The sequence below is a fragment of the Amblyomma maculatum genome, chromosome 3 (genome assembly GCF_055883805.1).
Source record: "Amblyomma maculatum isolate TAMU_Amacu chromosome 3, ASM5588380v1, whole genome shotgun sequence".
In the NCBI taxonomy this organism is placed as follows: domain Eukaryota; kingdom Metazoa; phylum Arthropoda; class Arachnida; order Ixodida; family Ixodidae; genus Amblyomma; species Amblyomma maculatum.
This window is the reverse complement of record NC_139346.1, coordinates 221,589,538-221,646,993: the sequence shown is the minus strand read 5'-3', so window position 1 is coordinate 221,646,993 and position 57,456 is coordinate 221,589,538. Positions and strand designations below refer to the sequence as shown.

At 46.4% G+C, this 57,456-nt stretch overlaps 3 protein-coding genes and 1 long non-coding RNA gene across 4 annotated transcripts; 3 read left to right on the top strand and 1 right to left on the bottom strand.

Moving 5' to 3' along the window:
• Positions 1–15,819: 15,819 nt before the first annotated feature.
• Positions 15,820–18,477, top strand: LOC146197768 (uncharacterized). Its single transcript, XM_084596516.1, has 4 exons — positions 15,820–15,922; positions 16,955–17,086; positions 17,638–17,702; positions 18,139–18,477. The coding sequence occupies exons 2-4, from the start codon at positions 16,960–16,962 to the stop codon at positions 18,256–18,258; spliced, it is 312 nt and encodes a 103-aa protein (XP_084452642.1). The 5' UTR covers positions 15,820–15,922; positions 16,955–16,959; the 3' UTR covers positions 18,259–18,477.
• An 8,716-nt stretch (positions 18,478–27,193) lies between these two features.
• On the top strand, positions 27,194–32,663 carry LOC146197767 (uncharacterized). Its single transcript, XM_084597237.1, is given in 5 exon segments — positions 27,194–27,791; positions 28,176–29,012; positions 29,068–29,489; positions 29,491–32,343; positions 32,346–32,663. Coding segments are annotated over 5 exon segments (5,028 nt in total).
• An 852-nt stretch (positions 32,664–33,515) lies between these two features.
• On the top strand, positions 33,516–36,663 carry LOC146197766 (uncharacterized). Its single transcript, XR_014705679.1, has 3 exons — positions 33,516–33,813; positions 35,580–35,731; positions 36,488–36,663. It is a non-coding gene; the product is annotated as an uncharacterized LOC146197766 (long non-coding RNA).
• A 10,619-nt stretch (positions 36,664–47,282) lies between these two features.
• On the bottom strand, positions 47,283–53,546 carry LOC146197765 (uncharacterized). Its single transcript, XM_084596515.1, has 4 exons — positions 53,407–53,546; positions 52,294–52,364; positions 48,399–48,488; positions 47,283–47,611 (listed from the first exon to the last, which is right to left on the bottom strand). Exons 1-4 carry the CDS (start codon positions 53,447–53,449, stop codon positions 47,501–47,503), a joined length of 315 nt encoding a protein of 104 aa, XP_084452641.1. The 5' UTR covers positions 53,450–53,546; the 3' UTR covers positions 47,283–47,500.
• Between the last annotated feature and the right edge of the window lie 3,910 nt (positions 53,547–57,456).

The following is a 57,456-nucleotide window of genomic DNA, read 5'->3' as shown; positions in this document are numbered from 1 at the left end:
GCCGTCCACGCACGGTTGTAATGGGAGCATTCGGAGTACAACGATTAATCCCAATAAACACATCTGTCAAGACATCACACGAAGCAACGATAACAAGCAACCATCGCAAACATACTTCACGAAGCATCAAGCAGCAGATTGGTGCCCGCTTCCTGACGCTTCTCCGTGCAACCAAAATCGTTTCGCGCACGTAAAATCAGAAAGGGCACTTCACACCCACGGCAGTTCTGAAGCATAGCACATACACGAAACACGATTGATATCAGTGATTGCTCGCGATCGCTGCACGCAGACGAATGAATGCGACTAGCACAGCTCAAAATTCATATCAACATTCGGAAAACAAAGCGTGCGCAGTGAGCTTTTCACTCGTAACAGATATACTTGCAGGCGATTTCACCAACTTGGCAAAACAGCAGTCGTTCCGAACGTATCACTTTCGTTACACTCCCACTAATTGTCGCTGCTATGAAACTGTATACACGCACAGGGAATTAATTCACTGCGGGGAGCAGCTTCTTGATGCTGTCCGTGAAAATCCTGCAGCAATCCCAAACGGCTCCAAATAAACACGTCGAGGCACCGCAACTGTGTAGCAGTAGTACATCTTCCGCAGGTTTGTCGGCCACTCGTCAACTCGGTGCAGGCCAACTCCACTGGGGGAACTGTCACTCGATGCTTGTGCACATGGCAAGGCCAACTTCCAAGTCACTTTGAATAATCGTAATAAACGAGCAATAGCGACATGAAGTGTATCATTCATCGACAGGCACCGTCCGCCCAGGCCTTGTTTCGCCTACGCTCGGTCGGCGGCCATCTTTGAAAAAGTAGGAGGAGCTTGCGATGCGCCTCCAGAACGCATGCGACAAAAGTTGAAGTTGACGAACTCTGTGCGGCAGCCGGGCGGAGGACGCATGCCTCCGTCCGCCCTATTGTTAGGACCTGGCGGATGCGTCCTCGAGCGGACGGGCGCAGCGCCCAAATAGTGACCGTACAGCGACCTTGACTACGCAGGGCGCGACACTCGCGTCCGCCCTCTCCTCCTCTCCACTAGCGGCGACGTCGCTTTCGGCAATGCTGGTCTGCGCCTCTTCTGCGCTTCTGCCATCCTTCAACGGTGCGCGCGATAAAGCATCGGCCACCTTATTCATGCTTCCGCGGCGGTACTGAATGGCGTACGCGTAACGTTGCAACGTCAGCGCCCATCTCGCGAGTCTGCCTGTGGGGTTTTTCAGCCTCCTTAACCACGAAAGTGTCTGGTGATCTGTCTGCACGGTGAAAACCGCTCCGTCTAGGTACATGTCGAACTTTGACAATGCGAACATTATCGCCAGGCATTCCTTTTCGGTCACGGAGTAATTCCGCTCCGCCGATGTGAGCGTGCGGCTAGCGAACGCGACAGGGCGCAGCTTGCCCTCGTGTTCCTGCAACAAAACCGCTCCTACACCGGCATCACTAGCATCTGTCTGCAAGACAAACGGCTTGTTCAGGTCGGGGAGGCGCAAACTAGCGGTGTTCGCTATCGCGCGAGCCAAGGCACCAAAAGCGTCATTCTGTTCCTTGCCCTAGACCCACTTCGAGCCCTTCCGCAACAGGTGGTTCAACGGCCTAGCGAACTCTGAACAACTAGGGATGAATTGTCTGTAGAAGACAACCATTCCCAAAAACCTCTGCAAGCTTTTCACGTCCGTCGGGCAGGGGTAGTTCAGAATTGCCTGCAGTTTGTCATTGTTCGGTATCAAAGTGCCATCATCAACCACAAATCCCAAGAGGTTCACTCTCTTTGATGCCAACTGCACTTTCTTTGGGTTGATCGTTATACCCGCACGTCTCATTCTTTCAAGAACGGAATTCAGGTGAATGAGATGTTCTTCGAACGACTGTGAGAATGTCACGACGTCGTCGAGGTACGCCATCGCGTAGTTGAACCTTGCATCGCTCAGCACGATGTCCATCAATCGCATGAACGTGCTCGGTGCATTAGACAAACCAAACGGGAGTCGAGTAAATTCGAAGAGCCCGCGGTGACAGGTGAATGCGGTTTTCTGAATGTCACCTTCCGCCACCTCAATCTGCAGGTACCCTCTGCTTGCATCCAGGACTGTGGAGAACCTTGCGTTCCCTAACGCGTACATCACAGCCTCGATCGACTGGAAAGGGTAGGCGACCGTAGGCGTCAGTGAGTTGAGCTTTCGATAATCAGCACACAGCCTGACCGAACCATCTTTCTTTTGCGCTAGAATCACTGGGGAAGCGCAGGAACTTTGTGAGGGTCTCACTGCGCCGGTATCAATCATCTCGTCAAGAGCGCTGTCGAGAAGCTGTCTCTTATGCGCGCTTAACGGCCGCGGGTTACATCTGAAAGGGCGCGCATCACCCGTTTCAATCTCGTGCTGAAGCAAGTCGGTTCTGCCTGGTTTCTCTGTGAAGCAATCCGAACACGGGAGTAAAGTTTCCACGAGCCTTCGGCGCTGACTACCGGTTCCTGAGAAGGACGCGATAATTGCTTCTAATGGGCTACCATTCAGTGTCGCGGGGGAGCCGTCTGCCACACAAGCGTGGACGCTCGCCCGCTGGGCGACGATTTCCTGTTTGGGGGCGCTAACAAAGGGAATGAGGGGGGTGAAGGGGCTGTAGCGATAGCCGTTCTCCCCCATGTCAAGCACAACGCCTTCGCTCGAAAGAAAATCTCTTCCCAGAATAACTGGTATGGCTAAGCCGGGCAGATAGACGAAGCGATGCCTCCGCTTCCTGCCGTCAAAACGCAGGACCAGACGTACCGCTCCCTCCGCTTTTGTCGTCCCTGCTGCTAAGCTAAAAGGGGTTTCGGCTGGCCTGACACGGATGTTACATCTACGGCAGTCCTCGAACACATCACCACCGACCATTGACAGAGTTGAGCCCGTGTCAATGAGTGCCGAGTAGCTTTGACCAGCTAACCGCACTAGCATTAAAGGGCTCGAGCGCGACAATATTCCTTGCGCTCTACAGGCGAGGAGGACAAAAGCCTCTGCGCCCCCGGGGCGGTAGCCCGGGGACGCGGCGTGGGAGCACATTTCCCATTTTCCGCCGTGGCTACCATGAAATTCTCCCGGCGACGGCGACAGGCTGGTGTTGCCAATTATGGCCGCCGGCGGTCCGCTTTTCCCTGCATACGCCTTGCTTGACACTCTCATGCCACGTGGCCCGGCTGGTTGCGATTCCAGCAAAGCCGATCGTTCACCTGCCGCGCGATCGGGGGATGCCGCGTTCCACAAAGCGGTTGGGGACGTCTTTCCCCTCTCTCCGCGCCTGTGCGGACGTTGCTGGCGAGCCCAGCTCGACGCCGCCGCTCGAACGCGTAGTGGTCAAGAGCGCGAGGAATCGCGGAGCCTTCCGCTGGCCTTTCCTGCCCTACCGTCATTATGTCTGCACCTCTGGCGCCCGGCACGGAGTCTTGGCCTCCGGCCCAGGCGCATCGCGGCTCTAGCGATTCGGCTGGCCTGGGGGGTGGCTGGTAGCTAAATTCAGCGAGTAAATCCGCCTGCACTATCTTCGCTTCCTGTGCTAGGGCCCAAAAATACGGCTTGAAGCGCGGATGGCATTGCCTGATCACGCGCGCGACCTGTTCAAGATCAGTTGCCGTCGGATCTGCCCTCTTGTAGAGCTCCTGCATTGCGCGTACATACTCGAGGAGGCTCTCCTCTGGGTGCTGTGTGCGCAACGCAAGCTCCTCAAGCATCCGGCGCACGTAATCGGGCGGCAAGAACTCGGCGCGGAAGCGATCTGTGAAGTCTGCCATCGACTGGAAGGCCGGCTGGCAGCGTCTCCATCGCGCCGCGCTCTCAACAAGTGCCACGGGGATTACCTGCGCTAGCACCACGTCGTCTGGGGAACCCAGTGCTGTCTGATAATCCTCTAGTTCTTGGAAGAACTCGTGGACTGACTTCACGTCCGTGTAGCCGGAAAAGGAGGGAACCTCTACGTTTATCCGCGGACGCGAGACTGTCGCCGCAGCTGTGGCTTGGTTGGCGCTAGCTACCGAACCGAGCTGACGGGTGAACATCGACATTTCGTTCATCTGCCTCATCAGGGCGGCCGCATCGGTAACCTGCGCAGACTCTACCCCGTCCCTCACCTCACTTCCGGACGCACTGGCGTCCGAAGTGGCGGCCCTATCTGGCACGTCTTTTCTCGGACGAATTGCACTAAACAACTAAGGCCGCAGAACTGCTGCGCGTGCACGACTACCACCAAGCCCGCGTCAGGAGGCTATTCACAAAGGCTAAACACTTCATAAAACTAACATATGCACAAAAAAATTATAACACAAACCGCCCGACACTAAAACACACACATAACCCAAAACAAAATGAAAACACTGTACAAGCACCACTATACTGCACTCCGCCTCATATGCACACACGCTAGCCCTAAACTCAAAATGGCGTTGCGCCTAACATACAAAGAACCGGTCCCGTCGTGTTGCCGTGCGCTGCCACGTCGGCAGAGAAATCGTCCACATGGGTGCTAATTCAGCAGCAGTTAGGTGCCAGTTGTGGGCAATTCCTCTGCCCGAGGGATGCGCACGACAAATACACAGCGGGCCGTGTAACAAACATCTTTAATCTCACAGGGGGTCATCTAAGACGGTGTGGGGTCGTCGACCGGGGGGCTGCAGCCTGCTGGTCACCTTCCGTGGAGAAGCGCCAGGAGCGGAGCAGGAACGAAGAGAGCAGGAGCGAAGAGCAGGAGTGAAGAACAGAGAGACGGCGGCGCGTGGCTTCCTTTATAGCCCCCTCGCGCCCCCGAACGAGCTTGGTGAGGGAAACAGGCACCGCGCAGGGAGCATTGGGATAGTGGCGCGGCCTTCGAATGCGCGGCGCGCCACGGGCCTTACGGAAAAGGGGGTTCTCCGCTAGGGGGCCAACGGAGGCGCATGTGCTTTGTGTGGGCTCCGCGTTTCGAGCACCTGCTACAAGGGAAAACACCCGGATACGTCGACTGCGACACACGGACAAGAACCGTGAGTGTACAAGGCACCTTTAAAGACCTTATTTACGCAAATCGGAGCTCGGGAGACCGAGCTCCGACTGTCTAAATGCAGCGTCGCTCCGGCGCCCTTGCTTACCCGAACGCCAGGCTTAGTGTGGCGCGAACGCCACGGCGGCAGTCATGGAGTACGCCGTAGTTGGGACGAACGCTTCCCCAGCCGAATTCGAAACACCAGATTGGAAGACAATTGTTTCTTACCGTACCAAGAACCCCAAAGCTGAGTCATTAACACCTCAGAAGAAAAATGAGCAGTCCGAGAAACCAAAGGCGAAACCTCTCCCACCGCTACATCCCAAGAAACCGCTACCCCGACCCCCGGAGAAGGACTATAAAATCATCTACAGACCAACGGGTGGCGTAGACATCTCGCCCTATACCGAAAAATCTATCAGACAAGCGATCGCAACAGCGAGCGGCATCACCGCGTCCGCGGCCGAAAACGACCAATCTAGAACCAACTCTGCAAAAAATGTGATCACCATATCGACGCCGGTGCAGGCAAACGCGCTACGCTACGTCGCAGTCAAGCAAATCAAAATAGAAGGCAAAGACATTGTTATGACGTCGTACATCGCCCCTCCGGACAGGGCCCTGCAGGGCATTATCTATAGGGCTTACGATGGCGAAACGCACCAAGAAATGATGACCGAATTCCGAAAAAGAAACCCTGACATCGTTAAAGCACGCACCATGGGAAGAACATCAAAGTCCTTCCTGCTTCACTTCGACGCGAACTCCCAGATAGCACCGTCTACTTCGGAGTCCTGTACCCAGTTTACCCCTTCATTCCCAAAGTAGAGGCGTGCACAAACTACAGAAGAGTCAGCCACAGAAGAGACGTATGTCCGGAGCCACCGCAACAACGGTGCCCGTACTGCGGCAACCAACACCTGAAAGAAGAAGTCTGCGACCCGGTCTGCATTATCTGCGGAGGAGCGCACCGCACAGGCGATAACAGCTGCAAGAAGCGATTTCAACGACACCAAACGAAAAAGTCGGAGCACCAATCAAGACCCAAATCACGGACATGTGACGATCCAACATTTACCGAAAGAAGGACCGCTCGAGCTCCTTCCCGTCCTTGGACAGCGGACGCAGCAGCAGCCGTAGCGGACGGAGCAGCAGCGGCGGACGCAACGGAAGCAGCAGCAATAGAGGAGGCGCCAGCACTAGCAGCCGGACTCAGAGCCCCGGGCCGAAACAGGTGAGCTGGGCAGGAGTGGCCTCTCATGGGAAGGGGATGGAGCTGCATACATTACAGTCTAAACTAGATCAGGCACTCCACCACATTCAAATTCTCACGGATCGAATCAAACACTTGGAGGAGGAAAATAGTAAACTAAAAGCACCCGCCATATCTAAGGACCCACCTCCGAAACCACTCCCATTGCCGGAAGTCACAGAAATGGAAACTACTGTGACCGCCTCAGTCGAAACCCCAGTAAGCGTAGTTAGCAAGGAAGAAACACCTCGCAAAAAACGAGCAGTAGCAGCAGACGTAAGAAATACCTCAGTGGAGGATAGAGCCCCAAAACTCGAACAAAAAGTGGAGGAGCACAGCCAGAAACTCGATAGTCTAACCCAAAGAGTTGATAATTTAACACAAAGACTCGAACAACACATACAGGATGTAAATCACAAGTTCGGAGTAATTGACGCCGTTTTACAGGAAATTTTACACCGGCTTCCCCCTTCAACTCAAGGGGCGCCAATCGATCTATCCCAGCAAAATGGCCAATCCTAAAACCGTAACAATTTGGCAGTGGAACTGCAGGTCTGTGCGCAACAAAAGAACAAATCTGCAGTTACACGTTCAATCGCAATCCGAAAAACCTGACGTTATAGCGATTCAAGAACCCAAAATGTCTCGACTAAAACTGCCAGGGTACTGGGCGGTTCTGCCATGTCACATCAAAGAACAGCCTTTAAAAACTACGTTGGTACATAGAAATCTTACCGTGGTTAACCACGAGATTGAAAACGTAGAGCTCGATTTTATATTAATTGAAATTCTGTCTAGCAGAAGAAACTCCTCTTCTCTGTTCGTACTAAACGCATACAGCCACCCCAGGGCACCGGCTGGACCAGCGAAAGCCGCTATACTGAAAACCCTCCAAATCGCAGGCCAAAACCCAACCCTAATTGTGGGCGACTTTAACGCTCAACACGTGCAATGGGGACACGCAACCATATCCAGGAAAGGAACGGCCCTAATGGATTTTATCCAGCAAAGAGGGCTCACCCAATACACGGACCCCATGCAACCTACTAGGATAGGCAACAGCGTGACCAGGGACACGTGCCCGGACCTAACGATGGGCAAAAATTTCTCAGACTTAAGCTGGAGCAACATCAGACAAAATCTGGGTAGTGACCATTATATCATAATATCTAAAATCACCATTGCCAATCTCGAACCCCAACCCAGAAAAACCAAAATCACCGACTGGGACAAACTTAGGACTATCCGCGACCAAAATAACGAACCAGTCATAGACTTAGAACACTGGACACAGACCCTCGTATCGGATGTGGAAAAGGCCACTAAGGAACTAGTACATGACTTAGGCGTAAATACGGTTGACAGCCGACTTACGCACATGTGGGAGGCAAAGCAGAGCCTAGAAAAAAGATCATCATCATCATCATCATCAGCCTGATTATACCCACTGCAGGGCGAAGGCCTTTCCCATATTTCTCCACTTAACCCGGTTCTGTGCTAGCTGCATCCACTTGACCCCTGCGAACTTCTTAATCTCATCCGCCCACCTAACTTTCTGCCTCCCCCTGCTACGCTTTCCTTCCCTTGGAATCCAGTTTGTTACCCTCAGCGACCATCGGTTATCCTCTCTTCGCACTACATGTCCTGCCCATGTCCATTTCTTCTTCTTAATTTCCACTAGAATGTCATTAACCTGAGTTATTTCTCTGACCCACTCTGCACGCTTTCTATCTCTTAACGTTACCCCTACCATTTTTCGTTCCATGGCCCTCTGGGTTGTCCTCAACTTAAGTAGAACTCTCTTGGTTAGCCTCCACGTTTCAGCCCCATAGGTGAGTACAGGCAAGATGCAACTGTTGTACACTTTCCTCTTGAGCGATACCGGTAAGCTGCTAGTCATAATCTGCGAGTGCTTGCCAAATGCGCTCCATCCCAATCTTATTCTTCTTGATATTTCCTTTTCATGGTCTGGATCTGCGGTTACTACCTGTCCTAAGTAGACATATTCGCCTACTATTTCCAGTATTTCGCTACCTAATGTAAACTGCTGTTCCTTCCCGAGGCTGTTGAACATTACCTTAGTCTTCTGCATATTGATTTTCAAGCCTACCATTCTACTTTTTCTGTCTAGATCATCAATCATTATTTGCAGTTCATCCCCCGAGTTGCTTAGCAAGGCAATGTCATAGAAAAAAGATGGCTTAAGCAAAAATATAGCAAAAAGCTTAGAAACAGGATCGTCACACTCACGAAAGAAATTCAACACCACACCGCAGAACTAGCGAGACAGCAGTGGAACCATATCTGTGAAAATGTGAATGGCAATCTAGGCACGAGGGAGACGTGGAATCTTCTGCGGCATCTCCTTGATCCGGAATCCAACAAGGCTACCACTCAAAAGGAAATCACCAAAATTTTAAACATAGACCCTGGCACGGATCAAGATATTATAGACACGCTACAGCAGAAATACTTCTGCACAACCCGTGAGACGAAGTCCCTGCCCGATTATAACGGAGAGCCTAACTCCATCTTGGATGCTGACATAACAATGGCGGAAATAAGAGCAGCCCTCTTTAAGGTACGTACAACATCCGCCCCAGGAGAGGACGGCATTAACAATAAGACACTCAGAAATCTAGACGACGCTTCTATCACAGCCCTCGCGGACTTTGCGAACGAGTGTTGGAGGGAGGGAAAACTCCCAGCGTCTTGGAAACATGGCATCGTTAAATTCATCCCAAAACCTGGCAAAAAGCTCGCGCTCGAAAACCTCAGACCTATTTCGCTTACTTCTTACATAGGAAAACTGATAGAGCACGTCATACTAGACATACTCCAGTCCCACATGCAAAAAGAGAATTTATATCCAAACACTATGGTCGGCTTTAGACCACATTTATCAACACAAGATATGGTGCTAAGACTAGCAAACGAAGTTCTATCTCATGAGCAAGAAAGGAGTACCAGGGCAATCCTAGCCCTAGATTTAACCAAAGCCTTTGATAATGTTAAACACACACCAATCCTAGAATCTCTTTCACTGCTGATGTAGGCGCAAGAACGTTTAACTACATCAAGGACTTCCTCTCCGATAGGACGGCTAAAATTCAAATTGGCACTATCAAATCCGACACCTTCACTTTAGGAGATAGAGGAACTCCGCAAGGATCGGTCCTCTCCCCCTTTTTATTCAATATAACCCTAATCAAAATGGCACACGAACTCGCAAGAATCCCAGACCTAGAACACTCATTGTACGCGGACGATATCACCCTTTGGACCACCAAGGGGAGCATTGGCACGATACAAGATACGCTACAACAAGCGGTAGACGTTGTCGTAGAGGAGGCGCAAGCCGCGGGACTCGCGTGTTCCCCCCAGAAATCTGAATTACTCATTCTACACCCAAAGCGTCAAAGAAAGAATAAAGCGCCTGCGATCAAAATCTACGCGGAAGGTGCAGCCATCCAAGAAGTGGAAACACTAAGAATCTTGGGAATGCTCATACAGTCAAACCAAAAAAACGACACACTGATTAAGAAACTGAAAAACACCGCCAACCAAATTTCCCTCCTCCTCAGACGAATCGCGAATAGGCGTGGAGGAGTTAAAGAAGCTGAGACCAGGAAACTAGCAGAAGCCTTCGTTCTTAGCAGAGTTATCTACTCGACACCATACGTCACCCTCACAGTTAGAAAAAGAGACGACCTCGATTCACTAATTATTGCGCTTAACCTCCCTCGCAATACCCCAAATGAAACACTACTAAAGTTAGGAATTCATAACACCTTAGCGGAAATGATGGAAGCACACCTCACCGCACAATACGAACGATTATCAAGCACTGAAACGGGACGTTTCATCCTAATCAAAAGCAGGAATACAATATGAAGGGACCCGGGCCCACACTTTGCCGATTCCAAGACATGTGCGCGAGCAATTAATAGTCCGTCATCTGCCTAAAAACGTGCATCCAGAAAACGATACGGACAGAAGAAGGGCTAGGGCACAAAAATTACACGAAAGATTTTCAGTACAGAAAGACCCGGCGCACGTGGACATGGCAGAACATGCGGACAGAGATGCCTTTTCCCTGGCAGTTGTCGATCATCGAGGTTCTACCCTCGCATCGGCGACAATCAATAAAACAAAATTTCCGGAGGAGTCCGAAGAGGCTGCCATAGCTTTAGCCATTACCTCCACCACTGCCAAATACATCCTTAGCGACTCTAAAACCGCAATTCGAAATTTTGCAAAAGGAAGGGCCCACTCCGCAGCCATCAAAATCTTACAAAAAATCTCCCATACCCGCCTTATCACATTGATCTGGGTTCCTGCCCATTCGGACCATCCTGGGAACGAGGCAGCGCACCAATTTGCCCGAGGATTCGTAGTTAACCGGGAGGTGCGCTGCCCTGAGCTCAGGTCGGCCAGGGAGCAGATGACAACCTACAAAGAAATTACTACCCACTTCAAGAAAGAAAGAAAAATCTTCCCAGAACCACATCGATCTCTAAGTAAAACACAACAAGTCACCTGGCGGCAGCTTCAAACAGACACTTTCTTTAATCCGTACATGTACTCCATATGGTTCCCAGAGCAGTCCAGCCCTGTCTGTTCTCTCTGTGGACATCAAAAGGCAGACACAACACACATCCTATACTCATGTAATCAAGACAAGCCATCACAGAGTCTGCAGCTCTCTACCCAATCTCAGTGGGAGGCCGCGCTGCTCAGCTCCGACCCGGAGGTTCAACTCCGAGTCACGGAGCGGGCTGAAGAGGTCGCCGAACGACATCGTCGGTCGGCCACCTATCGTCCGGCCTAGAAGAGGAGCCCACCGCAGGGACGGGAACGTCAACCCACCCCGCGCCTACGACCTCTTCTTTAAATAAAGTTTACCTCCTCCTCCTTACGGATATGTGGCGCAGGGCCCCACAGAGTGGTCACGGCCCACCTGGGGGCCTACGTGACTATGTCCCAAAGCCGCATGACGACGACCAGGCTTAAGGCAGAAGTTTGACCTCTACATATTCTTCGAGGTGAAAACTGTGCATGCCCGACGGCTCGAGCTACCTGCCGTAGCAAAGCGTTCGTTTCAAACGCGAACACAACACAGCACCCACGCCTTTTCCATGTTCAGCCTTGCGCGAGCAAAGTTGTTGCACAGGTGCTACGTCCAGTTCATCCGCGTCGTACAAGAACGGCTTACCAGAAAATTTTTCACAACATCATTTCTCCGCAGTCAGTTATTTCATGAACTAGAATTTCCCGCATATGGTAACGCTGCCTCATAATCAATATATCCGCCGATTAACTCTTGTCTTTGGCGTGTAATAGCCGCAGTTGCTTATGCGCCATAGAACGCCCTATAAATATCTAACTCGTAGTTTTCTGCTGTTGCTAAAACTAATTACACACCTTTTTTGTCGCAGTCTCAACATTACTGGTGCAGACGCAGAACACACTTTAAAAGCAAGATTTCGCTGCTCATCGTATGATTACAGCTTTCTCATTGATATGTTGATCACAGAATTTTGCACTAGGCACTTGTCTCTCAATACAAAAGGGATGTCTAAGAAATCCCAGCTGGAAACAGGCCAGTACAGCTTGCTATGGCCAGAGTTGGGCTGGTGTGCTTCTCAGGCAATTTTTGCTTGTGTTCACTGCTTCCAAGTGGCCTCACCAAAGCAAAAGCGAGAACCGTCACGCGCGGTCCTTGTCGAAAATGCTCAGGCCCGTAGTTTTAGAAATTATCGTGGGAATTAGAGATTTTGGTACACCAGTCTATGTTTATGGTCGGGTTCCTGCACAGAAAGTACATTAGAAATCTAGATGTTGCATTGATCAAGAAAAAATTATCAGTATCATCGGCGCGCTGTCTAAGGTATTCTTTAGTCCTTTCTAAAAAAAAATAATAATTTAGTTCAGAGGAAGGGAAAGGCGCAGTATCTGTCACACTTGTTGCAGTGGACACCTGAACCGCGCCGTAAGGGAAGAGAGGAAGGTGGGAGTGAAAGGGGAAAGAGAGAAAGAGGAGCCGTATTGGAGGACTACGCAGTAATTTAGACCACCTGGGGATCTTTAACGTGCACATTGAGTGGCGAATTGTGTGCGTGTTGGCGCCCAATGTGGTTTATGACCGTGCCGTGTTCTTTGAAAATATCGAAGAGCGCCTTCGGATGGAGAGAAGGCTTATAGCTAAGGTGGATTACAACTGTGTTCTAAACGCGCGTGACAAGACAAACACCCGCGCTTTCCGTGACAGGAGCACTGAAGTGCTGGTAAGAATAATTGACGTCTATAACCTGGTAGACGTTTCAGAGTGTCCGGAGGGAGAACCCCCAGTAAAGTAAACGCGATTCCAGGGCTCAAGCCATGCACGGTTAGATCGCATCTATGCCTCCGTCGATATTGTACCACAATGCAACAGCTAGGAAGTAGTACCGGTGTCGTTTTCAGACCATTGTTTTGTTCAGTGCTGCGTAGCATGCATTGTTAAGCATGGGAATGGTTTTTCGTGGGAAATGTGGAAGTTAAACAACGAGTTACTTGATAATAAATTGTACAGTCGAGCAGTAAGAGAAGAAATAGCAAAAATTGACCCACGAAAAAACATGAAGGTTTCGCAGCAGTGGGAGCTCTGTAAAGAAGCCTTTAAATTAAAGCAATTGAAAGATCTGCTATTGTAAGTCACGAAGAGAAACAAAATTAAGTGCAGTTAAGGTCACTGCTTCATAAAATGGCAAAACAGGAATGCCGAGCACCGGGTGAATGAATGGAGGACATAAGGAAAACCAGACAAAGGCTAGAACTAATCGAGGAACAACGTTACCGGGGAGCGCTTGTTAGGAGGGCCGAAGACACAGCTGCAGGCGAAGCTCCAACTAAAAGAGCGCTCGGTTTAGAAAAAACCCGTGCTGAAAGGAATCACATCGAGGAAATAGAATAGGGAGGGGTATTATCAACAGATATCAATCATATCAAAACAGCGTTTTTCGAGCATTGCCAGGCGCTCATCGCATCGCACCCGGTAGATATTATTACATTTAAGGGTTAGTTTCTGGCTGAGTTACCGTGTCTCGACGACGAAACAAAAGCCAGATTAGAACTGGACATAACTGAATCGGAGGTGGAGCACGCAATTGATAAATTAAACCCCGGTAAATCCCCTGGACCGGACGGGTTCAGTGCGACTTTTTATAAAGTACTTAAACACGAAGTAGCCCCTGTCCTAACTGTAATCTTTAACGAAGCCTTCAAAAAAAAGGCTCTTCCACCGTCATATTGGTCGTCTCACACTGTGCTCATTCCGAAAACAAATGAAATAAGTAAGTTAAGACTGGTTACTGCATACCGGTCAATAGCGCTCACAAATGTGGAGTAAAAATTTTTGTGAAGGTTCTAGGGCGAAGGTTACAAACAGCGATTAGAGACATAGTTGGGCCTCTTCAGACGTGTGGGATTGAAGGGCGCTCTACTTTCACCAATATCCATAAAGCGCGCAGTGTATTAGAATACTGTGATGACAGTAATGGTCGGGTGGCCTTTCTCCAGATTGACTTAGCAAAGGCATTTGAATGTGTCGCTCACGAACTGTTGTTTGCCATTTTAGACCATGTGAATGTCGGTTCTGTTGTCCGTGAGGGCGTAGCTTTGGCGTACCGGAGCTGCACGACGAGATTGATTGTTACAAATGTTCAGGGGCCCCCATCAGTGTACACCGTTCCGTTCGCCAGGGCTGTCCCCTCAGCCCTCAATTATTTTGCATTTATATAGAGACCCTTTGTTTGAAAATACTCAAGAATAATAGCATTCAGAAATTCAATCTAAAAGCAGCTCGAAGTAAAGCTGTTAGCGAATGCAGACGACATCGCTGTTTTTACCGATGATGAGGGGTGCATGGTAGTGGAGTTAACTGCTCGAAATGCCTCTGAATTTGTCGTGGAAGGTGGCCATCTATGCCTGAACGGTTTGCCAGTCTGCCTTGGGCGACTACACCAGGCAGGTACTTGGGAGTTCTGCTTATGACTTACCGTGATAGTGAAAAGGCAGGCTGAAGAGATAACGGACAAAGCTGAAAAGTGGAGAGGGACCAACCTATCTATTTTTGCAAGGGCCACAGTTTGCAACTTGTTCTTTAACACTAAGCTCTGGTATGTTTTGCAGGTGTTGCACTGTTCACGGTTAAATATTCAGAAGCTGCACAGGAATTTGGCCGTATTTGTCTGGGCGTCTGAATGGGAGCGCTGCAGGCGGAATACCTTGTTCAGACGAGTAAAACAATGGTGTGCTAGGATTGGGCCACCTGTTTTTGCGGCAGCTGGTCGCTCGTTTTTATTTATTTTTTTTAAGACATGATGATGATGATGACCATTTCTTACGGCACCGTAAGCCAAGTCAGACTGAGGCGGCTGCTACTGGAGTACGTTGTTTCAACTGAAGATTTTTCCGCGGGGATTAAGGGCTTTTATAGAGAAGTCGTAGCAAGTGTTCAGCTCCTTTCAGAGCAGTTTTGAAGTGAATATCTGTCAACAGTAAAACAAAAGAAATTGTACCGTGCATTGTGTGACATTATGTCCCCTGTGTCTTTGTACAGGGCCTTGTACAATGGAGGCCCAGGTTCAGATGTTTTAAAAAGGGTAAGAAGAATGCAGGCGACGCCAGGAGCAAAAACCTTCTTTTTTGAATTGCACACTGTAACCTTACCGGTAAAAACATGTTTAGAGGAAAAAGGATTATTTATACCCGTGGGATCACACTGTTTAATATGCAGGAAACCAGAAACAATAGACCATGTTTTTTTACCCTGGTGGGAAGGAGTATATTTTTGGGATGTATTACAAAGAATGCTAATGAAAGATTTCCCGCTAGACCTGCATGGCATTCGGTAATTATGCGTAGAAAGTGAGGACTGGGTACCATTTGATTTAATTATGCTCATGGGCCTCCACTGTATGTGGCGCTCAAGAATGGCGGGTTATGATTCGATAAAGATGCACGGACTGCCAGAATTTATTTTCGGGAAAGGGTGGACAGGCTTTTTGGCAATCCAGGAAGCTAAAGCAGAGCCTCCCGAGTGGCTCTCAGGGCTAGAGCCTTTGTTGTGTACGCGTGAATTTTAGTGTGTCATATGTAAATAGCATTTGTGCGATTTTTCTTGATTGTGTTCTCGTGCGATGCAATGTGTCAAGACCAGGCAATAAAGAAAAAAACAACGTGCGCTGACATCGCACAGCACACGGACGCCAAATCAGTGATGTGGTGCCTAGTGTGGTTGTGTACCTCGCGTGTTGTAGTAGATTACGCATGCTGTACCTCTGTAGGTAAACAAAACAAAGCACATAAGGAGAGAAAGCACTGCCTGCCTTTGCGCTTGAATGCGTGATATATATGTACGATCGTGCAGCGACTGCTATTGCAATATTTTCGCCGCATCTTGTGTTCAATCTTTCAAGCTGAATCCCGGGCATGAGATCTGCAGCGCGTTGTGCACGTGAAAATCAGGCGTTGCTGACACTTGCAAGCATGCTGCCGCTGCCGTGCTGAGTTTTAATGACGGTAATGAGCCGTCGTCGACGGACAAGCTACAGACGTGGGGTCGACCTGCCCCAAAAAAGCCTGACACATCAAAAAAAGAGAGCATCGGGGATCTATTTGACGGTAAGTGGAACAGTTGGCATGAAACGGATCGAGCGCAAATTTTTATAAGCTTTGTAATTTTGAAATCTTACCGCATGGTTTAGCTTTGTAAATTCACCCTCAGTTAGTACTTCAGATTTCTTTTGTATTATTTCCCTTACACACACCAGCCCTCATAATTTTAATCGTGGATAACGGGCATCACGTTCTTTTTGCTGTTGGATGTGTTTCACTGTCACCGCCCACAGTCAAAATATTGCATGCATGTTTGAAACATTATTGTTTTTCCAGAGTACAAGTCTGTATATGTAGGTGACAAGGCGCCAAAGGCAGCGCCACCATAATATGTCCTTGAGTACTTCGCTGATATTTACAGCAGCATGCATGCTGCATTCCGTACTCAGGAAAAAGGGAATGCTGAGCACGAAGCGTGCCATGTACTTGGACACCTAGTATATCAAGCCACACTGAGCGCTGACATCAGCACAATTAAGGAAGTGCTTGGCTGGCATAAAGGCCTGCCAGTGTACACATCAAACACAGCACAACCTGTTGGTGATGGAGGAGCATATAGCTTCATTTTTCAGGCTGAGTCCTCAAGACTAGCTTTTTTTAAATCAAGAGCCACTTGTGCAGAATCTGAAGCCGCGGTCCTTACAGCACTGACCAAAACACAAACAAAATACGCAAGGTTAGTGCAAAGCACTTTTGTGTTTTGTTTTCCTGTTATTCTTGCTGCCGTTGCACACCTGTCCTGTTTTGTGGATGCCCTTATTTCATCAGATCTTGGCACTAGTAACTGTGGTCACCTACAGATAACAGCAGAGTGGTGGCATTTAACGTTAGTTGCAACGCTTCGTTTTTCCTTTATTACTCTTCATCTGTATACCCTTACGTATCAGCACAGTAAAGAACTGTTGCATGTATTTGAGGCATGACAGCTTATTCTGATGTACTCTGGCAAGCAAACACACACCACCTTAACACTCATGGTTCATGCAAGTGTTTTTTAAATCTGTTTTAGTGCCTTTATTGCTATCTCTGAAATCACAGGTGGCATGCAGAACGGGCAGAAAGGGTATCAAGTTCCACTGCGCATCGAGTTGTCACTAGGCAACAGTTTTGAATCACTCGTCAAACAGCTGCAGCCCTCAAGGGCGCTGCAAGTCGCAGCTGTCACATATGGTGAGCACCGAATAATTTATTTGGCTCAAACAAACATATCAAAATGAATTTATTCTAATATTTCTCATAAAGTAGGTAGAAAAAAAATGAGAACGGTTCAATTCTGCTGAATCATATATGGAGTGAAAGCATTAACTGCGGGTGACCGAGCGTTCTTCTTCTTTTCCTTTTTATTTTTCTTTTCCTTTTTCTTCTTCTTCTCCTCCTTTTTTTCTTTTTCTTTGTTTCCTTTCTCTTTTATTCTTTTTCTTCTTCTTCTTCTCTTTCTTTTTCTTTTCCTTTTTCTCCTTCTTCTTAAATAAGGACACGGACACGGCACGCAGCGACGAGCGGTTAGACCTGCTCAAAAATGTTATCTCGTTGCTTATGTCTATTTCTTAGTGGAAACATTTCTTGACATGGCTCTCTTTTCTTCACAGCAAGTTAATGTGCAGACCTAAGCAATGTGAACTCCGTAGTAGCGCTACAGGCATTGTCGATTCCAGTGTAATATTCAGAAATGTTTGGTTATGTAAAAGCCTAAGCTGAGTTTCATCTTACCGTTTTCCCAGGCACTGACATGAAGCCTGAGACAAGGCAAGAATTTGAAAGGAAATACTGTGCTCGAGTAGTGCAGGTATGTTGGTACTCACATCTTTTGTGCGTACTTTGCTCATTGACAGTAAGCCTCACTGTAGTTAAGTTAATTGCAAAACAGACCTTTTAAAAGTTAATTTATTGTATAAGTGCAATAACTTTTGTTTAACTCAATAAGTTTATAAAGTGAATATATAAATAACAATTGAATATAGAACAAGCTGTTCTTGGCAAAATATTTTTAGTTTAATTTAGTAAATGAACTTAATATGCTTATTTAATAAATAATTGAATATGAAAACAAGCAGCCAGTTTTTTTAGGATTCTTACTGAAACTAGATAATGTGATAAAAGAATAGGGTATTTAATGTGTACCTCTGCTCGGATTCACACTACACAAACAGGAACATACATATGTTTGCCTTCTAAGGATAATTCTTCCTGTATAGGTATAATATCATGAAGGTTTTGTGCAGGTTGGACTAGCCATCAACTACATGCTCGTGCAAGTACTGATGGGATCCTCGAAACGAATGAGGGCATCACTGCTGGAAATAGTGTCCATACATAAGAAAAGAAGAAAACATCATCGGTAGTCAATTGTGCCGGAGCTTTGTGGAGTATCTCAAGTTTGAAGACGGCCATCTGAAGTTGTGCCACAGCCATCCATTCTTCTGTCAGGTACAGGTGGCCATCTACGTCACCATTACAGCATGCTTATTTTTTGTGTAAAGTAGGAAGCAAATCCTAACAGTTGTTGTGGAAAGGAATGAAACTTTCCTTTCAAAATACATTCCTCAACTGGAAGACTTTTACCGTTGTTTCTTTAATAAAGAAATTGTACAGTGAGCTGACGCTCACACAAGATGTCTTGCTCAATATGTGCTCACTGGATGCCGCTATGCAACCATGTTCATCTCGCCATACAGTACACAAACTCTACCTAGGGCCTTTCTATAATGCAATTGCTTGTAGAAGCTTCGACAACAATTTTGGCATTACAGACTGGTCTGAGCATGAGCATGACTCTGTAAAGAAAAGTACAACTTGTTCATCAAAAATCTATGCAGTGGTTTTTGGTTGTACAGTCCAAGTTTTCAGTATTGAATCCCAGATACAGAAGCGTAATCTGACGGAGGCAAAATGCAAAAACTGTATACTATGTGATTTGAGCATTTAATGCAGTTTTTGGAGTACTTGAAAAACAGAGCCTACAGATTCTAGTACAGTGAAATTAAAAAAAAAAAGCAAAACAGTCAAGTAAAGCTCCAAGCTGGGCTAGCTGGTTAACGTGGGTACTGCGCTAAAAAAACATGGACAAAAGAAGTGGTTGACAGGACGTGCGCAGACTCGCAACTCAATTTTAATGGCTGAAAGATGACGTATATACAGTGAATAAAAAGACAACGTTATGCCCTGAGGTCATCCAAATGCATATTAGCGCGGTCGTCTCATGTTTGCATCCAACTACTTCACCTAACAATCTGCTAGTGCAACCGAAGGATCGCTGATACAACCATGTGCTCTCTTGTCGACAGTATACGCCTCGAAAAGCTCTCGTGTGCGGCGGTCCTTATCACGGTACAAACCCTTGTCTTCTCTAGAAGCGGAAGGACCCCCCCTACCATGCTTCTCTCTTTTTTGAAAGCCCTGCAATGTTTTGCCTTGTTGAATTACTCATTCAAATGACAGATTGTTAGCATGTTCCTGTAAACGAATAATATTCCGCGCCAAGGGGAAAAATAGTTGGTGCAAGCTCGTGTGCAGGAATGCAGCCAGAATATGAAGAACTTCGAGACGGATGCGTTTTTTGCCCGTCGACAACTAGAGTAAATTTATTTATTTATTTATTTATTTATTTATTTATTTATTTATTTATTTATTTATTTATTTATTTATTTATTTATTTATTTATTTATTTATTTATTTATTTATTTATTTATTTATTTATTTATTTATTTATTTATTTACCCTCAGGGCCCGGGGGCATTACAGAGGGGAGTGGGATACATAAAAGTATATGAAAGTACAGCAAAGTTACAGAAAAAATACAGTACAAGTACACAAAAAACATGCGCAAAAGGAAAAAGGAAGACAAAACTTCAGAATGCAGTGGGGATAAGTAAAAACTATGTCCAGGAAGTAAAGGGCAAATACCATAGTAACAAGCATAGATATATTCAAAGAAAAACAATGGCTTTGCGAAATGCGTCCTTATCTGGTACACATGCGATATCATGGGGAAGGTGATTCCAACTGACACAAGTTCTAGGTATGAATGAGTCATGGAAACATTTTGTGTGACTAGATGGAACCCCAACTTTATGGCGGTGATCAATGCGCACTGTTATGTAAGATGGTCTTGTTAGTAATCTTTCTTTCAAGTAGCTGTTGTGATAAATTTTATGAAAAAGGGATAATGATGCTACTGATCTGCGGTGAGATAGAAGTGGAAGGGACAAACTTGATTTCATAGCAGTTACACTACTTGTTCTGTGATAGTTTGACAGTATGGAGCGACAGGAACGCTCCTGCACAGCTTCCAAATCGGAAACGAGTGAATCAATGCCAGGGCTCCAGACAGATGCAGGATATTCTCATTTGGAGCGTACCAGAGTTTTATAAAGCAATAATTTTAAAGAACTGGATGAACGAGAGAAATTTCTCTGAAGGTATCCTAGCATGCGGTTTGCATTATTTATGATATAGTCAACGTGGAGTTTCCAAGATAGGTTAGAAGAAACGTAAACACTTAGGTACTTGTAAGAGTACACAGTCTCAAGAGAAACATTGTTAATCTGATAAGTAGTGGGTATGCTGGAACTACGAGAAATGTGCACATGCTTACACTTATTAATATTTAATTGCATATTTCATTCCTTACACCAATCAAGAACCTTGTTAATATGAGACTGAAGGCAAGAGGCATCATTATCATCAACAATTACATGGTAAATAACGCAGTCATCAGGAAAAAGGTTAATTGAAGAAGAAATGTTAGCCGGTAAGTCATTCATATAGATGAGAAAAAAGAGGGGCCCGAGAACGGACCCCTGAGGTACCCCAGAACGGACTAGTATAGTATGTGAATCAACGTTATTTGCTGTAACGTATTGTGAACGGTTTGAAAGAAAACTGTTCAGTCATGCAAGCACCTTAGGTTCAATGTTCAGGTTATTTAATTTAAGCAAGAGAAGCGCATGAAAAGCCTTGTCAAATGCTTTAGAAAAGTCAATAAATATGCAATCTGCCTGAAGCCCGCGATCAATGATGCAATGAAGGTCATGTTTGAAGCATATTAGCTGAGTTTCGCATGAAAATGACTTACGAAATCCATGCTGGGTTATGCTGAAAAAAGAATTCGACTCTAAAAAAGAAACAAGATGCCAGTATATAACATGTTCCATGATCTTACAAAGGATGCTAGTGAGTGATATAGGACGAAAGTTGTAAGGACAATGTTTATTTCCAGACTTATGCAGAGGAGTCACCTTCCCAACTTTCCAACCATTGGGAATACAACCTGTTTCAAGAGACTGATCAAACAATTTAGCAAGGATTATAGAGCAGGATGACTTTGTGTTTATCAAAAACTTAGAATTAATATTGTCAACACCGCAGGGGAAGGAGACCTTAAGATTTTCAATAAGATTCAGAACGCCTGATACCTCAAATAGAACTGGATCCATGAGAACAACATCAAAAACAGGGTCCTCGCGATTAGCAAGAGAAACATTGTCAGAAAAAGCTGCCACGAAAACATTGTTAAGAATAGAAGCACATTCGTTAGGTGGAAACCCAACACCGTCAGAAGATGTGAGTAATATTGTGGATGTGTCTTTCTTGTTGACAATGTTCCAAAATTGTTTAGGATTGTTAATCAACATAGCAGGTAAAGTATGGTTAAAGAATGAGTCCTTGGCGCTTTTTAACGCAGCTTTGTACTCTGCAGCAGCGAGGAAATAGGATTCCCATCGTTGATTAGAATTCGACAACTTGGCAGAGCGAAACAAACGCTTCTTTTTATTGGAAAGTCTTTTCAAAAGATTATTAAACCAAGGAGATTCCCTGTTGCACCTAGAGGACCTAAGCGGCACGAAAGTTTTAGTGAAACGTTCGACGGTGTACTTAAATAATTTCCAGTTAGTGTCAACAGAACGCAGTGAGAACCCAGGTAAGTATTCGTTCAGAAATAGAGCTGGTTCGCGGTTAATGGCGTCAAAGTCGGCCCGTTTATATCTGATTGAGGTGGCTACAAGCAGGAATTTGCACATCAAAGTGCAGCAAGGAATGATCACTGAGGCCAGGCAGGTGCAAAACCGAAGAGATAAAGTGTGGTACATTAGTTAGAACAAGATCTAAAACGCTAGATGTGGATGAAGTAGTTCGAGTAGGTTTAGAGACTAGCTGTAACAGGTTGAAGTCCAAACACGTCATCAAAAACTTTTTACATTCAGTGGAGAAAGGGTTCAGATAAGGCGAAGTATCAGTCCACACGATACTGGGGTAGTTAAAGTCTCCAGCTAAGAGAATAGGCATGCTCGGATAACGTACAGTGATTAGGTTAAGGGCGTCATGTAATTCGTCAACAAAAGTCTGGCTCGAAGACGGAGTACGGTAACATATGCCCAAAATCATCCTCTTAAAATGTGCGCAAAGTTCTACCCAAACCAACTCCAAGCTATTAGAAAAATTAATAGGTGATGCAACAAAATTATCCGCGACAGCTATTAAAACTCCTCCGCCACATTTCTGACCTTTATCTAATCTAAACACATTATAACGCTTTCTACAATCAAATAGTTCCTTGTTGGCTATTTTGGAAGAAAGCCACGTTTCCGTTAGTAATACAACGCCAGCCTCGCACGAATCAATGACAGAATTAAGTTCATCGCGCTTAGGTAATAAGCTTCTTATATTGGTAAAAAGAACAGAAAGCGAGTTTACAGTACCAGGCGCCGACCCACCGCCTCTCCCACATCCCTACGACGCGGGACCTGTCGGGTCAGGTGTACCGATACTTGAATGCTGGTTGTGGTCCGGCGAAGAATCCAGGCGATCAGCATGCTTAGTATGCGACGAGCCAGATGTGACGTCACTAGTTTCACCATCAAGAAATGGTGTAGGTTCCCGAAGGTTACTTTCAATAAAAACGCAATCGCGAAAAAGGTTATAGCTGTAGCATTAGCCATTATATGCAGTTTGTTACACTAAGTTTGTAATGGTCGTCCTGTCCCTTAGCGACTTTTTCCTGGCCTGGCGTGTTTGAAACGAGTAATCTTCACTTACGTTGACACTTTTATCTATTAGTTTGGTAGACTGAGATAGAACCTGTTGCTTCGTTTTAAATGAGCGGAATTTCACGATAACAGGGCGGCATTTTTCGTCTGAGAATGCACCAATTCTATGAGAACGTTCAAACGCATCCTTTGTAAGCACTGGACTAAAGCAGCTGGAAATCATGTCTAACAGCTTTACTTCGGTTTCTTCCCATGTTTCCGATGGACTCTCAGGCAATCCAAAAAATATTAAGTTGTCTCTTCGCTGCCTGTCTTCCAGCTGAGATTGAGAAACCCGCAGTCTGGCATTTTCACGAACCAGGTTGTCCGCGAGTTCACGCAGGGATAACAACTCTCGTCGAGCTACGTCAGCGGATGATGTTTTAGTTTCAACCGCAGACAACCTCGCATCAATACCAGAAATGCTCTTCTTCATAGTTTCCTGGCATTCTTAAATCTCAGTAATGGAAGTAACTAGACGTGACTGTTCCGTTTCCATTCTAGCAGTGGGTGCGTTAACACTTTGTAACAAAGGCAACATATTATTCAGCTTTCCCTGTAGTGTTTCATCTGTTTCATTGTCTCTAGACCACGTAACAACACCAGAACCACCGGAACCAGGACCAGGGTTAAGCTCTACGTCTCCCGACTGCAAGAGCACCTGGCAACACACATCAAATGACTGCACAAGCAAACCTAGTAGCACTCGTGGGCGTGGGAACAGCAGAAGACAGGCATTACTGGACTTCTTAGCAAACATGGAAGTGTGATTACTGACCTGCATGAACAAACGCATCGTGTCAAACAACCGTAGAATGATGCTGCTCACACGCCCACTGGAAGGCGCGGGTCGCTGGCGTCCGTTTATATCCAGAGGAAATGGTGATGCCGTTGGTGATGAGCTGTACTTGTGTGAGGAAGCAATAGTCCAGGATGGTTGCCAGGACTTGTTATATCCAGCGAAGTCATCATTACGGCCGAAAACTGCAGGCGTAAATGCGGGGATGACACCTGGGGCGTCCGATGCCGTGTAGATTTGAGGACATCCCACTATATGCATGAACATATATATTATGCTGAGGCATGCAAGAGGAAAGAAAAATAAAGAGCCTCTGCCCGTGCCACATATCTGCATGAACAAACGCATCGTGTCATACAACCGTAGAATGATGCTGTTCACACGCCCACTCTTGCTGTCATCTGGAAAGCGGCTCATTGTTGAAGGCCGCTTTCCAGATGTACAGCTACACGCTAACTTTACTGCCAGTGTAAGAGAACGTCAATGCAGAACGTCGCAAAAAACGAAACTACAGGCTCTGCGACCGCAACTATCATCAGCCGGCAAGCTTGACTTGGTGAACTTTCTTCCTACCAGCCCTCAACAATCGAGGGCAGCGTTCTTTCCCAGGGTCTGAATTTCAATGTTCATCGAGCACCTGACAAGCGGAAGCTGATCTGTTCTGTAGAACTGGCCGTAAACCAACTTCCCCCGAGCGTACGAAATGAAGCACGCGCTCGAGCCATTGGGGTGCTATCGAGATGGCGCAAAGAAGCTGGGCTACCGGCAGCTTAAAGGCAAGCCATTAGGGGTTTGCGAGAAAATGCAGGCATTGTGGTCTTGCCCGGCGACAAAGGAAACTCAACGGTGCTGCTGGAAAGAAAAGACTATGAAGGAAAAATGTTGGGCTTACTGGAAAACAAAAATACCTACGTTCCTCTGTCTCGCGACCCAACAAGCAGCATACAAAAACAGCTCCAAGAACTTCTTGCCGGTCTTTTTCGGTTCGTGCCCCCTAACAAGAAGAAGCTATACTACCTTCTGTTGTGCACCAATGGCTCGGCTCCGGCAATTTACGGACTACCCAAGGTCCATAAACCTGGCGTTCCCTTTAGACCCATAGTAGACTTCACCAGGTCACCGCTGCATAAATTTACAGGATACCTGCACAAAGTACTGAGCCCCTTAGCAGGAAAATCTAGGACACACGTAACAAATTCTTCGGATTTTGTTGAAAAACTCCGTAGCTTGAAGTTGGACGCAGCTGACATGATGGTGTCCTTTGACGTAGAGTCCCTGTTCACCAGTGTGTCTATCGCTCTAGGCGTCAGCACGGGCGAAGAAGTGCTCCGAAGGGACAGTACTCTCGCTGAACGCACACCCTTTGATGTCGTCAACCTGTGTACATTGTTGCGATTCTGCCTAAGCAACACTTATTTTACCTACCACTCGAAGTTCTACAAGCAGATAGAGGGTATGGCAATGGGTGCTTTAATATTTGTCATCGCCGCTAACCTTGTTATGGAGGCTCTGGAAGAAAAAGTTCTCGCCAGTTTTACGCCAGCCGCAAAAGTATTCTACCGTTATGTGGATGACCATTTTTGCATCTTGCAAAGAGAAGACACCTCTCGATTTTTACATGCTTTAAATTCACTGGAACCGAATGTGCAGTTCACTGTCGAATTCGAAAAGCAAAACTGCCTCTCATTTCTCTACGTGCTTGTGAACCGGAAAAATCACGATCTTTCGTTCACCGTGTACCGCAAGCCCACATACACTGGACGTTATCTGGATTTTAGCTCGAACCATCCAATGGCTCAAAAGAAGTCGGTAGTTTCTTCACTTGTAACTCGTGCCAGAACGATCTGCAATGACCAAAACAGGAAGTCCGAGCTTAAGAAGGTACGGCACCAGCTTTGCAAGAATGGATATCCCACGCATTTTATTTCGAGGATTGAGAAAACGGTTTCGCAACCTAGGATGACCAATTCCAAGACTTTTTCGGCCAGCGCAAGGATTTATTATATGCGTGCTGTTAGCGAAGCTCCTTCCCGCGTATTTTCAAACTATGACTTGCGCATTGAACCCGTGCCGACCTGCAAGCTTCGCAATATACTTGTTAATGCTAAGGACCCCCTGCCTTCTGTTTAATTCCCTGGAGTGGTCTATAAGATACCCTGGGGCGATTGCAGTGAAGTTTATATCGGTGAAACTGGGAAATTCACACGAAGATTGAAAGGACACCAGCGTGACGTCCGAAATAATAAGATTGCTGCAAGTACACTGGCAGAGCCCGCGCACAAGACGGGGCACCAAATTGCTTGGGACAATCTTAGCTAAAGAAAAGAATCTGACAACGCGGCTGCTGCTTCAGTCGTCTTTCATCCAAACGCCAACTGGAGTCATGAATCGCACAACAGGAAACATGCCATTAATCTATTCACAATCATTACGTCACCAGCTTCTCCTGTAAATTTCCATTCCCTCGCCTTGTCCGCATGATTGTGATCAAGGAGCCCGTAGGGGTTCCGAAACGTCTTCTTTTTTTATGTTAACTTGGTGAGTGACTGTAATTCTTTTTACTCAGCTACCATGCCTGGCCAGACGAACCTTCGTCGAACCCTTTACTACTATTATTATAACGTCCCTTCTGCCCCCCAACATATACACGCTCAGAAGAAAACGGAATTGCGTACACCGCAGCGCACACGTAGGGAACAAACCATGACTTCTGGTTCACATGGCAAACAAATGAGCTAAGAATAGACGCCTTTTCAATTTTTGCAGCACACGTGAACATAAACGGTCCATTTTCAAGGGCGCATAAAGCACAATTTTGAGCCCCATAACGTTCCGCAGCATTCTTTAAATTGTGGGCCACCTTGTGCCGGTAAAGTATCGCAACCAATTTCTTCCGGTTCCTGTCAAAATCTCGAGGAAATGCATTTAAATTACGTTTACTCTTTTTAATCAATTTCTCGCAGGCTGCCGCAATCACAGAGCTCGGGTAACCAGCACTATTCAGTCTAGTTACTTGATGTCCAACGCTCTCCACCACTGCGTTGTCGCAAGAGGTTTGTATTTTCACTGTTTTTGAATGCCATGAAGAAAAATTGAAGGGTGCTTTCATAGATCTAGGGCAAAAAAAAAAAAACAGCAAGTGTGGACGGCTTCGAAGCGCTAGAGAATATCCAAGAACTGCAATTACTTTTCTTGGGGCAACTAAGCTCTGAAATTTAAACCTCAACCGCATTCCTTAAAAACCCTTTTTGCTTCACGAACGCGGTATATGAGCCCTGAGTTCCCTCCGAGCACGCATCGGGAGCAGACGCGTTTCACGAAAGCTCCCGCGCCTCTCGGCGCAAGTCGCGGCCCATCGCCTCGAGCGGGGCTCCAGTTTCCTGGAAAAGCGTCTGCGGCTGGCGAACCTCGCGCTGCCGCGGCGGCTCCAGGGCATCGGGCGGCGCTGCAACCATGGCGGACTCGCAACCTGAGATACGAGGCTACGACCCCGAGAGCATGGTATGGTCTACCATTCCTGCTACAAGCGGCACGCCGGAGTCGCACCAAATCCTCAAGAGCGCCGCGCTTGCTGCCGCGGTCGCTCGCCGAGCGAGGGGCGGCAATGCCCTACTGGCGCCCACCGCCGACGCGGCCTCCGCGGTCGCGGGCGCCATTGACTCTCGGCGCGACAACATCACGCCAAAGCGGTTGGTGTCCTGGAGACCGCTTCCGCTACCGAAACCTGCAGACACGGACTTCGTCGTGGTCGTGAAGCCCAGAACACGAGTCTCCTTCGCAACACTTTTTCCGGAAAACAGCCTCGGACGAGCGTTCGTCGCCTACCTCGGGACGGCCGCGGCTCGCGCCATCACTGTTGTTCCGGTAAGCGATCAGAACATCGTCCTCATTTACACCTCACACCCGAAGATTGCCGATGGGGTCATAGGTGATTTCGCCATAAACTCGCCATACGGTGTGGTGCCTCTCGTCGGACACCTCCGTTCGGATGATCGCAACATCTGCTACGGGGTAGTCACCATCCGAAGCACCGATACTGAAGCCATGCTCCGTGAGAGCCTCCATTGGCGGGATGGAGAAATCCTACACGTAAGGAAACTGGGCGCTTCGAACAAAGGGCGGCTTACCTTCATCGGCAAAGTGAAGCCGAAGTACGTGCACTATGATGCATTACTTATTCCGGTCCAAACCTATAAAAGAACTCTGCCTGCATGTACACTGTGTGGTGCCATCGGACATCGACAGGACGCGTGCCCAGGCCCAAACACTGAAGCATGCGGACTTTGTAGCTCGGCCGCTAAACTCGTCGACGGTGTGCGCGCACCGCATGAGTGCACGCTGAGATGCTCGTTATGCGCCGGCCCTCATGTCACCGGGGACCGCGCGTGTAAGGCCAGATACCGTAAACCCGCACTTTCGACCCCGGCCCCACCAGGGCCCAACAACAAAAGCAAGAAAAAGAAGAAAAAATCAAGAGCAAAGAAGAAACCGAAACGCGATGGGGAACGCACCAACGACGACCCCCCGTCCAACTCGCCGCCCCAATCCCAGGACCCGCCACCAGGCGCGGGGGAAAAGGAGCAGGCCCGACACGGGCCAAATCATCGTGGACCTACCTCCAAGGTGACAGATGGGAAGCAGGGTCCACCTCCACCTGCTCAAGGACGAGCGGGTGCCGCCAACAAGGCATCCAAACCGGGGAACAAGCAATCTTGGGCAGACCGAGTGCAGCAAGGATCACAGGTGAGCAGTACGGGCAAGGTAGCCCCCCCTCTGAACCCCCCACCCCCACCCAAAATGCCATCCAAATCACAAGAGCAACTTGAAATCGCGGCCTTACGCGAACAAGTAGAAAGCGTAACCCGCAAACTGGCTTTGACAGAACAAAGCCAGACAAAATCCGCTCCACCCCCTACCTCTAGGACGGCCGAGACGGGGGAAACCATCCCTTCGGGGCAAGCGGCTCTGCGGCCAGATCAGTGCACTATAGAGGCGAGGTTGAGCGCCATAGAAGCCCAGATCGCGGCACGTTTCAATGCCCAAGAGGCACAATTCACAGCTGCCCTTCAAGCCATAGTAGATGGGATCCCGAGCCTCATAGCAGCTCAGCTTCCTAAACCGCCTGCTAAACCTGTCAGCAAGACCCGCAAGCCGAGGTCTGTTAAGCGCATCTCAACCAACGGCGCGCACAGCAAAATCGCCAGAATTCAAACACCCTCGGAGGACGAAGACTCATTGATGGAAAACGAGGCCCTACATACGGCAGTGGACCGTAGGGCAAACCCTGACGGCTCCCCTCTCCTCCAGGGTGTGTCGCAAAATTTAAGTGAGCAACATGGCGGGCGACAGTAGTAAAAGCCGGTACTCGCACAAAAATTCGGTCTCAACCACAATTCTTCAGTGGAACTGTAGGGGTTTCCGCGCACGCACTAAGCAGGCCGCCCTTCGGTTACTCATAACAACACTCCCAGAAATGCCCGCGGTGGTAGCCCTCCAGGAGCCGGGAGAGGGTGCCACACTGACCAATTATACGGTCTATCAGCGGGATGCGCAGACTGCCCTCTGCGTCAACAAAAATTTTACGGCTATCCCGGTCGATTTGGACTGCACTACGGCCTGTTCATACGTTATGGTGACCCTCCTTCCGCTTAGGAAACAGGATCCTTCACTACATGTACTCAACATATACAGTTCACCTAAACTTCCCAATGTAACATACACCGACATATTTAGCAAAGCCCTGGCTTTAAGTGGCAGGAAGGGAACCCCTCATAATAGCTGGGGATTTCAATGCACCCAGTACTCTCTGGGGCTACCGTAGGGAGGAGAAATGCGGACGAAAGCTGGCGGAGCTTATTTCCACGTTGGGCCTAACCCTCCACACGGATCCTGCTCTGCCCACTCGGATAGGTAACTCAGTGACACGGGACACATGCCCAGACCTTACATTTACCAAAAACATAAGATATGCGGAGTGGCACAACACCGAGGAAACACTTGGGAGCGACCACTGCATCCTCATCACAACACTCCGCACTAAGCCTCTTACACGCTCCCACCAAAAAGCTAAACTCCCAGACTGGACACGTTTCCGATCGGAGTATAATAACTCTGAGCCTATAGCCCAACAGGGTTATGAATCCTGGTCTCAAAATTTGATGGCCCAGCTTCATAAGGTTGAACAACAGGTTCAACTCTCGGAGGCAACGCCAGCGGTGGACAACCACCTCTTGCACCTCTGGGAGGCCCGGCATAGCCTCATCCGCCGATGGCGCCGGCAGAAGCATAACCGCAAAATCAAAATTAGAATAGCGGCACTCACCCAAGAGGCAGCCGAGTATGCGGCCCAACTCGCTGACTCAAACTGGGTAGACCGCTGCAACACCGCGGCTCGACAAATGTCGAATCGGAGCACATGGCGCCTGTTCCGCGCATTGATTGATCCGAACCAAACACGCAACGAAACCCAGAAACACCTTCAGAGAGCTATTCACGCTTTTCATGGGGACACCACTAAATTGGCTACAACGCTGAGAGACAAACATCTCTGTAGCATCCAGGACTCCCGCGGGTCGGCATACTCATATGCAGGCTCTGAGAATGAGGAGCTGGATAGACCATTCCAGCTCCACGACCTAAAAGCGGCACTGGCAAAAATGAAACGTGGTACAGCCCCCGGATGGGACAGAGTGACGGTTAAGCTCCTTGCTAACCTCCCGGACTCGGCATACCTGAGCCTTCTACACTATTTCAATGCCATATGGGAAGGGTGCACACCTCTCCCAATGGATTGGAAAACCGCATTAGTCACCTTCATACCGAAACCCGGAAAAGCCATCAACATCGAAAGCCTTCGACCCATTTCATTGACTTCTTGTTTGGGGAAGTTGATGGAAACCATGGTCAGGGACCGACTCTCTCAATATCTAGAGCTTAAACCCGCCTTTGCGGACACAATGTGCGGTTTCCGCCCACACCGGTCCGCGCAGGACGTCCTGCTCCAACTTCACAAAGAAGTCTTGGCTCCGGTCGAATACCCCATTAGCGACAAGGTGGTCCTCGCCTTGGACCTCAAAGTGGCCTTCGACAATGTAACCCACGACATCATCCTCACACATTTGTCGCAGACAAACTGTGGACACAACACGTTTAGGTACATCCGTCAGTTCCTCACTGATCGGCAAACCTATATACGTATCCAAGACCAGGAGCATGGCCCTTACCCTTTGGGTACGCGAGGAACTCCACAGGGAACGGTCCTCTCTCCCCTCCTCTTTAACCTCGCCATGGCTCACCTCCCCCCATTGCTTAATGATGTCCCAGGCATCAGGCATGCTCTGTATGCCGACGACATCACGCTCTGGGCAACACATGGGTCGCTAGGGCAGATCGAGGCCAACCTGCAACAAGCGGCGACTATCGTGGACAGATATGCTCGTCGCTGTGGCCTGGAATGCTCTCCGACCAAATCAGAATTCGTACATCTCCGGCCCAACCCGAAGTGTACCACTAAAATTGCCCTTGCCCTTGCTAGCGGCCCCATCCCTGAACGAAATGAGATAAGAGTGTTGGGACTCTTTATTCACTGCAATCGCAATATTGACACAACCTTGCAGAAGCTCCGCAAGATTGGAGACCAGGTGGGCCGCATGGTCCGTCGGGCATCTAACAAGCGGGGGGGGGGGGGGGGGTTACGATGCAAAGACGCCTTGAGGCTGGCCAATGCATTCGTGACCAGCCGGATACTCTATCCGGCACCCTACCTCCACTTGCGGAAATGCGATGAGAGCGCCCTAGAGGTGATCCTTCGCAAAATTTATAAGCGCGCCCTCGACCTCCCCATAACGACGTCCAATCAAAGGCTCATTGCTCTAGGAATGACCAACACGTTTTCAGAGTTGCAGGAGGCGCACTTAAGCAACCAATACTTGCTGTTAAGCAAATCACCTGCAGGCAAACGCCTCCTAGACCGCCTGCACATTGCTTACGATGCGCGAACAAAGGAACGAACCGAAGTTCCAGAGGACTGGCGCTACGCGCTTAAGGTTCGACCTCTACCACAAAACATGACAAAGGAGACTCACGAGAGGCGTCGCATAGCGCGTGAGGCGAACCTAAAAGAGCGCTACGGCTCTCGTCACGGAGTCCTCTACACGGATGCTGCTGGCCCACACCATGGAGGGTGGTACACAGCCGCGGTCATCCACCAGAACACATACATTCAGGGACTCACTTTCCGCACCCCAAACATCACACACGCAGAGGAGGTCGCCATAGCGCTGGCCGCTGCAGAGCATGACTCCAGGGTTATCATCACTGACTCCCGGGGAGCTTGTCGAAATTTAGAGCAAGGGCGCATTTCGCAACGCGCCGCCGAAATCCTCCGCAGATGCGAGTACCGGGATCGCCCGGACACACGTGTCGTCATCTGGGCCCCAGCACATGCGGGACTCGAGGGGAACGAGGCCGCAGACGCCTCAGCCCGCGCGCTTAACCACCGGGCATCGCCTCAACTCCCGCCGCTTGAGGAACTGGAACCCAATCCGGCCATTACCTACAAAGAAATTGCTGACTTGTACAAAACTCGACACTGTCTTTTTCACCCCCCCCCCCCGCTAAAGGACTAACTAAAACTGAGGAGCGCTGGCTCCTTCGTCTATACACCAATACAGTTCTGTGCCCGGCAGTACTGCAGTATTTCAATCCGGCTTTTAATGGCGAATGCCCGCACTGTGGGTGCACATTTTCTTATGTGTACCATATGGTGTGGGCTTGCCCCTCTAACCCCGCTTACTCCCCTTTCCCTTCACCCACCCGAGAGAGCTGGGAGGTGGCCCTGCTCGGCTGCTCTACCTTGGAGAGCCAACGTGCTCTCGTGGCTAGGGCCCGAGCTGCCGCGGAAGCCACAGGAGTCCCGGACTAGGGGCCCCTCCTAAACTTTGTAAGAGGCTGGCCCTTAAGGCCTGCCTCCCACTTTTTTTTTCTCTCTCTCTCATGTAAATATTATCTAATAAATGTTTTTCACCACCATATCAGCCCTCCTTTGTTAAAAAAACAGGTAGTTGTCCACATAGCGAAACGCGTTTTCCGTCTATAGGCTGTCATAGATGGCCCTAGTTATTTATTTATTATTTATTTATTTGTTTACTGTTTATTTATTATTTATTTATATATTTATGACACCTCTGACAGTAAAATGTTGCTAAAGGCCGGTGCTACTCTGGAACCAATACAGACTTTAGACTTTTGATTGAATGGCTGACCTCACCAGAGACGTGTGCAGAACAAAACAAAGAAAACAGTTTCAAAACGCTTCTGCAAAAATACCGCACCGGAGAATAAACTTCTGCTCGTCATTAAGTTCAGTAATGCACTCCTTTACAGCAATCATAAGTTCAGGTTGGGGTATTGCATAAAACAGTTTCAACATCGATACTGAACGCATGGCAACCGCCTGGGTTACTGTCCTTAAAGGGGTCGTGAAACGTTTTCCAGAAATTTTGCACGGCTTCGTTAAATGGAATCCTTATCCTGCATTATATAATATACCTCGAATCGTTCCATCGCCCGCGTTGATTTAATAGCGACAAAAACCGAATTTCGGTTTCCTAGCGCGCGTCCTCCTCAACTCAACAGATGCGTCATAGCACTAAGCCAATGAGAAGCTCCCGTTGCCGGAGCCTGCTGAGCGAAAGTTGACCGAGCTAGGTGTACTTTAGAGGTTCTAATTGTGCCCTACTCTACGCTCACACGGGGTTTTTTAATATGGCCGACGTCCCAGGTTCCAGTCGCTGCTATAGTGAACTAAAATATAGTCGCTACCGTTAAAACATGGTTACATCGTGGGCTTTGAGCTACGCCGACGGAACGTTTCGGGTACCAGGTCGGCGAAGATGGAGCCTGCGACCGGTACAGTAACACTTGTGTCGAGAGGCCGCGGTAACCGCGGGACAACGGCTTGCAGAAGCACGGCCGGTCTCAATGCGCGCGCTCCCGGCGCGCATTGAGACCAGCCGTGGCAGAAGCCCCGACCGCCAACCTCCCGATCCCAGCCGTTTCGGAGCTACGCATTGGTATGTATGTCCGAGTCTTGCAGCCTAGCCTACGTTCGACCGTTGCGAGAGTGCACAATCGCTAACCGAAGCTTTCGAACAGGTGCAACTGCGGGCGGTGCGTGCCGATGCCAACTGCTCTTGAGAGCATCTGGCGAGATCCCGGCGGCGACTACGTAGTTGAAGCAGCCGTCTGGGTGTTACACATCATCCGCGTTTACTCCAAATGCTTCTTAATCATGGACTGCTAGTCGAGAACACAAGGTCAGAACCTCGAGCGAAAGGCGACATAACTTGAACAAGCGGCCGCCTGTTTTTCATTTTCTCGAGCAAGAAACGCTGTAATGAAATCTAATGCGGAAGACAGTGCTAATAAAAGAAAGCTTCCCCTTTAACGTTACTTACTTGCGATCATCTACACTGTCTACAGTGGCGATATTGCGCCACGTTAGCGCGAACACAACATCGCTGGTTTTCATATTTTTCTTGTTTTCGTATAAGGTGCGCATGAGCACGACGTTTCACCATGCAGGTTAGTGGTTTGCTTAATTCCATGCACGAGTAAATGAAAACACACGCATCTGATAGTGCGAACTTGCTACATGGAAAGGGCATGCACATTGATGTGAAGTAACGGCAAAAAAAAACGCTGTTCGGACACATTTACTTGTTTTGTTAGCCAGGTATGACCTTCAACAAGTGCAGCACTTCAAAATATGAATACATAAGGAATGCCACAAGAAATGCAGTAAATAAGTACAAGAGCAACCTCATTTCGGAGGAGTCTGTACTAAGTGAAATTGCATGTAGTGAAGTAGCCTGTCTCCTACAGAAGCCGTGGGAAAATGCACTAAAAAATGACATAGAAGAGAAAAACACACAGAGCAGGACTGGCTTCTACAGACGATCACTAACTAGCCCGACAACTCTTGTTATAGCCTGTCCCCACTTGCTGTTAGAACAATCACCTTACCAGCACAAGTTTTATTTGCTAGTTGTTTTTTTACCCACTTGCATTAGGTGACAGTGTTGCATAGTGTGCAAATATAATTAAAAAAATTGTCTGACTTCACTGATACCATCATCAACACCTCCACACAGTAAACTTCTCCAAAATTCTTACATGTGCTGAAATGTTGCAACAAAAAAAAAAAGAAGAAAGACGTTCTTCCAAAGGCCAGTACACCGAAACGTCCACAGCGTGAGTAAGTGTTGGAAATGTTACAGTTAGCAAATGAAGTTATAGAATAGTTTTGCTGCACTTGCAGAAATTTTGGCACGTGGCGTGTTGTGGGGAAACAACTGAGAGCCGTTAACAGAAGTGGACTTGTCGTTTATGGCTCCTCCGAATAGAATGACTCCATGCACAGGGATGCTTAAGGCATAAGTCGCATACTCAACATCTTCGTGCTATGCGCATGATATCAGCGTTCACGTTGACATCGGCCACAGCACTAGTATACAGGGTGTAAGACGACTACCAGGTTTTGTCAGTCAAAAGCTGCATTACCTTCAGGCATTATTTTGCTGCAGTAGCAAATTGTGATTGCACTGCAGTTCTAATATTTGGTGGGTCTCATTTTCTCTCAATCACCTGCAGCAGAATTCAAAGTTTGCCATACTTCCAGGGAGAATAAATTGACAGTGAAAGTTACACGGTACAGCTTCTGTTAGACGGGAATTAATTGTACAGATGCATGAATAACTTTCAAATTTGTAAAAGACCTAAACCACATTTTCATTTTGCTATGCTGAAAAGTGAATATTGCTTTTTCTCTTGTCAACAGGAGGCACCGCTACATCTGCTACAGCCAGCTTGCGCACTGGCATTGGTGATGCCTCAGCAGACATCACAGTAAAGTCCTCCCTATTTTTGATGCAAGCCAAACAAGGGAAAGGTTTCCATCTGACAGTTACACTGGTTTCCAGTTTGCACAAGGTTTGTAGAGTCATCACCTTATTCATTCTGAAACAAGCCAGAAAACATGAGAAGAGAGAACTGCGGGACAGCTGTACTAATAACTGAAATTTTACTAAAGGACAGAGGCAAAAGAAGACTTGCACAGAGATGCACATGTAAAAAAGACTCCAAAAGACTGTTGACCAACTTCTTAGCCACACACACGTCCTTAGCCTTTGCAGTATAGTGTGCCTTTGGATTTGGATCTGTGGCTTCCCTTTAACGAGTGGTCCTTGACCTTAAGGAATTTGATTCTTTTAGATGGTTTTTTAGACCCTTTCTGCTTTCCACGCTTTCACTGCTTTAGGGTTTTTCGTGCACACGTGCATTTCTGTGCGAATCTTCTCTTGCCTCTTTCCTTCAGTAACATTTCAGTTGTTAGTCAAACTTTGTCTTGTGCTCCTCTCTTCTCACGTGTTTCGTCTTCTGGCTGGTGTTAAGATGAATCAGTGCCAACTCATCCTGTTGTTAGTCTTGTTGATATCACTAGCCTGACTACACCCACTGCTGGGCAAATGCCTCTCCTATATCCACCGAATAACCCAATCCTGTGCCAGGCGCATGATTCCCGCAACCTTCCTAATTTCATCTGCCTGCCCGAGTTTCTGCCGCCTCCTGCCACACTTGCCTTCCCTTAGAATCTACAAGACATATATAGGCTCACTTAGAATGAATTGTGTGTACTCAATCCCTACCTATACCTTTTTCGGATGCATTTTTTAATTTTTTTTTTAGGCACTGACCTCAACACGTCATGATTGTAAAGCTGTATATACCCATTTGTATATTTAGGAGAGAGGAAGACAGCGAAGAAGCATGAATAAAAGATGTCTTGCTCTAGGTCAACTGCCCTCTAGCCTAAAATTTTGAATGCACTGATGAACCTCCGGCCAACCAATAAATTATTTTGAAAGCAACATGTCTCTCTTTAACACTCATTTGGTAACATTAGAGAATGCCCAAATGTACTACAAAGTGGTGGTCCTTGTGGCACTGACAAACCTAGATTTTCTAGTTGCCGCGTTCACCTTTACATGGCCTCGAAAAATAGTGGCTCATGGGGATTAGAAAAATCGAACGGTTTTCTGCAAAGCTGCTTTTAAAGGTGGCCACTGTTTGCAGCTCATTCAGAAGCAAGCCAACATAATCTGCAATTAAGTAGACATGCATACAATAATATGTGCCTTATCCTTTGAAATGTATCATACATTAACCAGTCATAAAACAGCATGCTGGAAAGATATGTATAGTAAAGCCTTTTTCGTTGATGATCATACCCATAGTTTGCATGGAAACATCTGCACTGGAACCTGAATGACGCTGAGTTAATTGGCCTGTTGGTTGAATATTCCACCAATTAAAATGTTGGTAATACAATGAACTTCCTCGGTGTTGGGGTCAAGTCTGGAAATATAAAGTTGGGATGGTTTAATTGTGCAATCTTTTGCTGCTGAATTCACTGCAGGCTAGAATGTAAGAGGATTAAAGGGCAGCTGTAGATGTAAGGGCAGCCCACATTGTCACTGCTACTTATGTGTCCTAGTGCACATATCTACATAACGTGCATGTTTTGCTAGTAAGCAATGTAACCACAGATTTGCAAAGCTCCAAGAATGCTACACTGATGCTGTCTGAGTAGCTGCTTGTGTCGCTAAATATTGTGAAAGCCTCTTGATGGAACGAAAACTGCTTGGTGAATACGTATGCAGAATAAGGTTGGTCAGGAGAGTACGTGATATGTACACCTTCAAACCTTCGAAATTTAATCACACAAGCACAGATTATATGATACTCATACAAATTGTAAAATATAAAGGAAGGAATTGAACTGAAGACTTCTCGGTTCGACAGTCCAAACTTCTGCTACATGTGCTTTGGTGCACACCCATATGAGCACCACTCCCAGTACTCTTTAACATGTACATAGAAGTGCAGGTGCTTGGGATAAACCTTGGCTGCCGCAATGTACCTCAAACAATGGCATGGTAGCCAGAACAGCAGGTTGGGCTTGTTGGTTTTTCATCCTGAGGTAACAGCGCGAAATGTGGACGGGAGCACACGACGAGAAGACGACGAGACATTGTGTCGTCTTCTCGTCTTGTGCTCCCATCGACGTTTTGCGCTGTTACTTCAGAACGTCACGTGCCTGCCCAATATCTACATAATTGTTATACGAACCACTCTGTGTGTATTTACGACTACTTGCACAACACCGTTGCCACCCACTGATGACGAGCAGCTGAACAGCAGTTTTTCACGTGCACTCCGCTGCCATCAATCACAAATGCTAGCACGCTACGACTTCACATATCACCCCACCCAACCTCTGTGTGTAATGACTCAACCTTTGGTGCGTTTGCATGTTCTCGGGATACTGAAGAAATCCATGGTACCACTTAGTAGATTCAAGCAACGTAATCTGGCATACATCTGGTGAGAATATTAGAACTATATCCACGTATACACAGATAGATCTGTATCACCACAAGCGTCACCTACAACTGTAGTGATGCCAGCTCAGAACACGACTTATTATTTTTTTTAGGGCATAATTCTCCACGAACCGCTGCTGAGCTTGTGGCCCCTTGGTAAGAGGCTTTCCACATCTGTGTGAAACCACTTCAGAAGTGGTGTGCATTCACAGTTTCAAAGCCTGCATTACAAATGTTTGGAAGTTTCCAAAACCGCACCCTTACCAGCCTTTGGCACTATACGTCACTGAGTTCCTTATACCTGCTTGTGCTGAAGGCCACAAGATAGTGCTTTAGTGGATCCATGCACACTGCAGGCTTGATGGAAATGAACAGGCCGATGCTGAAGCAAACGGCACCCTGAGCAGTGGCCTCCAAACAGTTGTGCATATTACTAGAACAGATACCACTTGTCTTCTTTCGAGCTTTATCAGGAGTGCGGCAGTGGCTTATTGAGCCTAGCCAGACACTCGAAACAGTAATCTTAGAATGCTCGACTCGACGTCATTTTCTGTTCTGTGTGGAATTATATGCCATATGCATGCTTTCTCCATAGACTGCACTTAAATGTGGTTTCACACACAAATATTTATACTTAATTGGACAGGCGGACTGCCCAGAATGTTCCACATGTGACATTACGGAGACTGTGGAGCGTGTACAAGTGGTGTGTCCCAGTATATGTGTGCAAAACAATAACTCGAGTTACTTCTTTGAAGTGTTTTGGCAACAGGCCTCTCTCAGAGGACGTATTGGCTGGTTGGCCAGTAATGGAAAGCTCTACAGGCAGTGCAGGCTTTCTGCTGCTTCTTGCATGGCACAGGACCTGACTCGTGACTGTGGTGCAAGTTACTATTCCTGTATATATTTTAATCGAGTCACGATCCTCTTTGTTCTTCTCTTCATTTTTCCCTGTACAGAGTAGCAGGTCAGATATTAAACTTTTAAACCAATCTATCTGCCTTTCCAATCAATTATACTTGCGTGAATGTATTTCTCCTGGATGGTTGATCTGGTAATCAAACCATAGTAATGCAAGGACATGGGGCGTATGACCTTTTGAGGTGAACAATTTTTACCCTAGAAATGTCTTTTTAAATGATGTGAAGGATTCTGAGCTCTGCTCAACATGATCCTCCTCTTTGGAGTCTAAGGCATCAGATTCTATGGGACTAGATGAGTGCTTCGGAACGAACATGATCAAAGCGGAACCAAGGGGCCTGTCCTGGGTGGTACGGTATGCTGGTAGGGGAACCTGTTATGCTGGCCTCATGGTATCGTTCAAAATAAAAAAAAAATCCAAATAGCGCATATTACTGCTATGAGAGCAGTGTGGCAGGAAACAATCACATAGTACTGGTGACTTCTGCGAGTCGAGTAGTTCTCAAATAGGCATATCTGTAAGGCTACAAATCGCAACTACTTTTACTACTTTTATTACGCAAACTTACCTCAGACCGCCTACACTTTTCTGCCAGTGCACTGGACCAGCGGTTTTGCGTCGGTGCGACGCATCGTTTGAGGTGATCGAGCTTTCTTCGTTTCCAAGCCGAGGTTTCGAATGACGCCGAGGTCCATTTCGGACTTCCAGTAGAAGTTTCACGAACACATGAACCCAATCGGTGTGCCAAAACTTGTGAAAGCGAACGTTACTTCCACTCGGAGAAGTCGTGCTGCAACCTCGCGACGCACACGGTTGGCATAGCGAGCACTCAAACCCACACAACACGCCTAAACCCAGAACCTAACGTTGTCAGGAAAAAGAGGCGAAGTCTGAGCGCTGTAGAAGTTCTAGGAAGTATGCTTCTTCCCTTTTCTTTTCTTTTCTTCTTTTTTCAGAAAGGTTACAAAAGAGGCGTCGAGAAGGTGGGGGAGCAATGCTGCGACAACGCATTGGGTGGCAGGACCACGCAAGTACGTTGTACCAACCTTTCGTTTTTTTCTGTTTCCGGCTTTCCGTGTAGTGCCATAGTTCAGGTCATCAAGCCGAAATAAAGGAAGCGAAGCTCGACAGGCTATTCTCAACGATGCGCAGCGCGGAGGCGAGCAATATACGAGAACGCGCCGCGGCGCCCGCTCCTGAAACACTCCACCCACCACTTGGATTGAACACACTTGTCGATTTCTTCGACCTGAAACCGTATTTACATCGTATCTTTAATGACGCCAAGAATAAAAAAAAATTACAGCAGTGGCCGCACAACCAAATTGTACCGGTGGTATGCGACTGCTCAAGACGTTGTTGTGCTCCATCACGAATGTTCACAAAAAAAAAAAAAAAAAAAAAACAAATAAGATTGGAACCATTGCCATTTGGAGTACCCGGCGGAGCGAGGTTAGTCGTCGTTACCGAAAACCTGAACTTGAGCGTCACCGCTCTGTACCAGCGCGCAGCGAGAAGCAGACACCCCCCGTCCTCCTCCGCCGCCGCCGACCGCACGTCACGTGACAGTAGCGAGTGACCACTGGTAGAGATTGTTGAAGAAATGCGTTTGCGTGAGAAAATAATTGATATACTATATTTTTATTTGCTAACTTTAACAGGAACCTATTATTTTATGGGAAATAATTATTAATATCTGCGTTTCCAAACGGCTAAACATGACGTAGGGGAGTACTTCTAATTTTGGCCTACAGGGTCGCATGGTCCCTTCAGGAACACAAAAATGCTGTGATTTCAGAATGGTATTATTAAATGCAGAAGCAATATTTCAACGAGATATTTTGGAATCGGCATGCCTAATGTTTACTGAAGCAAGAAAAATTGCAACTGGGCAGCTACATTTTCGTTTCACGACCCATTTAAGGTATTGTACCACTGTTCAGGAATTAGACACCAAAAACGTATCTTCGAGGTCTATTGTGGAGAGGTGCTCCTGGAAAAACCACGAAACAGTATATTGCCACGCTCCCTTTCTGAAACGATTGCGCGCTACGGTAGGTGCTGCTTATGTGTTTTTAGAGAGAAAAAGAGCGGACGTTTCAAGCCTGCAACGTTTTTTCTTTTTTTTTTTTTGCACTGGTAACTCCTCTCTTCTTGTGATCCTCTGGGAAAGCTAAGACACGTTTTTTTAATTCTTATTACTCTTTACTGTAGCAGTTTTAAAGTTCTTCTCCAGGGTTGGACGAGGGTTGTCCACATACACAGGTTCCGGAATCACCACTAAGGAACCTTCTTTATCAGACTGTATAAGAGACAATTCAGACGACACTAGGAAATCGACGACAGGCTTTAGGCTCCTAGAGTTGCGTAGCCTACCTGAGCAACACTCCACAACTTGGGCCTATTCCTGCGTACATCGTAGTCGCACGTCCTCCGCCGCTAGGCAGGAGATGTTCCTAACCACGGCAAGCTTTTCGATGGGGGATATCGCCGGTTCTGGGCAAAACTTTGGACCACGTTGTAGAAGTTCGCTCACATGCCAGCGGAGGTAAGCATTAGCCAAGACACGGCTTTTTCCTGGTGTGCAGATATTTTTCTTCTTCTGCCTAGACAGCAGTGGAAAAGTAGAAGCCCACAGGAAATCTGTAGCTCTTACCGTGTTTGCCTTCCAGTTGATGAAGTTTCTTTTTTGTTGACGGAAGTCTTACCCGGATGGGCAAATACAACAAGAAGGTAATCTTGGAAAAACCGGGCTTGCCTCCGTCATTCTGACCGCACCATACGGTCAGAATCACGGAGGCAAGCATTATTCTCATTCATAAGAAAGGGGACCCTAAGGACCTTAAAAATTACAGACCAATCAGCTTACTGTCTGTTACGTATAAGGTATTTACTAAGGTAATCGCTAATACAATCAGGACAACCTTAGACTGCAATCAAGCAAATGATCAAGCAGGTTTTCGGAAACGGTACTCTACTATCGATCATATCCATACCATCAGTCAGGTGATAGAAAAATGCTCGGAATATAACCAGCCCTCATCCATAGCATTCATTGATTACGAAAAAGCATTTGACTCAGCAGAAACCTCGGCGGTGATGCAGGCATTGCGAAGTCAGGGGGTAGACGAGCCATACGGGAAAGTGCTGGAAGTTATATATATATATAGTGGCTGCACAACAGCCATACTTCTGCATAATGAAAGTAAGAAAGGTATTAGGCAAGGAGACACGATCTCCGCAGTACCGTTCAAAGCTTGCTTAGAGGAAGTATTCAGAGACTTAGAATGGGATCAGTTAGGGATAAAGGTAGATGGAGAATACCTCAGTAATCTGTGATTTGCTGATGACATTGCCTTGCTAAGCAACTCGGGGGATGAACTGCAAATAATGATTGATGACCTAGGCAGGAAAAGTAGAAAGGTAGGCTTGAAAATCAATATGCAGAAGACTAAGGTAATGTTCAACAGCTTCGGGAAGGAACAGCAGTTTACGTTAGGCAGCGAAGTACTGGAAGTAGTATGCGAATATGTCTACTTAGGACAGGTAGTAACCGCAGATCCGGACCATGAAAAGGAAATAACAAGAAGAATAAGATTGGGATGGAGCGCATTTGGCAAGCACTCGCAGATTATGACTAGCAGCTTACCGGTATCGCTCAAGAGGAAAGTATACAACAGTTACATCTTACCTGTACTCACCTATGGGGCTGAAACGGGGAGGCTAACCAAGAGAGTTCTACTTAAGTTTAGGACAACCCAGAGGGCTATGGAACGAAAAATGGTAGGGGTAACATTAAGAAATAGGAAGCCTGCAGAGTGGGTCAGAGAAATAACTCAAGTTACCCACATTCGTGGAAATTAAGAAGAAGAAATGGACATGGGCAGGACGTGTAGTGCGAAGAGAGGATAACCGATGGTCGCTTAGGGTAACAAACTGGATTCCAAGGGAAGGAAAGCGTAGCAGGGGCGGGAGAAATTTAGGTGGGCGGATGAGATTAAGAAGTTCGCAGGGGTCAAGCGGATGCAGGTAGCACAGAACCGGGTTAAGTGGAGAAATATGGGAGGGGCCTTCGCCCTGCAGTGGGTATAGTCAGGTTGATGATGATGATGATCGTGCGGGTTACCCTCCGTGCATGACAAACCGACAGTTGAAGAAATCTGAACCAGGCTTGCCTATCCGTAGCGATCGTTCCTTGCTTGAACTGCAAGGCCGTAACTCTGGCCTTGAAGACGCACGGCGCCACAATGGATGCCAGACAAGCAGGATTGCAGAAGAAATCCGGAGGAAAAATTGAACCCGATGTACAAGAAACGTGCTGTAGTAGAGCGGTAAGCAGGGCTAAATGGTTAATGTTCATCTTTTCCACGAAGGGGAGTACTGCGCTAAAAAAACACACGGACAAATGAAGAAGTGGTAGACAGGATATGCGCAGACTCGCAAGAGAGTTTTAATGGCTGAAAGAGGATAATATACAGTGAAGAAAAAGAGAACATTATGCCCCGAGGCCATCCAAATGCATATATTAGCGCTTCCGTCACATGTTTGCGTCCAAATACTTCACCTCACAATCTACAAGTGCAACAGTAGGATAACTAATACAACCACGTGCTTTCTCCTTGATAGTATACGCCTCGAAAAGCTCTTGTGTGCGGCGGTCCCTACACCGTAAAGAAATGTGTGCGAAATTACAGGCATTTTTAAAGAACATTTCTGTCCCCGTATAAAGAATATCTGTTCTACTTAATTTACCGAAGTACGTTAAAAAAGAAACAGCAATTTTCTGTTTTCCAGCCGAAACCTCAATTGGAAGGTGAACCATGCGATATGTTTTTGCCATCTGTTCCATTTTCTACCGCAAACTCATTTTTACTTGAATGGTAGGTGAATGCTGAATGGAAAGGGAAATGTTATTACAACCTTCAAGGCGCTGTTCGACGAACGGGTACGTAGCGATTTCGATTCGAAAGAATCTAAATAGTGGCGCCACATTGAGGTCCGTTGTTGGTTTGCTCCCTGCTACAGTGATACCTGTTGGGCATTTTAAACTTGCCTCTTTTCGGTGGCTAGGCAACGACTGTTGCGCGGCCAACTTTATGGGTGCCATCGAGTATTGCCAGCGCCACGAGATGTTTGTGAGATGGAGTTGGCAAGGATTTCGCCTTAGAAATGGCGTTCATTAAAGAAATTGGCCCTTAACGCAATTTCGTTGTTGTCCACACGTCCACATAAACGGCCCATTTTCAGGGGCGCAGAAAACACAACTTTGACCCCATAACGCTGTGCAACATTTAATAAATTAATGTGCCACCTTCTGCTGGTAAGTTATCACAGCCAATTTCTTCCAGTCCCTGTCAGAGTCTAGAGGAAAGGCATTTAAACTACATTTAACCTCTTTAATCAATTTCTCGCAGGCTGCCCCAGTCACAAACCTCGAGTAACCAGCATTGTTCAGTCTAGGTACTTGATTGGCAACGGTCTCCACTACTGCGAGGTCACAATATTTTTGTAAGCAGCACCAATGTTTGAAATAATTTTCTTACTGTTTTTGAAGGCCCTGGAGAAAAACAAGCGTGCTTTCATTAATGTATAGGGCGAAAAAACCAACAAGCGCGGGTGGATTCGAAGCGCAAGCGAATATCCAAGAACTGCAATTCATTTTCTTGAGGCAATTCAACTGTGAAGTCTAGACCTAACCCGCATTCTTAAAAACCTTTTTTCCGTCACCAACGCGGTTCATCAGCCATCCTTTATTAACAAAAAGCAGGTATTCGTCCCGAGGGTAAACGCGCGGACCATACTTCCATCTATAGGCTGTCACAGATGGCCCTATCAACCTTTCACAGAAAGATGTTGCTAAGGACGGGGGCTACTCTGGAAACAATACAGAATCCAGACTCTTGGACGAATTGCTGACCTCGCCAGGAAACGTATGTAGACAACAAATACATCGACAAAAGTAATACATCGACAAAAGTTCCAAAAAAAGCTTTTAAAGAAATACGGCACCGAAGAACAAACTTATGCTCATCATTATGTTCTGTAATACACTCCTTTACAGCAATCATAAGTTCTGGTTAAGGTATTGCATAAAACCAGTCTTCAATATCGATGCTGAATGTATGGCAACCGCCTGGGTTACTATCCTTATTATATAGCACCACTGTTGCGGAACTAGGCACCAAAAAGGGATCTTCGAGGTCTAGTGTAGAGTGATGCTCCTGTATAAACCCCGAAACCATATATCGCCATGTTCCCCTCTCTGAAACGATTGAGCCCAGCGGTAGTTGCTGTTTATGTGTTTTTACCGAGAAAAAGAGGTGAGGTTCCAAGTCTGCAGCGTTTTTTACTCTGGTAACTAGGCGGCTGAGGTTCTGGGCTTCTAGGAAAGCTAAGGCACGTTTTTTAATCTTGTTACTCTTTGCTGTATCACGTTTGAAGTTCTTCTCCGCTGCACGAGCCTTGTCCACATACACAGGTTCTGGAATAATCACAAAGGAACCTTCTTTATCATACTGTAGGAGACACAATTTAGACGACGCTAGGAAGTCCGCGACCGGATTTAGGCTCTTAGAGTTGCGTGGCCTACCTGAGCAACACAGAGTATGAAGATAGGAACCTCAGTCGTTGATGGAAAGCTCAGCTAAAAGCCTTCTTATAAGCACGTAGGAGCGACAAGAGAAGCTAAGTAGTCAAAAATCGATAAATTTATTAGCAGGTTCAGCTGGAGGCTTTCCTGGCTAAAAGCTGCCTAGGCAGCTTCACAGCATTCAGGAAACCCTTAAAAGCAGCAACACGCAAGTGGTGCAGGAACTTTTCAAGTCGGTCATACATATAGTAGTTACATTCAATCAAAACTTCAATACATCTGCACACTGACTAATAAGCTTTAGAACAAAGATGAAAGCAGTTAAAATGCGCGCTAATTTAAGAGAAAATGTTTAAAACCAAGCAATAATTCAACAACCTACAAGCGGAGGCATAAAATCACATTTCAACAAAATATTTGCGCAGCTCAGCTTTTGTGTACCCTGTTGTATATTTATAAGTGTTTAGAACATGTAGCAGCTGTTATAACATCTGTGGTTTATAATCAGTACGAAAACGTGGTATATTCCATGTATTAGTACTTCTCGTGTGCATGTTAGCACGACGCCAATGACGTCAATCACTGAATAGCTCCGTAGGCAAACCACCATTCCTGGATTTCCCCGCTGAAGGGAACAGAATGAAACTTCCTTTTGCAGTCAGGTTCATATATATCAAGGTTAGCCGCATTTTTTCCTCTGACGTTTGTTTTCTTGTAAGGAAATAGTGTTTTTGCGTGCTTCAATATCTATACACAGAAGTAGCTTGAAGGACACCAGAAATTTCGCGTTTCATGTCGGGACTTAATTACAGGTCAAAAACTATAATTGACCAAGGCAGAAGCAACTAGTCTGTTCTTGAACGCCGTCTTCCAGCAATATTTCTATAGCTGTGGCCTGTATTTACCTTGAGCTCTAATGCTTGCACTGTCGCCTTGGCTTCAGTTATGCACTGCTCCGCTTCATGAAAACCACGGGCCTGATCGATAGGTTGTGATTTTGCTGTGATGTGACGTGATATGGCTGTGATGTGACTATACTGACCTCACGCATCACTCTCTTTCATCCCTTTTATATCCACTCAGCTCCTTCCCCCCGTGCAGAGTAGCAAACTGGTTTATTTTATAACGGTTAACCTCCCTGCCTTTCCTCCTTCTATCTTGCTCCTTCCTTGGCTTCAGTTCCGCATGCATGATTTTGACACGTAAGTTGTATTGAGGACAATTCGTAATCTTCGGGAGCTATAAAGCTAAATATAAATTGTTTGAGCATATGCCTAAATCCAACGCTCACCGTAAAAGGCCGCAGACGTATTTCGATGAGAGTCATTAACTTTGCGTTAAAAATGATAACAGGACAATTAAAACTGCCTAATATTGTCAATATTACAATGTTAGTAGAAAAAGTGTTGACGCAGCAACATCGGAACCGTTTACTTTCACGGAAACATATTTCCAATCATGCTAACGTGGCAAATGTTTGATTGATTCAACTATTCCGTTATAGAACATTGTGTTTTTCTGCATAAGCTCGCTATTTTTGCAAACTCTCTTCGAAATACAGAACGCAAGTATTGACAACATCGTTTATTCAGAATGTTTCGCACAAAAATATGTTCTGAGGGTAGTCGTCATAATGTCAATGCATTACACCAAAAATCCTGCTTGTCAAACTACGCAGATGACACCTGCGACTTTTTAAGCTTAATTTTTATGCTCGCCTTCGTAAAACACGCCACTTTGAAGCGACAAATCCCCAGCTCGTTCGTTCATCACTTAATATTATAATCATCATAATCGCCAGAAGCCTATTCAGGGCGTTCGCTGATGCCACCTTCCTCGCCTTTGGCCACGACTCCCTTCTTGGGCTTCAGCCTGCGGCACCTACCACGAATGCATACACCTTCGTGCAAAAGTGACTGAAAAAAAAAATACAAATAAGAATTAGGATCTTTGATGATTTCCCTAGCTTTGCTAAAAAGCTGATAAATATGTCTTGATCTTTGTTATCTTTGTTTTTGGCAAACATGTGACCACTTCGTTTTTAAAAACAATGCTAAATAACGTAAGAAATTGTGCTTCAAGATTTTTCTAGCGAAACTGAAACGACGGCATCGGCAGTAGTACTTCTCTTATGCACAACAAAGTACATCTTTAACAGTGCTGGCTAGAATGTACTGTCACAGTACTGACTTTTGGATTCTACTTCACAACATGTGCTCAACAATACAGCGCCACGCACGAAGAGGAGAACAGAAGAAGATGAGACACAGGAGAGCAGACTTTCTGCTATTGAATGTTATTGAGAATTAGCGCTTGTTTGTCCCCTTTCTTTTTCTCTTCATGTCTTGACTTGCACTGCACAGTGCATCAAGGTAAAAGGATATGGAGTTCCGCCTCCCGAAGCAGCGCGTGTTCTGCTGTGATGCCGTAGTACAGGAGCTCGCGCACACATTTTGAGCCTCTTGGGTTACATAGCAAGCACTGCCACAGCCCAGCACGAGGCGCGTTTACATTTGTTCGTCTTTTCGACCCCACCACGTTAAGCTCAGGAGGAGGATTCTAAAGCCACTGAACCGCCAAAGCTGTTCCTGACATGCTAAAGGAGAATGCCCCTCCCTAACTTTGACTATCGATAATAAACAGCTGTGTTATCATGCGGAGTAACAGGAATGCAGTCACTCTTTTCCATGAAGGCGTGCTTACTCGACACGGTGTGCCGTCTTCTTCCAGTCCCATTCTCAAGTTGCCTTCCGGAAGGTGGCACAAGTAGACACAATGTCTGCGCACCTTGTCCTGTGAGAGTGCGCGCGCAGATAAAAAGGTTTACTATGAGGTTGGAGCGGTGAAGAACACTGTACGCTGAGAACGCTGTACGCTGCACTCTAAGTGTAGAAAGGTGGGCTAGCTGGTTTCAAATACAGTTGTGAGACATTCTCCCAGAGCACAAAACACACACATGGACGAAGGTAGAGAAAAAACACGAACGCCGGACTTCAACTGAGGTTTATTAGGAAAGCAGGCTTTATGCGTATAAAGCCGCCGGACATAAGCGCATTCAGCGACCAGAGACAATATCAAAAATCAAACACATACATCAGGCACGAGTACCATGCCACTTACGTTCACCACATCTTCTCATCGCCTACTGTGGCAAACGGTACACACAGACAGACGGGACGCTGCATTAACAAACGCTTGCTCGAGCATTGCAGAACAGCTCATTTGTTAACTAGTGGAGGCCATCTAGCTGGACACATTGGCCGTTGCTCGCACAATGCATCATTTTAGGCGTTTTTGAAAAGGACACTTCTGCTGTGCAAGTTAAGACTCAAAAGTGCTATGATGTTTTTGAAGCTTTGAGTATCTTTAAAGCAAAACAGAACTGCATCAGCGGCCCTTCTCTGGCAGTAGGGGAAAAAGTGATATTAAAGGAAACGCATTCGGTCAGCCAGGTAGACGATGCGAATGTGCGTCAATGTGGTGAAAGTGAGTGGCAGGGTAGTCATGCCTGCTGTGTGTCTTTTATTTTTTACATTGTTATCTAGTTGCGGAATAATTTTGTGCCCTTGCTCCCCCTTTGTACATGAAAAGCCTACTTGAGGCTGCTTGAACCTCAGTTGAAGTCCGGCGTTGGTGCTTCTTCTCTACCTTCGGCTGTGCGAGTTTTTGATGTGCTGAAATAATTTATCACAATTATACTGTTCGTTGCATATTAATGGCTCTCATTTTCTGCATCTCTGAGACTAGTGTATATTCACGAGTCAGAAATGCTTCCGTGACTTATGCAGTGCGAGGCCCAAGAATGACTAAAACACCCATACATCGAAAATCAATAGATGTGTGTTTTCTTCGTGTGTGACCGTCGCGGCGACATTGCTGCCCAAGAATTAGGGCGCGGCAGCTTAAACTGGGTTGTGGTGCAAGCTGCTGCTCACTCAAACTTTTTTTTTTTTGGCGCGCATCGCAATCTCGTCGAACAGCAATCGCTCATTTATATTTTTGCGACATGGGGAGTTGTTGTAATGTCTGCCTCCTTAAGCAGGCAAGCCCTATTGGCACGTTGCCCCGAGACCGCCGCAAAAAACAAATAATCCACCGCAAAACTTCACAAAGCATGCCTTCCTCATGCACGCACAAAAAATAAGACTATTCACCATCCTCCCCCTCTTCTTTTCCCCTTGTGCCGAAGTAAGCCGACGTTCAGGGGCTACGCATTTAAATCTTATAAGCGAGACTTTCTGGCTGAGTTGGACACGAGGAGACACATTATCCAATCAAGGAGATACCACAAGCTGATAATTTTGTTTTCTTTATGTAATGAGGAAGGCGCTGACGGCTGATTTCCGTGCCGTTGTGACTTATTAGACTGCACTACATAATTGCTTCGTTGAGAACCCTTCCCGGTGGTTCTCTCCTTTGGCTACGTCTTTCGCCTTGTCATTTCTTTATGGCGACGTCGTTGCGTCCGATTATAATGCTGCGCATTCGGCTTATAATTTGGTCCGTGAAATTGCACTATCAATAAAAGCAAAAACGGCTAATATTCAGAAATTTAACAGATAGGGGCCAAAATTTCCTTGCATACTTTTTTGTTTAGTAACAAACGTCAATGAAGTTGGGTTTGATACCAATATATTTGTAGAAGGTTAAAAGCAGTGCGCTCTTTTACTGTCACTTTGTACCTACACTAAGGCTTTTTCATAGGAGGTACGTAGCAAATTTTAAGATGCAAAGTAACAGACAACCAATGAGCCTCATACGACTGTGTATGCGTCAGCCTCGAAGTCAGCCTTCTTTTTGCATCTCCAGTACATGACTTTAGGTAATAGACGACTCATTTATGTCTTTTAATTTATTTTCATCAGTCTTCTGCTATCGATGGGCTTCCAGATGTACCAGGGCGAAAAGTAGGTAGGAGTTCTAATGATATTGAATGGATAGGGAATCTAGTTCTTTTAGGAGTGGAGGTTGGTATGTAGACTGTGAGTGGACACCGTTAGGTGCGAGGTGCACCTTCCGTCCTGCATGATGTCCGGAAAGGGAGGCCAACACCAGACACTTTTTGCGCTATTGAGCATTCAATCCAAACGCGTTAAAAAAATGAGAATGGAACGAATGAATAGTTCCAACCGTGATCCTAGCCCCTATGTAAGAGCGCATGCGGATATAGTAGGCTGCTTGAATATTACAAATTTTTTTCATATTCCCAGCAAAGAGCACATCATTTGCAAGAGTCGTAATAAGCGTCCCTGCGCAGTGTACTGAACACTGCAAGCAAACAATAACCACTGTGTTTATTGGAATCTGACGATAAGAACGTATATAGACTGTGTGAATGCCACACAGAGCAGATTAGACGTCTTTTAAAAGCTTATGCTTACTAAGGAACCGTCAAACCAAAAAAAAAAAATACTTATTTTAGTTTTCTTTGCGAAGAAACGGAGCGTGACAAGGAAAAAGCAGTGATTACGACCGCTTGACAAGCCTCGTCCCACCTACAAAAAGGCAATTTTGTAGTGACTGCAAGGGCGAAATAAGTGTTTACCTGGGGTGGCACCCGGAAGAGATAAAGGTAATACACACACACGTGCACACTCAACATCATCTGAATACATGTGATATTTAGGCATGGAAAATAAAAAAAAAACAGAGTTAATACTTATCCTGTACAATTTTACATACATTTTCACATCTAGAATTGAGGCCAGAAATGCCTTCTGAACAGCAGCTCCAGACATACTCTGCAACAGGTCATAAAATGTTGCGTATTTGGAGAGCATATATGTTAGTGTGGCAAAACCATAATTTGTTCCTCATCGCGGTAAGGAGTTCTTTTTCATGTAGTATATGGTCTCGTGTAACTACCACTATGCTAGGAAAAAATGTTATTCTCGGCTGTTTCTTCATTGGAGGATGCAAACCTGTAGCCGAACATTTTGTTTGTGCGTATTATTTTCTATTACAGGCACATTGGGCGTGTCAGTGGGTCATACAGCACGTTAGAATTAAAGAGAAGTACTCTTTCCTGCAAAATTAGGAGCTTCTGGATGTTATATGCTGTTGTGTTTTCCCAAACATGGAAGAAATATGAGGCGTCGGAGTAAAAGAGTGCATACAAATGATAAGCTTTGTTTTGGCAGAAAGAATATACTTATTCCGTGAAATAATCCCAAAATATCTAGAAAGAGCTGTGTAAAGTTTGCTGACGTGGGCATCCCAGCACACAGTGGCGGAAAACACGACAGTAAGTGAAATAGATGTTTCTACGTACTCAATGAGAGCGTAGTGGCGCATTGATTATGTGTTGCCCCTTTGGATAGAATAATAAAGCCTTGGTTTTTATTTTTTATTTTTAACGACTTTAGTGACGACCAGTCTGATAAGGATGTCAAGCCTATCAGAATATACACGCCTAAAGAAGCTATTGTTGACACTAAATGTATTAGGACATGATAAGTCCCCACATACTCATTATTTAATCTCATGCATGAATGTTATCTCTATAACATGTGCTGAACTGACACTAGCAAATGAAGTGTTCGAACATGCTGAGTGAGTCGAGCTGAGAAACTAGACAGCTTGCGACTCTTCAACTCACCACTTTTGTCCGCATCCTGTGGCACGCCGGGTCTGTCGTGATCATGGCATTTGCGAGCTCAGCGAACGCCGCTTTGTCAAGCAAAAAAAAAAACGAAAATGAATGAAGGAAGGAAGAAAGAGGCATTTCTGTTAACTTTGAGGGTTTTTTTTTTATTTTTACTGCGGCAATGTGATGAGTATCTTGTTTGGCATAGCTGTTATTAGGCGGCATGATTGGTACAGGCTGCATGGAAATAGAATGCTTTATTTTCATCTTTCTCACGTTCACGTCCCTTCTGCTGCTGATGGGCTCGTCTTTTGCCATTACGGAGAACCTTTTTGCAGTCCTGAAGTTTTTTTTTTTTCTCATTTTTTTTTTATGAAGCATGTACTGTCTAGTGCAGCCCAGCTGGAGCTGCTTTATGCTTCTTATGAATTATACGCAACAAAACGCTTCATTTGTCTATGCATAACATCTCTCAACATCATTACTGAGTGATACGCCGCAGCCAAGCAGACGGAATTTTACGTCCCTTAGATTAACAAACCCACTTATTATACTAAATAGGATAGATTTCCATATTCAAGCAGCGACGCCATCTTTGCTCCCTTTACGCGGATAAGAGAACGGGTCCCGTGTTATCACTCATTCAATGCAACAACAACAAAAAAAGTGGGCAGGCACAGAAGCATAGGAAAACACATGGAAAAGCTAGGTGCCCTCTTTTACCAGACTTACTTGTAAACTTCTGAGTAAAAGCAATCTAACAAAGATAAATTTATGGACTTCAGCAACCAGGTGAGCCACAAAAGTATGCCCCCGAGACAGGCTCGGGAAGGATTCTCACGTGGGAGTACAATAAATGAAGCCCTTTGAAAGTAAATCTTAAAGCGGTCAACTAAAGACAAAATTCCACTGTTCAGCTAAGCTGACAGTGCAAATTTGACTTCAATGTGAACGATACTTCTCGCGTCAAATTACAAGCGTGCCCGAAATTCCGTCCTGCTGCTTTGAATCCTATACTTCCCTTAATGTCAGGAACTTCTTCAGCGGCCAATTAGGAGCAAAAGACAGAAACGGATCTCCTTGCTCTGGTATAAAACACGCTTGTAGTGCAGAGCAGCAGCTTACCCAAAACCACGATCGCAATCAAAAATGCCACCGACGACTTCATGTTGCTTATCCGTGTATATTTACAAAAGTTCCTTTCACGACCACTGCTTTCAGTTTACCACAAGAAGCTATACCACGCGTGGTGTAGTTCCGCACGGGCGCGCGCGTAGAATATGACTGACTAACCTGCCTCCAGCGCAGGCTGTTTCAACCCCCTGCGCCCTCGTAAACATTGACGTCTATGCCAAGAAATATGCCAAGTAAAAGCACGCACAAGGCGGCCGGGAAGGACGGGTTTTTCTAAGAGGCACAGCGCCAACATCAACGGCTGGGAGTTTTCGACTGACCTTGATCAGGGGAAGGGGTTGAGTTATTTCTTTCTAAGGTCTCTCTGGAACTGTGCGTCAGCAATAATGCGTCACTAAAGAGAAAATCCAGCTGAAAAAAAAGCACGTAGGACGTGACTCCGTGGGAAAAATGAATGCTTTTTGCTAGGCCGGTCTTAATTATTGGCAGAACGACATGAACGACGATTGCATGAAACGTGACTGAGCACAGAAGAAAGTGATTTAATTAAAAGAAAGGTGGAGAGGTCGGCCGAAGGTAGAGACGCTGGCCTGCTACTCGATCCGCACTATGGAAGGGAGAAAATGTCACTTAAGGAGAGTCAGGGGGCAACCATACGATAATAGCACCATGAAATTATTTCTGGTGGCCCAAGTCACTGAGCGAACCTCGCACGCACTTGGCGACACTAGTTCCGCAACATACACCAGTTGTCACTGTATACACAGTAGCACAGTTGCAGAGAAGAGCTTTGCACTTTCGTTTGCAGGCACATACGTGTGGAGGTATTTGGTTGGTGATTGGTTCTTGGTAGTTGGTTACTTAAGTAAAACAATATCGACGGGCACATTAAAGTGCGCTTACTTGTGAGAATTCGAAAGAATTATGCGCATTTGTAGATATAGTAGTAATACTACGGTGCATATTGAGTCAATGATGAGTCATGAATATGCAATTATTCTTAGAAAACAGCAGACCTTACATAATGTTTTCTAATATGCTGACACGTCTCGTGTGAACATAGTACTCTTTGTAATGAGTGCGTAACGTTTCTACAAACTCTACAACTTGCAATGCGTTAGTCCGGAGTGGAAAGTCATAGGCTATGTTGCATACTGAGTCAAGAGTCATTACTATGCGTAGTGTTTGCACAATTTCATGCATACATTATGTTATTTTGTAAAGAACTGGCTCATGCTTTGTTGTAAAATCACTGTGAGTCGTGGCTATACCTAATGTTTTGCACAAATATCACACCTTAGAGTAGGTTATTTTGTAAATTAATGTCCTGCATCGTTGTGACGGGGCTATGACTCTGAGTCATGACTGCATAATGTTTATACGAACTCTACACCTGTACGTTAGTCTTGTGGGAGTTCTACGACACTCGAGCTCTGCTCTCAGAGCCAAACGCCGCGCCGCTAGCTCGGGCCATAGCCATGGCGGGGAGGAACGGTGCACCGAGGCATAGTCAGCAGGTTAAGCTGTTTACTGGGAGTTCCCAATGTTATTCCTCGGTCGTTGCAGCATCCGCGCGCTGCGACGTCGCGGCATCGTCTCTCCGCTGCCGTAGTTGTCCGTCGAGATGAAAGGGTATGGGAAAAGAGTGGCCGCCCGGTGCGCTACGCCAGACCTTCTCATTCCCTCCATTTCCGCAGTAGATCCCAGGGATGGAGGCCAGCTGAGGGAGGTTGTTCGCCGCGTAGTGTGGGCGAGAAGAATGTGAAATCCGAAATCTATAAAGTGCTGAGTCATGCTGCGTTCCACGATGACTGTATTATGAATCTGACTGACTGTACGCAATGTCTGTACAAACTCCACACATAATTAAATTACGTTGTTTTGTAAAGTACTGACTCATTATTCGTTGCGAAACGACTGAGTCATAACTATGATTCAGTCTAGGCTATGCATAACGTTTGTACAAAATCTACATCTTACATTATACTGTAAAGCGCTCAAATGCTACATTGCATAATGACTGTGAGCTATGCCTAAGCCATTAATTTTCAGCCATTTATGATCATTCATGACTATTTGTGTAATCTCACATGCGCTGCGATATCTTACATCGGCTTATTGCTTTCATTTGAATTTCGTGCATGGGATAGGTAACAGGAATATATTCGGCTTTTGTGATAAGGTTACAGAAATTTTTTCGGCTGTGATTATCCTTTTTTTTTTTTTTCAGCTGCATCCTAAGCTCGCCCACTCAAGCAGCACAATGTCATTGATAACATCTCCGTGGTTAGTAGGCTAGGCGTTGTGAACTTAAACGGTCCAAGATCCGCTCGGTCTAGATGTTCTCTATAAGACTACGGCCCATATGGATGTTACATAACCTGGTAAATAAATCGAGTCAATTATCAACGCAGGGCGGCAGAGTGTAATAACTTTGAAGCGAAAAAGCCTGTAATACATAAGATTCTGAATAGCATTGATATTCTTCGCGCAATTACTCTTTTAACGTCAACGAGCTGCAAACTTGCTTGCATAGACGTCCTGTTTTCCTCATTATTTTGTCGAAATCGAAGATCCGTATAATGTATCCACTAATAATAATTTTGCATGATATTCTATGCAGTCCATCATTTTCTATTTTTATTCCTTCCTCAATGGCTAAAATGACGCTGCATCCAGGCTCTGGTTGCCCTTCAGCCAACAGTGAAGATTGAACGATGGAATGGTGTATGAAATGGAATACACTTTAGAGTCGTTAAACATACTTCCCTTGCTTTCGGCCAGATCATTGTATCCAAGTGAATCACTGACTCGACATAGAGAGCGACTAGAGTGCCGACGGTGCAAGCAGCAAGCCTCGTAGGCTCGCCGCTGAGTGGAGCCCGACCGGCTGCACGGTTTCACTGCGGTCTCTATTGAAACGTGTTTTCATCCAAGGAGTTCGAGGTGAGACTGGGAGTGCAAAGAAGCGGATGACGTTAAGGGTCGTGCTGCACCGAGTAGCGGTAGGCCTAAAGTTCTCGAATTGCTCATCCATGGCGAGTTCGGCTAAGGATACGCGGCACCTTCGTGTCAGCCCTAAACGGTTTCCAAGTGCGACTGAGAATGAAATGACACCTGCGCGAGTCGCTCACTTGAGGGGACGTTGTGAACGGTGTGTTGGCTTTTGCTTTGCTCTGACTCGACGTCGTTGTGTGCGCACTGGTACAAGTTGTTGCGCCTGCTTTGTCGCGCGCCTGACCTGCGGAATATTTCTGCCTTGATATGGCAGCCCTGAAGGATACGCTTGAAACCATATCTTGTGCCTTTCTGGGCGGAAAATGTCATCACGTTTTTGCATTTGTCTGTTTGGGCGGAAAATCTCATTTTATTTTTTATCGTTTTGCGTCTTAATCATGTTGATCCCGCAGTCAAAAGCGCTTGAGGGTGCTACAGAACAAAGGGGGGCATTAGAGCAGGTGTACTGTTTTAAGCGCTCGTTGCTTTTGTCATTTGCATGATTATACGCCTGCATTCGAACGGCACATCGTTAGTGTATTGCCAGCCAGTTAAGTACCAGCATTAAATTTTGCGGAGCGCCGCTCGCGCGCTCTGTGCTAGTCTTCTCATATGTCTGCATTGATGCTTGCTGTTGCAGTGGAGATAGCTTTTGGCAGATTTATTCGATTAAGCAACTGAGGAGTAATTATCATTTTCGTTTCCGTGTATACATGCAATATCTGCAGCCATTCGCAACCTTCTCGCCTGATCGCCTAACTGGGTGGGCGTAATGCTAGCACGTATTGTTTTGAAGTGATCACTTTTTTTTATAATGTGCAGTCCCCGGGGGAAAATGTTTCTGTATGCGTTACCTGAACTGCTTTTTGTCTCGCCAGATGTTTCTGAAGCGTGTTTTTGCGGCTTTTATACAAAAACAGCCTTGCACAAGAGACAAGAGAGGTAAGAAATTAAATTAGGTTTTTATTCACCATAGCTTGAAGTTGACTGTTTCCTGTGGAAAATTGCTTTCGTGATTTACACATTACTGTCAGGAATGAAAAT

What these genes read in the sequence shown, in the direction of transcription:
- LOC146197768 (XM_084596516.1), top strand. Translation starts at nt 16,960, where the DNA reads ATGCAGAACGGGCAGAAAGGGTATCAAGTTCCACTGCGCATCGAGTTG. An exon ending in AGTCGCAGCTGTCACATATG is followed by an intron (nt 17,087 to 17,637) that starts GTGAGCACCGAA and finishes CCGTTTTCCCAG; the next exon opens with GCACTGACATGAAGCCTGAG. An exon ending in ACTGTGCTCGAGTAGTGCAG is followed by an intron (nt 17,703 to 18,138) that starts GTATGTTGGTAC and finishes GGTTTTGTGCAG; the next exon opens with GTTGGACTAGCCATCAACTA.
- LOC146197765 (XM_084596515.1), bottom strand. Translation starts at nt 53,449, where the DNA reads ATGAAGTCGTCGGTGGCATTTTTGATTGCGATCGTGGTTTTGG. An exon ending in ACAGGATGCGGACAAAAGTG is followed by an intron (nt 48,489 to 52,293) that starts GTGAGTTGAAGA and finishes GCACTCTCACAG; the next exon opens with GACAAGGTGCGCAGACATTG. An exon ending in AAGACGGCACACCGTGTCGA is followed by an intron (nt 47,612 to 48,398) that starts GTAAGCACGCCT and finishes TTTTTTTTTCAG; the next exon opens with TCACTTTTGCACGAAGGTGT.